Source organism: Ascidiella aspersa, chromosome 7 (assembly GCF_963924565.1).
Source record: "Ascidiella aspersa chromosome 7, kaAscAspe10.2, whole genome shotgun sequence".
Classification (NCBI taxonomy): domain Eukaryota; kingdom Metazoa; phylum Chordata; class Ascidiacea; order Phlebobranchia; family Ascidiidae; genus Ascidiella; species Ascidiella aspersa.
The window spans coordinates 19402178-19474266 of record NC_139453.1 but is presented as its reverse complement, the minus strand read 5'-3'; the positions used below and the strand labels follow the sequence as shown (position 1 = coordinate 19474266).

The 72089-nt window shown below is 34.8% G+C and overlaps 4 protein-coding genes and 1 pseudogene across 7 annotated transcripts in view; 3 read left to right on the top strand and 2 right to left on the bottom strand.

Moving 5' to 3' along the window:
- Nucleotides 1–7986: 7986 nt before the first annotated feature.
- Nucleotides 7987–15190, bottom strand: LOC146138175 (ribonuclease H1-like). 2 transcript variants are annotated; one of them, XM_083393450.1, is made up of 5 exons: nucleotides 14051–15190; nucleotides 13637–13733; nucleotides 13112–13253; nucleotides 8852–8930; nucleotides 7987–8782 (listed from the first exon to the last, which is right to left on the bottom strand). In XM_083393450.1, exons 1-5 carry the CDS (start codon nucleotides 14385–14387, stop codon nucleotides 8697–8699), a joined length of 741 nt encoding a protein of 246 aa, XP_083249576.1. In that variant the 5' UTR covers nucleotides 14388–15190; the 3' UTR covers nucleotides 7987–8696. The 2 variants fall into 2 exon arrangements, with proteins under 2 accessions (XP_083249576.1, XP_083249575.1); XM_083393449.1 differs by having other exon boundaries at nucleotides 7987–8930.
- A 4443-nt stretch (nucleotides 15191–19633) lies between these two features.
- LOC146138174 (uncharacterized) lies at nucleotides 19634–22455 on the top strand. The gene is made up of 4 exons (XM_083394286.1): nucleotides 19634–19828; nucleotides 21083–21165; nucleotides 21647–21835; nucleotides 22094–22455. Exons 1-4 carry the CDS (start codon nucleotides 19651–19653, stop codon nucleotides 22256–22258), a joined length of 615 nt encoding a protein of 204 aa, XP_083250412.1. The 5' UTR covers nucleotides 19634–19650; the 3' UTR covers nucleotides 22259–22455.
- Nucleotides 22456–24369: 1914 nt separating this feature from the next.
- LOC146138173 (uncharacterized) lies at nucleotides 24370–26295 on the bottom strand (annotated as a pseudogene).
- A 10015-nt stretch (nucleotides 26296–36310) lies between these two features.
- On the top strand, nucleotides 36311–65453 carry LOC146138172 (uncharacterized). Of its 3 annotated transcripts, none has more exons than XM_083393200.1 (27): nucleotides 36311–36504; nucleotides 38232–38433; nucleotides 40516–40590; nucleotides 41823–41977; nucleotides 43595–43699; nucleotides 43860–44202; nucleotides 45832–45997; nucleotides 46077–46170; nucleotides 46234–46417; nucleotides 46806–46925; nucleotides 48563–48714; nucleotides 49038–49800; nucleotides 51593–51796; nucleotides 51883–53035; nucleotides 53656–53899; nucleotides 54425–54613; nucleotides 54683–56151; nucleotides 56272–57785; nucleotides 57869–59804; nucleotides 60070–60308; nucleotides 60704–61022; nucleotides 61227–61457; nucleotides 61719–61907; nucleotides 62269–62408; nucleotides 62894–63218; nucleotides 63500–63667; nucleotides 64387–65453. In XM_083393200.1, exons 1-27 carry the CDS (start codon nucleotides 36357–36359, stop codon nucleotides 64537–64539), a joined length of 10980 nt encoding a protein of 3659 aa, XP_083249326.1. In that variant the 5' UTR covers nucleotides 36311–36356; the 3' UTR covers nucleotides 64540–65453. The 3 variants fall into 3 exon arrangements, with proteins under 3 accessions (XP_083249326.1, XP_083249327.1, XP_083249325.1); XM_083393201.1 differs by having other exon boundaries at nucleotides 46803–46925; nucleotides 49044–49800; XM_083393199.1 differs by having other exon boundaries at nucleotides 46803–46925.
- Nucleotides 65454–71296: 5843 nt separating this feature from the next.
- Nucleotides 71297–72089, top strand: part of LOC146138171 (procathepsin L-like) — a 2549-nt gene continuing 1756 nt past the window's right edge. Inside the window, exons 1-3 of the mRNA XM_083394847.1 lie at nucleotides 71297–71390; nucleotides 71504–71643; nucleotides 71745–71936. Of these exons, the coding sequence (XP_083250973.1) occupies nucleotides 71297–71390; nucleotides 71504–71643; nucleotides 71745–71936 (426 nt within the window). The remainder of the gene's footprint in view (nucleotides 71391–71503; nucleotides 71644–71744; nucleotides 71937–72089) is intronic.

Sequence of the window (72089 nt, the reverse complement as noted above, 5' to 3'; positions counted from 1 at the left end):
TTTACTTTTTTTTTCGTGGCAGTATGACAAATATTGTCACAGAGAAAAAAACGACTTCAGAAGGACTAGAGCCGTTGTTGTATACGCATGTGTATTTATCTTAAATAAATAAATGTGGTACTGTAAATGCGTCGGTCCCGGTATGGCAAAATATCGTAAGTTAGACCTCAACGCAGGGTATAGTTGTTTTTAGCAAAATCTTACACTTTTTTAAAACGGAAGTTCCTAAACGGCATAAACCTTAGTAGTCCACCTTTTTAAGTCAAGCCATCCAACCAGCCCTAGTCCCATCATGAGTGATATATTTTAATATTAAAAAGATGTCTTAAACGAAAAAATAGACTTGATTAGTTTAAGGCAGGGGTTCCCAACCTGTGGTACGCGTACCACTAGTGGTACGCGAAGGTTTTTCAGGTGGTACGCGAGTAGCTTCCGTTTTTTCACAAAAACTTGGATTTACAACTTTATATTTTGTTGATCTGTTTTTTTTCCAAAAATATTCCCTAAACCCTATTCATTGTTACGTAACTATCCCTGTTGTTTCGTACCATTACGATGTTTAAAAGACAGGTCATATCAATTGTCGACAAGAAGCACAGTTGCTTTGTAAAGCGTACAACGCTGTTGAACGCTGTTGTTAAACGATTGCTCTTGATAGATATCATCTACTGATTTATAGCTTAATTTACAAATAACATTGAATAATGCTAGTTGTAAGGTAAAATTAGGCAAAAATATGATTCGATCAAAATAGTTGTTCTACAACAGTGGTTCTTAACCGGGGCGCCAAGCAAATCTTAGGGGGGGCGCAAGCTCTATTCCTATATTTAACTTTTTATAATGTTTTATCAGTTCCATGTTGCTTTAGTTACTAAATCTGCTTGTATGCTGTCTTATGCATAACATCAAAATTACACATGTTTAGAAAAGTAACTGAAGAAACGATCATAATTTAGCGATTTATTCAGAACAGTATGATATGGTTGAAAAAGATCTTGTGAAGTTCACAAACTGTGCTTTGCCAATTTTAACAACAAAACTACAAAAAACTACGCACAACTTTTTGCGCATCACTAATTGGGGGGTACTCCGACTTTATTGCGCCAATTTGTAATATTATTTGCAGTATATAGCCTTTGCATTGTGTGCCATCACCGCCTTTGCATTGTGTGCCATCACCCCTAAAACACGATTAACGCAATGTTTCAATTTTTACAACATGTTTGTCAAAATTAGCTGGATGAAAACCAATATATCGAGCACGAGCAGCTTTTGTGTGTCTTAAGGTTTAGCCAACACAAACCAAATAAACGCAATTTCTTTCGCGCTTCACACCACAAATTTCATATATTATTGTTATTTAATATCTAAGGTGGCGCAAGGCACAGAACAATTACCAAAGAGGGGCGCGGTAGAAAAAAGGTGAAGAACCACTGTCATACAAGAAGTGGTACGCGTGGCGTTAGAAAACGTCCAAGTGGTACGGGATTGGAAAACGGTTGGGAACCCCTGGTTTAAGGAAATGAAGTGCAATTAGTTTGATTTCACTTTTAACTCATTTTAATTTATTAGCGAAAATTTTTATCTATAATGATCTTTAATAATTATTCAAACTTATATTAAGAGCCATTTTAAGTAAACGTATTTTACAAAGAGTTATGTCTGTGATAAACAGAGTTGTTTAAAAAAAAAAGTTGTTTTACCAAAGTAGGGTTTTCCATTTTTAATAAAAACACACAGGCCTTAAAGGTATTAGAATTATACAATCATTACAGCTTATTTAATTTTTGAACGAATAAATATTTCGCGTATAAAGTTATTACAGCATATCTTAATTTTATTTGCGTGTATATTACAGCTTATTTCTGAATAAATTTAATTTACATTACATTTTCCCATTTTACTAACTACCTGTGTTACGTCACACTTGACACTAAACAATGGGAATTTGGCTACTGAACATTTTTCGGAAAATATTTATATTGCTTCAATGCTTTTTGTTATACACGTTATAACTAAAGAGAATCTATAGCAGCAAAAATATGAGATTTTATTGTACGCTTGGCGACAATTCGTTCGCCCCGTTAAAGGTTTTCGGTTTACAAGGTCCACCTGAACCTAAAATCGAAAATAAGTTTGAGCAGTTAAAGAAGTGTTTGGTTGACACAGCTCCGTTATCACTGGAAGATTTCTTGGCCGATTTATCATTCAACTTAACAATGCTGGTATTCGCCGTGATAATGTTGATTGGCCTTTGCATAAATGGGCGCACATTGATGAGCAGGTAAGAAAACCTTGCTTTTATTCATGGTTTAAGCACTTTAAAGTAATTTTTAAACTAATTTAATTTAAAATGGAATATGTACTTCTATACATTTTTACTTATTTCTCTTTAAGGAAATTGTCTTTTACTTTTAGTTTAGTATTGCTACTTCGATGGACGTTTGGAGTTTTCAGGATTGGCAGAAAATTGAGCGTTGAGGTACTATTTTGTTATTATTTTATTGTTTTTATGAGTATTTATGAAGTCACTTTAAAAGCGGTTTTCGACTGAATATTTTATTAACTTGCTTATGGTTGCCACAATTTACTTCCAGTCGAATGCGACCTACTCTGAAAGCATTTCTCAGAATGCAGCCTTTAAAGGAATAAAAGAAAGCGGCAAGATAGTTCAAGATGTGATTACTGCCTACGAAGGTATTATAACCAAATGTACTTTAAAATCATGTACATTTATAATAATCAGCATTTTTTTTCTCAATTAACCTGTTTCAATTTTTTTAAAGGTATTTCAACTCAAGTCGGCCGAATGCAGAAAATTGTATCCAAAGTTGCAAAAAAGCGGCGTATGTTGGTGAAATCGCCGGTTGTAGTAACGAGCTACCCAGGAGCTGAAGAACTGGGAGGAAAGCTGGCTCCCGAACATGAGTATTGGTTGGCTTTATGGTCGAGAAAGAAGCATCCATTTGTGAAAATACCCAAAGTCAACTGGAATGAAGTGGCAGACCTTATTAACAAATTGCCAAGCGAAGAAACTGACAGCAAATCTCCAACCGAGGAAGACTGGCTTCGTTATTACAAAGAGGAAATGGCTGAGCAGGCAAAACAGAAATATAAGTTGTCGAAGATGCAAGACAGTCCGAAACATCGTTGCACATCTTCATCGGTTGTTAGCGCAATGCGGAAAATGACTAAGATGAGAAAGAAGATAAACAGGAGTGTGCATTTCATGGCAGCAATTGAAGAGGTTCTGGAGCCAATAAATCTTGTACCATTTGTTTCTGGTGCTACTCCAGACGCGGGCAAAATAATGGTGAGAGTTTATTTTTAAGTTGATAGCGGTTTGTTGTATTTTTTATCACTCATAATATGTTATATTCCAGGTCGCTGCTGGATGCAACGGATTCGATCTCAAACCCGAAGTTGTGGATTTTGTTGATGAATTTCCGGACGATCTTCCGTTGATGACAAGCGATGACATCACGGATTTGTGTCGCCGAACCCCGCTACTGGCTTCGTTGACGCCAAACGAATCAACCGCCGTAGAAATGTGGCTGCGCAGCTATCAAGCTCCCTACTCTTTCAGAGCAAAATACCCAAACTTGTGGTATTAGAAGAATACGAGTGGGCAAAAAACAAAGCGAATACAATGGTTCGCCACCATTGCGCCTCTATATGGACGCTTTATTTTGCACTTTTTTTGTACTTTTAATAAAATTATATTTTTGTATTTGTAGTGGTGTAATTTTTGAAAAGGCTTGATAAAAAATATACCATGATTAGAATCAGTTTAAACGTTCCCATTATTTGTTTTGGTTATTGTTAAAAACAACATTTTATGTAAATTTTTGAGATTAAGATTTTTTGCCAATCGTAAAAAGATTTACTTTTCTATATATATATATATATATAAATACTTTTATCCATACGGTAATATAATTTATTGATAATATCCTAGGTTGCTTTAAAAGTATTCCAGATGTGAGAAATACAAAAAGGTTTGCAATATAAAGTTAGAACTGCCAACTTTTTCAAAAGCAATTTTACCACACTTTACGCCTTTTTTGACTCTCGAAGCGTTTTTTGCCACTTTCCTCAAACAATTAAAGGTATTCCATGAAGAAAAATGGGAACACACAATAAGACCTAAAAAGAAACAAAATACCTAAAGCAGAAAAATCTATAAAACCATAGCATTAATTCTAATGACATAATAAAGCCAAATACGCAGTTATATGCAGAACAGAATAAGATCAAACTGCTGAATAAGACCTAAATCTGTCGGAATAAATCCTAAATTCATCGGAATAAATTCTAACTAAGTGGCCAAAATAACGCCTGACTGTAGGGAAGGGCTATGGGCCGTTCGGGGCCATAGGTTTGGCTCCGGCCATTTTGGTGTTGACGTTTGGGCGCACTAATATGCGCTGTTTGGCCAACGGATTGTTTGGCTCTGTTTAGGTTTAGTGGTGGGTAATGGGTGGGGCTTGAAAACGATTTAAGGTTGAAATTATTATGGGAGTTAGTGATGTACTTTCGGGTGGGGCTTTAGGTATTAGTCCTATTTTAGTCGTATTCCGAACTGTGTTTTATTCCGACGTTGATGTTGTTCTTATTTAGGTGTTTTGGCTAGAGTCCGAAAATTGTTTCAAATTACAGTCCATTAAATTATTTTACTATATCTAGTGCGGGACACCTACCAATGGCCCTGTCAACACAATTGTGGTTCGACCATTGTCCCGAATTGGTTGATGATTTTAAAGGGAGGCAGCAAGAAAAAAGGAAAATGACGTCATTAGTTTGGTGAGTAGAAAAAGTTATACGGATGGAAAATTTTAAACAATATGTTTTCTAGGTTATTACCAAATATTTTTTGGAATCGTTAGGAGCATAAGCCATGACTAAAAAAGCTAAAATTAATTTGGCTACGTCTAATGTTGAAAATCAATAAAAAGTTATTCGAAACGTTTAAAATCATACTTAGTGCTGTATGGCAGGGTTCGGGAACCTTTTAAGCTAAGAGAGCCATAAAAGACAAATTTTCTTGGTTGTATTTCCATGAGAGCCATATAATACTTTTTTAACATCTATAGCAGGGGTGTTCAAATGATTTCTGCCATGATCCACCACAGTCAAACCAGACAACATGATGATCCACCAAATACGAATAGTAAATATATTGGACACGCTTTAATTTTTATGGTCCTTTATTTATGTAAATGTACCCTACAACATATTGATAACTTTGTAAAACCCAAAAGTGAAGTGTGCTACAGCACCACGATTTCAGTGAGAAAAAGGATGAGTTGGTTTAGACCAGGGGTCGGCAACCTTTTTCTATAGTCGCGGGCCAACACCAAACTCAGAAAGGTCTTTGTGGTCCGCAGAAAAAGATTTTTAAAAAATCTTAAAAAATATATGTCCAATATTTTTGAATCCGTTTTCCGTTAACGGTAACGAAGCGCTGATCTAGTTCAAAATACAGCATCAAACTAAGTTGGGCGTAGAAAGATCATTCGACAAGAAACAAGTTTGGACGTAGAAAGATCAATTTTTTGCACTTACGTACCGGTAGTTAAAATAGTCAAAAAATATTTGAAATGGACTCGTATCTAGTTTGTCAAAGAGGCGGCGGACCGAATGAATTACATTGGCGGGGTACATCCGGCCTTCGGGCCGTAGGTTGCCGACCCCTGATTTAGACTTTAGGTCTTACAATATCATCGAATTGGGGCTTTCTGTCGCTTACTGATATTCTCAAACGCTCACAAGGATTAGCATTTGGGAGTCTCGTTCTATGCTTCAACATTGACAATCGGTATTCACATAAGACTCTGTAAAAAGTTTTTTTTTCAAGACTACATTAAAAGATCCGCACAAAACGTTGAAAAGATCCGGAACCGGATGGCGATCCGCCATTTGAACATGACCGGCCTATATCATTGTATCTAAATATATATAGGCCTATATATATATATATGAAATCTATAATAAGTTTATGTTGATATTCGAAGCAATATATCGCTGTACTAATAAAAAGGCAATGTGTTTCAAAATGTGAGAATACTTTAAAATTGCTGTAACATTCATACACAGGTGTATATCAAGGACGTGCAGTCAGGGGAGGCAGTGCCTCCCATGCCAAAATATGGCAAAGCAAAATTTTTACCAAAGAGATAGTTATCACAGAATATATATTACTTGCTAAAGTATAGTAAACATTGCACGTTTATACTTTTGTATAATACTTTGTATTTTTTATGCTTTATATAAACGGTTACATTTAACATCATTGTACGGATGGTAGTCTTTCATTGGTTGATTGTAGGCTTAACCAGTTTTATTGGTGTCTTTCCCCTGAATTTTACTACATAGCGTATTCCCGTCAGGTATGTAAGATAAAACTTACCCAAATAAGCTCACGGGAGCCAGAGAACAGAGAATAATGAATCGCAGAGAGTACAATTGCAGTCATTTTCATTAATTTTTTAATCGTCAAATGAGTCAATTATGATAAAATGTTTTCGTGGTTATATTAAATAAAAAGACCACAAACAGTCCTGCTATTTTCAAGAGCTTAACTGTTACTTTGTTATTATTGTAGTCCGACCACGGTCGTGTCTTTTAGCTAATTTTTTTTTCATCCCGATTTGGTGTTAATTAGGGAAAAAGTTAATTATTTTGGTAGTGAAGGTAAAAAAACGTTATGTAGTCCATTTGCAGTTCTGTTGTTCAACTTAAGTTGGTAGTTTTGTTGTTGTCTATTGCGGGAAAAATGTGTGATCACTAGGACGAATATTTTTTTAATTTGTCAAAAAAAGTCAAAACTGGTCAAATTTTTTTTATCAAAAATCTAATAAAAATGTACATAAACCGTTTACAAAATTAAAAAAAAAACTATGGTCAGCTTTTTTAAATTGGTCGTAGTTTTTTTTAATTTTATCCAAAAAAATTTAGCTTTGATTTGTATTCAAAGTCATTTCAACCGTATTATATCTACATTAGACCTATAAACGTTATAAAAAACGTGTGAATAACGACGCCTAGGTTATTTAAATCGATGTATTTCTAACAGGTCAAAATAAATTATTTTTAGGTCAAAATTTCTTAATTTTTAGGTACAAAATAATCGGTGATATGTCTTTTTAAAAGAAATCCAGAATCGCTGAATGACAGTTATAAAGGCACTTGTGTTATAATATACAGTAGTTTAACTAGTAAATATGAGCGAATTCTATAAAAAATAAACCATGTGGATGCTTTTTGTTTGGGGATTATGTAACAGGTTGACAAGGGTTTAAATAGTTAGTATAGTAATAGTTAGTGATGAAGATTGGGGCAGGTTTAGAGTTAGGTAAAAGTTGTTTAGAACTTATGTCGAATGTTTTATTTAGACGGGTTTAGGTGTTATTCCGAACTGCGTTTTATTTCGAAGATGAGGTTGCTCTACTTTCGGTCTTATTGCTGAAGTCTGATTGTTGCACAGGGAATACGCTTACAACAAAATAAATAAACGCCCAAAGCAAATATTCAATTTGCATGACATTTTTTAGACATAACGCCATTTAACAACTTCCTTTCTTTGATCGAACTTATGCGTAACTAACTGTAAAACTAAAATTTAGTCTAAATTAGGGTTGCCACAAGTCAGGATTTTTCCTGGTATGTCAACTGACAAACTCTATACTCTTCCTAGCTGTACCTTTATAGGCCAAACCTACTTTCCATTGTATTACGGGGTTTACCCAATGTTTGAAGGTTTCCAAGCATGCACTGAAAGGTATTACGAGGTGTTGCAAAAAGGTTTTTACTTCAGTAAATCGTAAAGGTAATTTAAAATTTTCATCGTATAGAACCGAATTTAGTTTATTGTCTGTGGTTAAACCTACGATTGGTTGTCTTCCTTACAACCAAGAACATCCCGCTTACGCCTTTTTTACAGGAACCTTTCTCAACTATTCATTTTCAATCAAACCACGCTTCGTCTCTTGTTATCAAGTAATTTTATTTAGGAAGGATCAGTTTATGGTAGACAAAACAGGTGCGCCATCAAAGAAAACCCACATCAGGAATAAATCCTAAAACGGGCTTTAAACCAGGATTTTAACTATTTTGGCAAAAAGTTATAACATAACTTAAACTGAAAGTGCTTATTGGGACACTGAATCACGCGAGAATACCAGGTTTCCTAGGAATTGAGAATACTTGTCTTATCAAGACGTCCTAAAAAGAATTTTTTATTAAACAAATAGTTTGCGAGTGACCATAGTCAGGTGCCCGAACCCCATACTTTATTGACAAAATGCGTTACATTTTACATCTTCGCGAACTTTACACATAATTTGGATGCGACATGTCAGTTGTTTCGCTGAAAATGTAGCCTACTCAAAACTAATTTCATACACCTGGAAGTTGTTAAAACAGCTTCAATCACCGCTTTTAGTGGTGCCCTTTTAAGGGGACCATGACAGCTAGTTGTAATAAAATATAGAAATCTTCCAACAAAATGGCAAAGCTAATAGATGCAAAACGCAAAATGAGTTGATGGAGCCTTATCTAAAACGAAAAATAGCTGCAAAAACCGTTTCAATGTAATTAAACGTGCATTTTTGCTAGATGAATTTTTTTAAACAAATAATGTCTTGTTAGGAGTACCATCACAGATAAGGCTATTCCAATTCCCAAGGTAATTCTTGTCAGCTTTCTAACCCTTTTACTGCAAGGGAGTCAGCCATTTCATTTCCAATAATACCACTGTGTCCACGTACATGTTCAAATTCAACTAAAACATGTTGCATATTGTTTAGCATCTCTAAAAACTCTTCCTTGTGTATTACTGGTTTTCCATCACCTTTAATCCAATTTCTTTTTTTCCAACCACCAACCCACTTTGTAATGCAGTTAATTACATACATCGAATCAGTTTTAATCTGTGGAGGTATTAAACAATATATTTTATTTATAACGCACCAATTTATAGAAACAATTATTCATTAGTTTCAACTTCCTATAAAAACTAAAAAACAAAATGAAACTATAAAATCAGATACAAGTGTAGCGTCTAGGGTCATTTAAGATGTTTTATTGAGTATTTCAGACGTTTATTTGAGTTGTGCTCTTTTCAAAATGTATAATAAAAATGTTGCTACTTTTTCACGCCTTTACCAAACACTCGCTGTCACTTTGAGAACAAAGCATTTGGCTGTTTCACACATGAATAATGTTATATTGTGACACATATTTCCGTTACAGATAAAAGTATTTCACCTATGTGAAAGCGTTGCTGTAACAGTTCCCGGCTGCCAGAAAAGGCTCCGGGTTCTAAATCATTTCCGCTTTTTTCGTGTCGCCTTTTCTCTTTCATGCAAACTCCCGACTTGTATAAGCAAAAGCGTTATGTGAATATATACACCAGTCTTCTCCAGTTAATAAACAGAAAAACAGAATGGTTGCTGCTGCAAGGTCGAGTGGTTTTTCCGATTTTTTTTTTGTGTAATGTCCAAATTGATTTAAACAATTCGCGCGTTTGAGTTTCAGTTCAGGAAACACGCGTCAAGGCATGCGAGTCGGAAATACTTCGTAAAAAGCATAGTAATTCATTCACGCGCAAACTATATGGTTTAATTCGTGTGATCTTTAAACGCGACTTTAAGGACAAACCCTACTCACGTTTGTAATGTGTTAAATACTTTATGTAAATAATTTCAATGTATCCCTTACCTTAGTGCTTCCCGAATGTAACACTAATTAAAAAAAAAATTAAATTAAAATAAAAAAAAACGGAAATCAAGCGTTGCAAAAGTACCGTAAGGACACCTGGAAACTATCTAAAAAATAGCTTGTTCATCTGTAATATTACGCCGAAGGCGTGGCTGGCTTACAAGGCTTAGTTGCCAACTCAATCTCTTTTGCTAAAGGCCGGAAATCGCGAATCCGACCAACTCCATTAGCAGTGTTTCAATAAACCAGTGCTTTTCGACGCCAGTACTAAATCCCACCCCTCGAAACGTAAAGCAGAATTCTACGATTCAAGATAAATTTTACTTATCTTTTCAAAAGAATACATGGCACGGCATCAACCGATGTAAACTAACCTTCACCAAGTGTTCACAAATGTATTTCGCGTTACAAATTGCTTGCTTGTCACGAGTTTCATCGCTAACGTGATGTTGCTACGTTGACCCTAATCTATCATGGTAGTTAATTCTACCATTTCCATGATAAGAAAATTCCTCTTATCCGCCTAGGCCCATATGCGGCCGCAATTACAAAATGGTTGGAGACTTACCTTCACCAACGCTTTACCCTACTTACAAAATGGTTGGAGAATTTACCTCTAACAACGCTTTCCCTTACTCCAATAAACCAACAAACCGTATGAGTTGCCACGCAAAAAAATCAAATTATAAAACCAATTTCAATAAAAATGCACGTTGCGGGAGCACTAATTACAAATGTTTCACTTGTGTGAATTGTTATAACCTAAATCGTTGCATGAATCGCCAATTAATCGTATATAACGCAGATTGAATTATTATTAATCGCTATAAAATATTATGTCATTGTATTAAATCGCAAGATATGTGTAACGTAGGTAATTATATATTGCAATAACAAATTTGTCTCGAAATTCAAATATAACCTAAATCGCCTATATATATATATATAAAAAATAATAATAAATAAATAAATAAAAATTAAATCAAAAATAAAATTAGAGTAAAGAATGTTTATAATCAAAGTGTAAAATGTCTGAACTACTCCCAATAAATTTGGAACAACAAATCTGCCGAAAATTATTTTAAATTTCAGAAAACAAACAATACAAAGCGTTGGACGACGTGCGAGTGCGCAGTGCAGCCAATGATTTCCGGTGACGTCAGAATGGTCGAAGACCGAACAGGGGATTCCCCACCCGATTCACAAAATTCCTGTCTACAAAACCAAAACACAGCTCTGCCGGCGCGTTGAAGAAACAACGAGATCGCCATCCAGCTAAATCTAACATCAATTCAGTGTCTCCCAAGACAAAAGAACTTGGATCAACAGGGCACACAAGAGAAAATGAATCAAGAAACAGGAAACCAAAGCACATATTGCGCAAGATCGGATAATTCTCGCATTTCGCTTCCAACGTTTCCACAAACATTTTACAAACAACAAAACAAATTGCCAGGGCTTTATATGCACCCTGGCCAAAAATTTAGAGGCGGAGTAATCTGTAGCGTCTGGGGTCATTTAAGATGTTTTATTGAGTATTTCAGACGTTTATTTGAGTTCTGTTCTTTTCAAAATGTACAATAAAAAATGTTGCTACTTTTTCACGCCTTTACCAAACACTCGCTGTCACTCTGGGAACAAAGCATTTGGCTGTTTCACACATGAATAATGTTATATAGAGACACATATTTCCGTTACAGATAAAAGTATTTCACCTGTGTGAAAGCGTTGCTGTAACAGTTCCCAGCTGCCAGAAAAGGCTCCGGGTTCTAAATCATTTCCGCTTTTTTCGTGTCGCCTTTTCTCTTTCATGCAAACTCATGACTTGTATAAGCAAAAGCGTTATGTGAATATATACACCAGTCTTGTGCAGTTAATAAACAGAATGGTTGCTGCTGTAAGGTCGAGTGGTTGTTTTCTGAGCTAAGGCTTAATACGAAGTAGAAGATGAACAATTCCATTTGAATAAGACTTTACCTTGAACAAGTGAAGTTAATTCATGAGGCAAAGACACTAATGAGACTTGTAATTAACCCGCTTGCTTCACAAGAGTATGTGGACTACTTGAAAAAATAAAATTGCCATACTACATAACTCTGAAGATTTGGTAAATGTTGTGTAGTGTTGGTTTGGACTATAAATGTTGCTTTTTCTTCCAAAATAAACTTTTTTGAAATCCTTGTTTTGCATCTCCAAAAAAGTAATGTTGAATGAATTTTAGAACACAATCAATTTACAACGATTAGCACACAAAAACTTTACATAGTAGCTAAATCTATACACCTAAGAGGCAAAGTGAATTCATCAAATGTAAAATTATTGCCTTGGTAGTAATGTACAAATTTATCTTTGTTCGTGTTTTGAAAGACGATTAGAGCATAATAGTCTTTAAAATTTTCAACTTTCTACATGTAATTAGAGTGCCTCAATGGCCTTATAATCCACTATCATATGGGGTAGCCAGGAATCATGGCTTGCTATTTTTCAGTAGGATAGTAAAACTGCAAAATTAGAACACAAGAAATTACAATATGTAAAAATAAAATTATGACGATTCAAACAGTAAAATCAACTTAAATTCTACTTCTTTTGCCTTTGGCTTTGTAAATCACTAATGCAACAGAAGCAAGATCAATAATTTACATTTTTTTATTATGCTTATTAAAGGAAAAATAAAAAAAAAGCTTGACATAAAGGGAGAATTGGAGGCCAGCTTAATATTTAAAATTCAAAAACAAAACAGTATTTTAGATATGCCACAGGAAATGCAGTGCCAGAGTTTTCTGGTTGCATACAATTCCAATATTTTGCAGTGGGGTGATTATACCGAGAGTCTAGGTTAAAAAGGGTATTTTCTATTAAAAAAAATTGATGGAACTCTTTGTGTTGTCTTGGCGATGAAAAGTAGTTATTATTCTAATCAGTGCGCACTAATTTAAGAAAACTAATTGAATTTGGTGTCTTTAAACAAAATGTAAGAACTCATTAAGCGGTAGGCTCCTAACGTTTATAGCCAGTGATTTAAAAAAATATTAGCGACATTTAACATATAACCAAAAAGTAATGAAAAACATTTTGTAAAAAAAATTTTGGTACAAATGGCATACTATTTTTGTTTTGCCCTAAATGTTGTACTACATTGTACTACACTTTTGGGCCACATTTAATCAATTGGCATGATATTTAAAAAATATGATATCCCAGATTCCCAGTGCCAAATTGTTAACTAAGTGAGGCAGCTCAAAATAAACTAATTTTTCCTAAATTGTTTGCAAGAGATCATCCTGACTAAGTAAACACAGATTTAGAGACAAATCTTTAGAAATACATTTGAAATGACAAGACTAACTACAGCTGTGGGTAAAAAACTAAATAATAAGGAACCACCTACCAGTAAGCGATCAATTCCATGTTGTTTGGCCTGTTGTATAGCAGCATTTACAGCTGCAATCTCTGCCCTTTGATTTGTCTGAATTCCAGTGAGCTTACAGGATAAATTTAAAGGATGTTCATGTCCCCACCACACACCATACCTGCCAGTTTGTAATTAAAGTTATGCTATATCCTTTGCCGTATATTAACCAGTGAATGATAAATGATTGTTATTGATCAGTTTTAAATATACTGTTGCTGCCAAGCCTTGTATCAAATGAAAAATTGCTCATGCCGCAAATATTTTCTATCTAATGTGCAGATGTTTGGACAGCCTATACAGGCAATCTTCTCCAAGAATATTGAAACTATGGGCGAAAAATATATATCACAGGCAAACCATCTGAAGAAGATTGCCTGTATATGTGGTCAAAACATCGACACATTTATTTAATAATATTCAATGCAAGAGCAATTTTACATTTAATTCCTGCTTGAATATAAACTTTTTTATAAATCTGAACTTTAAGAACTGCTTACTTACCCTGCCTTGCATCCAATTTGTCCATTTTTTGAGCAAGCGCCATCAGTATAAACCACTTGTGGACTTTTACATGATTGTGTTACAACAGCTTCAGAAACTGTTTCATAAAAACATAGTAAATTGCGAATCATTCAATATGTTTTTCCTTTTTTTATAACACGAAATCTGTAATTAAAAATTATGCAAGACAAAGCACAAAGTCATAAAATAAAACTCAGTAAAATAGTTAAATGATTATCAATTTGTCAATTGCATTTGTTTTTAAAAAAAAAAGGGATTTAAAAATAGAAATGCCTTAGAAGTGACATTTCTGGTTTTGGTCACTGCTTTTGGGCTTATTGATTTCCAGGAAAATAAAACAAAATAAACATAAAAATATGGCCGGACTTAAAAACATGTTCTAAATAAACCAACCTAACATAGAGAGCTTGGTTTTTTTGGCAGATGTCAGATTAAGTGGTTCAAGTTTCCGTTTGTCATGAATAGAATTTACATTGGCAGAAAAATGTTTTGACTTTTCTTTGCATGACTTGACCTGCATGCTTGTATTCTTGACATCTATTGATAGACTGTTTGATTCCGTTGATGTTGGTAATAGTTTTCCATACTTAACAAATTGTTCAGCTTCAGAGCATGTGGAAAATTTTTTGTATCGAGCACCTTTGTAACTTTTAGTTTGTTTTTCACATTCAGTCCAGGTACAAAACACTCCTGTCTTTCTTCCATTGTGTACAGCATAATAGAATACCATTTTAACCAAAAGTATAAATTTTCAACAACTCAAAATTTTTCATTGAACTGCATACATTCTAATCAATATTGTTTGTAGACATATTATTGATAAACTCTAATTCCTACATGCGTTTATGTTAATAATACTTCTTGTAACATGGCATAACAAAATATCTAAACTTAAGATTCCATGTAAAACTTCTGTGGCTAATTTCAGATTGCGTATGTAGGATTGGATCCAATCCAATACTTGGTATTTAGCATTACTACCAAAATAATTGATATAGGATTAGCAGCTACTATTTGCGCCAAAAACAGGCTACCTTAAAAATTTTTTTTTTTAAATAATAAAATAGAATACTCTTTATAAGCTTTGTGTACTAACAAAAGAGGTACACAATATATTACTAAAATTAAACTAAAAAAAATTATGTAAATTATCACATGCATGAGGCAAAACAAGACTTTGGTGCAGCATAGTACATATTTAAATTTGTATATAATACAAATTTAATAATTGTCTGTATCATATCCATTATGATTGAGATAATGTATAAAGCCGTTTAAATACATTTCAATGTTTTGTTATTTTTGTGTGCAATGCATGCATGAATACCAAAAGTTTATAAACATAAAATGAAAATGGAAAAATGATGCACAGTCGAATGCATTTTTCACCTTTTTTTTACAAATAAAAGGTACAACTATGGAGACTAAAATGGCAGTTCAGTATAACATATTCATGTCAGAATTGGCGCAGACAGCCGAACAGCCAGGAACATTACTGCGCTCAACCCGTTTTTAGCGAGAAAAAGGGGATTCTTGATTTACTGATTGTGAATTGTCAAAACCTAAACGAATAAAACAAAGGCTAAACCCGTTTTTAGCGAGAAAAAGGGGATTCTTGATTTACTGATTGTGAATTGTCAAAACCTAAACGAATAAAACAAAGGCTAATTACAAAAATATTTCGGTATCGCACTAACTTAAGACAGAAGGATTTACGTCGGAGCCCGTAAATTGTTATTTGAATTAACAATTTAATTTATAAGGACACTGTTGCAAACATTAAAATTAATTTTTAAGGATACTGTTTTGCACCATTGTCATAAAGTAAATTGTTTTTTTTTTGTAATTTTTATTATACTTTCCGTTTACCACAATAGTGCACGTGTTAATATGCATAAAAAGAAAAGTATTTTTAACAGCCAAGTAATAAACGACATATATCTACTTCTTTTGTCTTGCGCCAAGTCCTATTCCACCTTCTTATCCGCGTGCATGAGTCATGGGTTGCGTTGCATAGTCATACGAAAAGGTGATGCGATATACACAACTGTCAAAAGCTGCCATTTTGATGGGGATTTAGAACAACGGAGTCATATGGGTACAGTTAGGTCCTCCAATCTATAAACTTTACGAACTACAAAGGTGTTTTTTGCAATGTTGTAAACCAGTCCTTTTAAATCATTCAAATCTCAGTCAATTCATTTCTTGTCAAGTCCTTGGCAAACATGACAAGTCAAGTTCAAGTCATCAGTTGTCCCAGTCATGTCATTTTTCGAGCAAATCAATCATTGATTTAAAAACAAAACGTATGTATATTTTAACAGATGACATAATGACCACTGCCTAACTCCAATGAATCGAAACTAAACAAACTGCCTTGAACAACGTGTATATTTCGTCAGGTCGGTAGGTTTATTGTACATTGGAAACATTCAGCGTATATCCGCTTTCCATGAAGTCAGTTCACAACGAAGCAAAACACGTCGTGAAAGTATTACTATATTAGAATAGTTGTGTGCTTCAACAGCCGCAGAAGAAACGTAATATAACAAGAAACGACAGCGAGCTTAAGCTTTACATTTACGCTTGATGGTCGCGAAAAAATGTTGAGAAACACTGGATAAATGATACTAAAGCATTTTCATGCTAGCGACGCGGAAAGGATTATTTAAGCTCATTTGGTTGAAGTTGTTGACATTAAAAATATTGCGCATCTTATTATTAAATGAATAATATGACATAATTTTAACTATAACATTTATTTTAATATTTTTCTCCGATACGGTGTGCTATCAGTTTCCAACTGGATTAGCCAGACACGCCAAGCAAGAAACGAAAATCGATGTAACATAGTCAACACTTGAAGCAAACACTCTATAATCGCATGCACAAACGCCACTAACGAAACAAAGAGGTCCGCTAGGTTAAAAAGTTCGAGGTTTTAGATTTTGATTTACCTTTTAAATTTTAATACAGTTGTGGTAAACAGATCTAAAAATATTATGAACGATAGAAAAATAATGTCAAAGGTTAACAAACCAATTTTAGTTAAGGGAAAATTACCCTATGCAAAACCAAGCCTTCACAAGAAGGTGTGCGCCGTTTTGCATATTTTCGGCGAAATACATCTTTGACCAAATGTTGAGCCCAAGGCATGATGACGATGAGGTATGACGTAATGCTTAAAGCAACTCCTCGCACCGATAAAAAACGTGTATTTCTTAGGCATCTATTGACCTAGAAGAATAAATATATAAATACTTGACCAAACCAGCCCAAACGCTTAGCCGTACTCTAAACCAAATAATTAGCTGCAGTAAGCGTTACGCCATACCTTATGCTGCCTAACATTTGGCCAAAATAATTTCCTAATTTCTGAGGTACATCTAAAATATACAAGATTTTGTAGAAGGCATGATTTATAACCAACTAATATTTTTACCGTACGTTTTATGATGTCTCTGGTTATGTGACAGAATTATTGCCTATGTCTGGATTTTCTGTACTTAGGACCGCAATTCGCTTGAAAACGTTTTCTTAGCTACCGACTTGTACTGCTAGCAGCATTGATATATTTGCAAGTGGCATCTGCTATATGCTAACTTGTTTCGTCGATCTATAGTTTGAAACTGGTTGTTCATTCATCGACAAATACAATTCTAATCATCAGAGTGTCTTCTGGCTGGCTGGCGAGTTAGATACGCAACCTGAAGGAATCTTAATGAAAGCTTCAATTAGAACGCACTTCCGTTGAATAAAACTACTATAAGTTTTAACAAATAAACTCGTGCCCCACAATTCCAAGGATCGCAAAGATCAAAACGTTCCGGTAAAATATTACATTCTTAAACGCCTATTGGTAATAATATATTTGCTTTCACAGGTGTTCTCGAAACCTTATACTTTTTGCCTATTTTAATTATTTTATTGCAAATAACATTAGCTTTCTTCACGCGAATCGGCCTTGTTCTAGAATCATACCACTTTTTACAGTATCAAAACAATTTGTCCAAAATGAAATTACACGGAAGAGATAAATTTGAAAAAATAAATATAATAATAATGCTTGACCCACCCAAACCCAAACTCGCACCCTAAAGCAAATATTGTTAGCAGTATATTCCTGCCGACGAAAATATAGTAGCACTCTAAACCAGCGCCTGCAAATCTCATTGTATTTTTTAATAAGTTTTAGCCTTTTTTAAATAATATTTTTAGCTCAAAAGCCTGTGTGTGTACGCCACCTAATTTCCCTATTAGCATAAGTGTTCATGGACACAAAAGTCCTAACAGAATAGTTAACAAGTTTGTTATAAAAACTCAAGGCAAAATTATTCTAATTTCACCCCCTTAAATATCCCTAACCCCAACACAAAGGCAACCCCTAATCCTAACCAGGGCTACAGAGTTGGAGTCGGACTTGGGACACAACAGAGTTTTTGTTTTGCTGGAGTTGGACTTCTAACTTCGAGTAAGACTAAAAAAAACTTTTAAACCGAATCCGCATCCCTGCTTCTAACCCACATCCTTTAATTCCTTACTCTTTTGATCCTAAAAAAAAGTGAACTTTACTGTCCATGTGTTTGATCTTAGTTATTAGCAGCAATCTTTGCGATTGATCCTTGTAAATAGTCCTAGCGATTGTTTTGCGGTCCTGCATATTTTAAGATGTACATTTTGGTAGGGGTATAACTATAGTGCAATGCTATTATACTCTTTCAGGGATTATGTATATCTACTATTTTTCTATTTGTGTAGTAGAATTTTTGCTTCCTAAAAAGTTTTGGAAATGTTTTGTTCCCACTAGGGATTGTTTAAGTAGAGTCCTAATGTATTGTAGAATAATAAGTTTCAAATCTAGAATACCAAATCGAGAATAGCGAATCCTATTTAAATTTTACTTCATCATTTTTATGCTATTTTTTTATGTTATTTATAACATACCCTATAGTGACTGAACAGCAATTAATCGCAAAACAATTTGCTAACCTATGTTTATTGTGAAATCACCTAAATTACAAATGGTTAACATTCTAAATATCTGCAGTTTAAAGCAGTTAATGTAGTTGTGATGCATAACTGCATAAAAAAACATGTAACATGATAAAAGTACCAGGTTGTTGCACTAACACAATGAATCGCATTTTTGTGTTTTAGTATAACTTTACTACAAACGTAATCTGTTAATAAGGCATTCAAATAATAAACTGCAAAGCATACAAAGTTCAGTTAATGTGTTACTATTACCTAGTCATTATGCTGTAGCCAAAACTCTCTCAATATTGGGCTAAAGTTGACCTTGAGTAACCCTAGTCTATTTTGAACAAGGCTAGCGTGATTTACTATGGAATGTTCCCTTGTTACTTAAAGTGTTTAAAGCAAATTGCAAACTCCCCAATTACCAATTGTATTAAGGTAAGTTGCAAATTGTACGGTACAAAGATATTCATTACCATTCATGCCAATAATGTATACAGCATCGCACCCTGGACAGAAAAGTTTTTTCTTTAGGGGCAAAATATTGTACTACTAGATGTAAAAAAGCTAGCGTTAAGCATGCAATTTTTGCATGTAGTAAAAGTTGACAAAAAATATGGTTTGCGGGATAGCCTGGTGCAATCCACCCTAACAACACTGAACAGTGTGTATGTTACGTATTATTCTACATTAATATCACTGAGAATAATAGAATCAAGTGATTGATAGAATAACGTGTCAGTTACGACAAAAAGAGTACTCAAAAAGAGATATTCATGGTAGCAAACTTCCATTTTTTTAAGTTAGTCTTTCGTGCCCCCCTTGAAATCCTTAATGAATTTGGAGGGTGTGCAACCAAGGATTTTTGCACATCTGACGTTTGAAATCCTACCAAATCAATATTTTTTGTCAAATAGTCGTGTACACACTAATTTATTTAAAAAATCTCCAGGTGTTCACATGTCACAGAATGCAGACTTACGTTTTTATTTTAGGTTGTATTGCACAGTATACTAATGAGTTGGCACTGCTTTAAACTAAAAGTTGATATTACAAGATGTATAACAAAATATTCCTTACCAGTGATGTTTTTATCAAACCAGCAAACTTCGTTCACAGGCATTCTACTGGCAAATATTTATTCCACAAAATGTAACAAGCACACAAAAAATACTATGTTAAGCTCATTGTGGGGTAAGTATGTATATTAGTTATAACTGCACAGTCTATTCAGAGTTAACATAAGCACCTGACCAGCCTAGCTTTTCAAGTTTTGGAGTTTGTTTATCACTATTTTTTAGTAAAGTTATACCGTAAGTGGGTGCCATCTGTATTTATATGGTTTCTTTGTTATAGATATACAACTATACTATTTAATATGTAAATAATTCTTTGCAAAAGAGTTTGTTATGGCACTATTAAGTTAACTAAATTATTGCTCTCTAAGCTTTCTAACATGGCACCCCTATTGGCTTGTTATGAATAAATGTAGTCATAGTGTACTGTTATGAATGTTCGCCACTGTAACATGACATACTTTTTGTTTCATTGACTGAAATTGATATTAAACAAAGAAATAAGTCCTAAATGATGTTTTTGGTTTTGTCTGATCAGATGTTTAATTTTATTAGGCAATATAATGACATAAAAATCCAAGTTTGTAAAAATACACCACACTGAACACTTAGTTATGTTAATTGTAACAAAGACTAAAAATGTTAGTGCAAAGATTGTGACCCTAGAGCAGTGTTTCTTCTAATTTTACCAAAGGCTCCATGGAAGAACTTTTTCTACATGGCAGCATCATTGATTTCTAGCCATTTATTTAAATAACCATTTAGACATAACATCTGTCTTTCCTTTAACGTCATGAGAGTTATTTTGGCATACTTTTGATTTTACTAAACCAAAAATATAAAAAAAAAACTCACAAAAATACCAGTGGAAAAGTACTTTTATTTGCACTTATACTAATGTGGGTGCTTTTTCATTTGTTTGTAGCCAACAGCTGGAATAAATCTAATTTTTTTTAAGTAATTTGGACACTTTTAATTAGAACTTAGCATAAATAAAACTCATTTGGGATTTTTTACTTGCACATAGGTCAAGTAAAAACTAAATTGTCCTTTTTCATTCGCACATAGCCTAAATAAAACTCATTTGTGCGCTTGTTTGTATGTAGCTAAAATGTAAACTAAAACTAAAAAAAAATTGGTAAAGAAAAAACTTGGTAGGACAAGTATTATGTTTTAAAAGCCTTGTGAAATAGTGACTGGTGGGTTCAGGAGAAAATGAACGTCAAACATTTGTATGGGAGGTGTGAGATATTTTTTTAACAGTAATGATTGTCAACTTATTTTTTCACATAATCCACCGAACTTTAATTACTATTTCATTTATTTCAATAAAATCATAAAAAAAACTGTTACTCAATCTTTAATTTTGTAGCCTGGAAAATCTCAAGTTTTCTCAAGCCATGTCAAGCACTACGATTACAACAAACCCTTGCTCCTATACCACATCATTGCCAGGTGATTTAGGTATTGTTAAATTGTAAAAATGTATAAATGCATTGTTTTTGTGTTGAACAATTTTGGATAGAAACTACTATTAAACTGGTTAAGGTTGCTAAACTGTTAAGAAAAAACACTATATAACACAAGTATTTAAATATTGATTAGCCATTTTGTTAACTAATGATATGTTAATGTAGCTATGTAGTGTCAAGTGAAAATCATTATTTTTTTTGAGATTCTCAAAGAAAAAAATTAAACTTTGCTTATTTTATTTAACACTTTGCAAGGTGTATGATCAGGAAGTTTCAATCAGTTTATTAGACAATGTTGAATGACTGTAATAATCTCAGAATGAAATGGAAGCAAGTTTGTGCCTAAAGACCCAATTGTTTTTTTTTATATTGTTGGAAGTAAACTTGCCAAAGATATATATATACCACTAAACAAAACACACATATGTTAATGTAAACAAGTGTTTTAATGCTTTGTTTTTTAGATTTCTTGTTTGATGAATTGTACCATTTCCTCAGTAAAGCCTGATGAGTGTTTTATCTTTTGTTCAAATTTAAATATTCTGAGTGTTGTGCAACAGGGATTTAATCTGAATACTATGAAAGCTAAAGAGTATTTTTATAATGCACAAATCAGAATAAATAAACAAAGGGTTGGCTTATTGTCCCAAAAGGTATGTATATTTTAATATTTGTGTATTTTGCTTCAGAGATAAATTTGTTTTGTGAATTGCTAGGACGGAATAAATTGCTAGGAATACTAATATGATGTTGTGTGGGTCTGAAATTGTTTATTTGATCTTATTTCACATATAATTTACCTTATGCAAAATAACTGGATTTTGTCCAATTGTTACTGTAAGAATTGTTACTGTAAGAGTTTATATATTGAAATAGAGAAGTGCTTTAAAATTATTTTTGTAATTTTAAAGGTTTTAACAGATGACTTAGTTGATATCATTCTGAAGATAACTGACAAGGAAGTGACTTTGAGACGAATTTTAATCAACAGTATCAAGAAAACCACAGAAAATAAAACTAAGATATATCAATTGGAGGTTTCAATATGGGACAGTTTTACTGTTACGCGGTTATAGTAGAACATAAATGATTGTTTGCCCTGAGGGTGAAGGATTATTTGTACATGGTATGTGCACCATATCAAGAAATTCTCCATAATATTATTTTCACAAAAGTGGAACAAACACCATATGTTGCTGACACTTCTGATAAAAACAATTACATATGCCTGTTTTTAGCCTTACTGGTAAAAATCCAATGTTATAAATGTATTTTTATTTTTGGCTAAATAACATAATTTCATTTTGTTACTTAGTAAAACTAATGCCTTGACTAGTCTAACCTTTTAATATGAACTTTTCAATATGTATTTAATAGAAAAACCTATTAAATACATCTAAGTTATGCCATATTATGAAACAATCAACGTAAAGTTTTGCGGGTCATGGTCCCGTACCACCTACCCTAGATCTCTCTCTGCATGAAACAACAATATTAACTAAAAGGTAATATCAACATTCTATTAGTTTGAAGGTTTAGTTTAAGGCTGGATTGTTGTGATCGAATTGATATCGTCATTTCTTCTATTTATGTTTTATAAACCAACTCCGGTTATGAATCATAATGACGTTTGATATTGTATTCCTTACGTAGGTAGGCTAATACAATTTTATCATTACATATGAGACAAATTATATAAAAAAATATTTCAATTACAAAATATTTTTCTGTCCATTAGATATATTTTTCTGTTTTGGTCCTGTGATCAAACGAACAGTGATTACAAAAATCTTAAAAACTAATCAACCATTAAGATTTTAATCTTATTTTAGCAGTTTCATAAACATCACAACAAAGAAATAATTAAAACACATGTGCATGACAATGTCACACAAAATCACGAAACCGCATTATTTGTCGCCCAGAGAGTGAATTCGCGTTCCATCTGGCCTATTAAATTTTGGGGATGAGGCTTCCACGTCGACCAATGGTGGTACATGCGGAACATTCTCACATATACTTTCGCCATTGACATACTTTCGCAGAAATGATGAATTTATTTTCATTTCAACCCCCTCATGCTGAATTGTAACTTGACCACTTTCTTCACCGACAACTTTTTAGGTCCTGGATCAAAATTGGTAGAAAGCTTGTTGGTTTTGGGCTGCTTCGCCAAATCTCGATCACCAACTTTTATTCCAAGGAAATTGCCCTTCTTTTCTTGTCAGTGTATAGTTTTCCTTTCAGCTTGTTGCTCCAGTCCCTGTCATGAAACTCTTCTTACGTCACCCTTTGTTCTTGACAAAACTTCGGAAGCTTTGTTCGCATTTCACAACCAAACATTGAGGAATATGAAGAAGCTCCAGTTGATGACTGTGGTGTTGATCTGTACGCCATTAAAAATTTGTTATTCTCAGCCTTCCAATCTTTGTGTTCCAATGAGCCACGGGTTTGCCTTCATTAGAGTTCTGTTTTGCCTCTCCACTTCTCCATTGACCGCATTGCCACTGAGTCAAAACTACACCCAATCCATATGGAAAAGCACGTGCAATTACTCTTGTTGTGCAGTCATTATGAAAATAAGCAAGTGTATCTGCTTTTGCAATTAACTCTTTCAGTCTACAAACACAGTGTCCTGCGCCTTGCCCCATGTAAACTTGACACTTATCTTAGTTAAATCCAAAATGGATCTTGCAATTCAAGATAAATCGTGCAGAATATTGCACCAATCCCATAAAAGTTTTGGGAGGTTGACCATTCTTGATTGCTGCTATTTTTTCTGAACTTGGATTAATTCCCTGCTTGCTCAAATCATGGCCAAAAAACGTGAGTTTAGCTCATAAAGATAATGCTCATAAAGTAACTCTTCCATTGTGGGTAGTGGGTGTCTTTCCCTCACAATAGCTGTATTAGCCTGTCGCATATCCACGGAATTCTTCTCGCAGGCTGCGGCACACGTTGAACTTTATCATTGATATGCAACTTCAACTTGTAGTCTTACAACAGACCAATTCGAGAAAACAGTTTTTGAAATATGGACAAAACATCATCATACACGAGTTCACACAACTTGGGCCCAAGTATAGTAATCATAACACTTCTGCAGTACGCGTTTCCAGCAAGGTGTGACCCTTTCTTTCTGTAACAATGAAATCTGCCTTGCACTCATGAAGACTGTCTTTAGACTTCACATGAGCTGTAAAAGTCCCTAAGGTAGCAAGAGGCCCTTTACCATATGCATACAACATCTTCGCAGACTTTCTGGTTTCTGCTTGAAATTTCTGCTTCTTCGGCCATTCACATGTATCCTTGACTTGTCAATAACATTTGCTGACGACTGAAATCAACCAAAATATGTGGCAAGGTTAACACCACCAATTACCAGTGTCACTGTATAAAACTCTGGTAAAGGTTTCAGACTAAAAACAAATCCATAACCATTTTATTCTTCCTTCTCTATTCCTTTTGTACAGTGTTAGTATTGAAACACCTTTCAGAAGTACAATGTCCCTCATCTCCATTATATTTTGATGGCTTGAAACCATTGGACCAACACTTTGATTTAAGGTGTCCAACTCCACCACATTTAGCACAAGCCTTCTTCTAGCATGGACATATCATATCTTTCTTAAAATGTCCCCTTTGGCCACAAGCAAAACAGGTTTTTCCCTCTTTTCTTGATGTTGAATCAACCTGACGTTTTCCAGTTTTGTAAACAAGTCTTTTTGAAATGACTTAAGTCCCAGTCAAGTCATTCGTAAAATAACTTAAGTCCAAGTCAAGTCTTTTTGAATAAATAACCAGTCCAAGTCATCGGTTGCCCAAGTCAAGTCCCAGTCCAGTCATAATTTGAGCAAATCAATTTCAAGTTCAGCCCTTGTCAAAAAAATAAAACTTTAAATTATGAAAACCGGCAAACTCCTTCGATTATTATGAGCAACTCAAGTAAAAACTAACATAAAAGCAGCTTATTACAAGCAAATTCTTTTATGTGCAAAGATTGGGATAAATAACGCAATTTTATAAATAATTGCTTCATTAAAACAATTTATTTTAACCCAAGTCATTTGTCCAAATGACTTAAGTCAAGTCAAGTCATTTGCCCAAAAGACTTAAGTCAAGTCGAGTCATTTTGCCCGAAAGACTTAAGTCAAGTCATTTAAAAACAGTGACTTAAGTCATTACAACGCTGAGTCGTTTTCCAGGCTTTTCAAGGTAGTTGACTGCCTGACTTCCCTCCATCACTTTCGCTGGGAAATTCATAGCTAAAAATGCTTTGGACATTGACAACACATCTTTAAAAGTTAGTGTATCCTTTCCAGAAACTTTCTACGTAGTGCATTATAATGACATTTATCAATTACTTAATCACGAATTTGGTCATCTGCCTCATTTCTGAAATTGCAAGTAGCTGCACTTTGTCTTAGTCGACATACAAACTGATCAATTGATTCGTCATTTGTTTGGTGCAATTGACAAAACAAATGTCTTTCAAAAGGTATGTTGCACTTTGGTATAAAATACTCATTCAAAACAGTTAAAGTTTCATCATAGGCAGGGACGCCGGAGAGGGGGGGGGCAAGCGCCCCTCCGGCCCTTTGCTAAGGGGGGCAAAAGTGTCCTTTTCATGAAAAATGATATATTGCTTTCACAACGTATTATGCGACGGAAATCATAAAGGGGGTAGGGATTGAGCTACGGAAAAATGCAAAAAAATTCGTAAAATGACATGCTTGACATTTGTTAAAACATTTTTGGTACCATTTTAAGCCAATCTAGAGGGCGTGGCCGCAAAATTTTTTCCGAGGGAATACCCCCGCACCCCCCAATATTTCGGCTCGCTTGCGGTCTATGTTGCCCTTACCAAAAAAGTCGCTCACGCAATAGCCTTGTCCCATTGAAACTTAAGGTCTACAATACTCAACTGGGATGCGACAGGCAAAGTGTGCCCTAAAATGTAACTGCAATTTCCCCTGTAAGTGGCGTAGCTTTTCAAGCAAATCTTACACACATGCTGAAAGGCCAGAGAGGACGTACCAGTTTCAATTTCAACCAAAATCTGTTCCATGGCTTCGTCCAGATCATCATCAGTCCATAATTCGACATCAGACATCGTTGAATTGCTTTCGGTTTTCCAAAAGACACCTATCAATAAAAAAATTGGTCGTTTGCTTCGATCTTCCAACCTTATTTCATTACGCGCGCAAAAAATCAGCTGGTTTTAGGTAATGCAGCCATGCATGACCTTGCAAGGACTACTGATCGTTTAAAAGGCTTTGTGTTCAAGCGTGTTATAGATAGGTGTTGGTCTCATTCACGCTTTTCGGGATTTAATCAAATTTATTTTTGTTGCTGTCCATTACGCGGCACACGGGTACCGGTAGATACTTAAACGTCCATTGTGAGGTTTCAAACCCAAGCGTTATTGGAACGCTTCCTATTGGCTGAAATTTCATGACGTCACAGATGACATTTTAAGTTGTAACAGACGATCAACTGAGCGGCGTACTAGATAATTTATTTTTCTTATAAAGACAAAATGCCAGACATGTATTTTGAACATTTTTTAACTCTTTTAATAGGACACGTCGAGCGGCTGCAATGCTGTCCACCTCCGCAAACTATAATTAGTTAGTCTATTAATTTATTATATTTATTATTAGGCTACATCTAAACCAGGGGTTCTTAACCTTTTTTGTATGTTTTACCCCTTTAACAAAGATGAATATCAGATTTACCCCCCCATTATATAAAATAGTTCTCATCTATTAGAAAAAGGAAAGTAACAAATTACATCAGGTATAATCAGTGCGACGGGTTCCCTTGCGTTTGGCAACGAGTTGTTGTCAAAACATTCCAGTTTGGTCTATTTTTTTCATTTCAGACTGGACAGTTTTGCCTAAAAAACGCCAGTTTTTGCTCATCATAATTGGATGAGAATTTTCAGGTGCCTTTTTAAAGGAGCCGGTTTCATGGTAGGCTACTGTTTAAAAATGTTTCCACGCACGAGACACACTGAGGAACTTAAAGACCATTCTCAATAAAATATGTAAATCTAAAATTAAAATAATTTTTCTGGTACTTTCTCTTCTTTTGGGACACGCCATTTTTAAGATTTCATTTTTTGTTACTTTTACAGACTATAATAATAATCAGTCAATGAGTTCTTTAAAGCCTTAATCATTGGACTAAAAAGATCAACAATAAACTAACTTGGCCAGTTAAGCCGTACCCAGTGACAAAATTAGGCAATCACATGTATAACCAGCACTGAAATTTCAAAAAGTGTATCGGAACTTTCAAAACTGCTCGCAGTCACGTTCTTCAGTGGTCTCCAATCTTTGAAATAAGCGACCCCAATTTAAATAAGATGTAATCAGAATTTACATTGCGACCCCATTTTGGAGACAATTACAGGCAATGTTAAAACAAGTGCTATAGAATGCAGCAGACCGGGCACCTACTTCGCCGGGGAATGTATTCATAATGACAAGTAAAAAATGTTTTAGCGATAAGCCTCTTCGCCTGTTTGTGTTTCTAGGTGAATATGCTTTCTAATTTGGCCTGTGGAATGCAACCTCAGAAAACGCGGATGTTTTACTAGAAATCAACAGCATTTGTTATGATATTACAAATGAGGGACGATTTTAAACATCTCCGTCTACTGTCTACATTTGACTCGCTTGTACATGTAACTTGGTGTGGTTTTAGAAAAAGTGCGACATTTGCTGCGCTAAATCAAAAAACACAAATTTTGTCAAATGTACGTTAACTGATATAGCAGGTCTTTAAGAGCTAAAAACAGCAATTTTTATACCTCATTGCAAAGAAAACTAAATACACAAATCGTACTAAAACATTACGAATACGCTGAGTTATGGCGACCCCACAAAAATTTTAGGCGACCTCACTTGGGGTCGCGACCCACAGGTTGGAGACCACTTCCTTAATCTATGCCGTGACTGCCGAAGGAACGGATTTATTCAAACAGTAAATGGCGTATTAATGAAGTAACTGAAACATAAGGATATTGTCAAGAAACTAAAAAAATGATTAATTAGCGAAGTATAACGTTATCGATACAAGGTGATAAAAAATCATTAGGGTACTAGGCTAGCTTCAAAAAAGCAGTTCTAGGAAACTATGCTACCAATACCTACAGCTGGCACTATTTTTTTTTTCTCGTCAGCTGATGTGGATATTTTGATTTATAGCTAATTTACCCCCTAAAGTGAGGAAATTTACCCCCAGGGGTACATTTACTCCAGGTTAAGAAAGACTGATTTAAACTAAACATTTCCCAGCTGGCCTGGCAAAACCCACTGCAGTGTGTTGTAAATAAGTGCGGTTTGAAACCTGGTTATGAAGAGAGAAATTGCGGCGTGTTTCGAAAAGTGCAGCGACTCAGTGATCACACAAAGTTTAGCGGACGCTCTACAAAAGTGTGATGAGGATGGGCCCTATCTATTAGCAGGTATTTTCCTTTGTTATAAACATCTTTTTAACTTTACCTGTGAGCTTCTTTTTTGCGCTCATCGAAAGCGTGACGTCACAAGTTACGTCAAACCGTGACGTAGTTTCCTACTATATAAACAAAAAAATCCCACGTGCTGCATAAAATATCGCTTTCGTGTAAATTCGGTCTGGTAAACATTAATTTTAAAGGGTGTGTTGAGTCGCACAGCGGCTTCGAGGTAAACTTCTTTTAACAAAATGGGCAAAGACATGTAGGGCATCTAATAGGACAGACTGAGAGTTCTTCCCAACCTTTTTCACTTTGCGACCCACAATGACATATGACCAAACGAATTAAAAACAAATTATTGAGAAAGAAACTCTGACTGCAAGACATCCCTCTTTTTCACTTTTAGGTGGTATCTGTCTAGGTGCCTCTTAAGCTTCGATACATTTCAACAGTGTCATTTGTAAAATAACTCAAGTCCAAGTCGAGTCTTTTCGAATAAATAACAAGTATAACAAATGAATAACAAATCCCAGTCCAAGTCCAAGTCATCGGTTGAGTCTTAATCAAGTCATAATTAGAGAAAGTCAACTCTTTAATGACATCAAAATAAAACGTTAAAGTATTAAAACTGGTGAACTCGTCCAATTATGAGCAATAACTCGGGTAAAAAGCAATATTAAAGAATCATATGGCAAGTAAATTGTTTTATGCGCAAAACTTAATATCCCAATTTTATAATGAAAAATGATTAATAAAACACATTGCAATTGCAAAACTAGTCATTTGTTGGAAAGACTCACGCCAAGTCAAATAATTTGTTCAAAAGACCTACGCAAGTCAAGTCATTTTGTCCAAAAGACTTCAGTCAAGTCAAGCAATTTGTTATTACAACACTGCTTGTCAATGACGCGTTCGACAATATCTTTGCACACTCAAAACATTGTGGTTTTGGCTCAAAGTCATTTCCTGCCTTAATAAAACCATGTTTGATGTAATCAGAGTCATATTTTATTATTGCAACTTTCGTAGATTGTCTCTTTTTACCATTTACTTGTTAGTTTTTCTTTTCAATAAACTATCATTTTTGTGACTATAAGAAGAACAACAGCATTAGAGATTTCAAGTAGATTACATTAACAATTTAAAATGCAACTAATTTGGAAATAAGATTAACAGTTAATAACCTGTATCTTTACTACTGGGCGTGCGTTGCGCGCTGAAATAGTTAATGCGATACAACACATCTAATTGTTACGATTTGTTAAATTGTTGCATAAATGTAGCTTAATAATAATGCAAAATATCTCCCGATCTAATAGAAAACTGTATCATTTAGATTTCCTTCACGACTCACTGGTTGGGAACAGGGCCGGATTAAGGGTATCTGTAGGCCTAAGGCTAATTACCAGGGAAGGGCCTAATTTTGCAAACGAAGCTACAAAAGTAGTAAAAATACATACATAAAAAATTAAAATTATTTTCCTCAAAAATAACACAAACATTATATAAACATGTAATAAATGTAATTAAGTGTCATAGACTCATAGTGTAGGGGAGATGTGGGACCAGTGGATCACTTTTGACGTTTTTGCATCTGCAGGTTTTATTTGCGTCGTAAAATAGGATTTAGAGACCGTAACGTGAAGTTTAATCTACCCTTCAACATACCATAGCATTTAACTCAAAATGTAAGAAGAGAAAAGTTGAATAAATGCAGCTACTTTCTAATTATTTAACAAATCATTTAGCCAATCTTGCCACTCGCAAACGTACGATTATGCGTAAAACTTTGCGATAAAATGTAAAAAAGGATACAATATTCTACTTTGAACATCCCCACTTGCGATTAAATCAAAAAACGTGTCAGAAAATTAATTACAAAACGTTACAAGAAAGGTCATAATTAAAATGACAAATTAAGTTAACAGGCAAATTTTATAAATAAAGACACTTGTGTAGTTGGGTTATGCAAACTACGACCTAGCTAGAGAGTTATCCCCGTGGCCCCCCAATGACCTCTCCGTGGTTGAGAAACCCTGTTCTAGATTCTAGAACAAAATACAAATTGTATTAGATGACATAATTCCTTTTTTTCCTCAAAAATCGTTTTATTCTTTCAAATATTCGAATATCTATTTTAAATGAAAAGAGGGAAAAAGCTGTCACTGGTCCCTATGATCCACTGGTCCTACATCACCCCTATTACAATGTAGTCTATATTTAAAATTACATTTTCCTTACCTTACAGATAGCAACGTACTAGGTTAGTTCACACTAAACGCGTTTTGCTTCTAGCGTTGGCGCCTGGCGTTCAACGCTAGCGTCGTCCAGTTCACACATAACGCGTTGCGAGCGTTAACGGCAAATTTCCTCGCTCCTAACCGAAAGCGTCAAAATTGAACTGTTTCAACTTTCGCAACCGTAAGCGTTTTTTTCTAAAACGTGAACCAACCTTATGAATGATGTCATTGAATTTTTTTCAAACCTCTAACAACATCACTATCTATGCTTTAAAGGGACTCCAGCCATAAGACCGAAATAAGAACAACATCAACGTCGCAATAAAACACACTTCTGAATATGACCAAAATAGGACCAATACCTAATGGTCGTAGTACCGTCTAAATTGATATAAAGTTCAAAACCCGTCAGAATAAGAAATGGCCAGAATCATGCCTAAACAACCAGGGAGTCGAACCGGAACCGAACCGGAACTTTATGAACCGGTTTTGGGTCAATTTTTTCCGAACCTGAACCGGTTTTAACAAGATTTTAAGGAGCCGAACCGGAACTGAACCGAATAATTTGAAAGTACCTGAACCTGTAAACAAAAGCGGTTCGCTCCAGTATGACGTCACAACTTCTATTTTAGAGAGTCAAGTTACGCCCTGTTCGAAATTGTATGAAAAAATATGAATATTGAATGAAAAAATTGTTGATTGTTTATTTTTTAGATATTTCAATAATGAGTTACTGTTTTTTTTTTCAATAAGTCACGTAACTTACAATGACTTACAATTCGAAGATTATTCCCTACATTTATCGACCCACATTTTGAGATTTAACGCAAATTATATTGTATCTGAACCGGAACTTTATAAACCGGTTTTGAAATAACGATGGTTGAACCGGAACTGAACCGGCACTTTCAAATTCTTCCGAACCGAAATCGGAACTGAACCGGATTCCGAAAAAATCCTTGAACCCGAACCGAACCTGAACCGGAAAAGTCAAACGGTTCGACTCCCTGTAAACAACACTTCCTAACCTCAAACCTTACCCCTAATTACATCACTAACTCCCCTAATAATTTAACCCCTACCCGTTTTTTAACCCCGCCCATTACCCACCAATAACCCCAAATAGGGCCAAAAATCCAATGCAAAAACAGCGGCGCCCTAATGGCGCAGGTCAAACTAGGACGTCCAAACGTCGTCACCAAAAACGACCGATGCCAGACCTAACACAGTGCCCGACCCATACCCTCTCCCTACCGTTTTAGGCGTTATTTTGGCCATTTAGGCAACATTACGATGAATTTAGGACGTATTTTGACAAACTTGGGTCTTATTCAGACGATTTTGATCTTATTCTGTACTGGACAGTGATCTGCGTATTTGGCTTTATTATGTCATTGGTCTTAATACTATCGGTTTATAGATTTTTCTGCTTTAGGTATTGTTGCTTTAGGTTTTATTGTGTGTTCCCCTTAAAAGTTATAGCACAGAACATAGATAGTTCTTAACTCGTTTGCAGCATAAATGAAACGATTTATTTATCTACTCACACACAATTAAAGGCACATATTGAATCGACTCAGTCATTCGTTTTTAAGCAAAAATTGTAAGCCTCTTGTACTGGTACTAGATCTGTATCACTATTAGCCTTACAAAAACTTAACCTTAAAAAATTAGGGGCCGAATTTTTTCAGGGCCTAAGGCTATAGCCTTATTAGCCTATTGGTTTGAAGGTATAGATGTAGTTGATAATGAGTACCGGTACTCATTTAATTGCCTTTTGTGCCTCGATGTACAAAACTTACAATTACAATGCAGATACTGCATTCAAATTGAATTGTTCATCTTCTGCTTCATACTTGACTGGTTTGGTTCAACAGTAGAACAACTTGTAATTTGATCCTGATAACTGGACATATTCGATACTGATCTTCATAACTACGAATTGAATATCCCCTATCTGGTTCAGTCACAAAAGCACTCGAGTTTGCTGTCTGAGTAAAAGCCATTGTATATTGATTGAACACGCTATTTATAGACGAGAATCAGTTAACAAAATTTCTGTGAACAAAAAAGGATTTACGTCATTAATTCTTACAATATCTAACAAAAGGTCACGTGACAAGGGCGGTTCCCTCAAAACCTTTTTACACTTATTTCTGACGCGAAACATACAATTTTTACGTCAAAATGCGATTGCGAAACGTACTCTGACTTCAGTCAAATCACAACAGTTGAATATCACACGACCGGGGCAACTAATTTATGTTTACACCGCGGCGTGTATCGGCGTTTTGAAAACATATGCTAAAACGGATGTGAACGTTATAGAAAATGCCTTGACGCATAAAAATTGGTGTCAAAATGTATCGTTTGCACATTCGCTGCAAAATGACGCAAACATTGAAATACGGTTGCAATAAATCTAGGCAACGGAATTTTACCGAAAACTTTCCGTTACGACACAGCGATTAAAACAAAAATTCTCTGTAGCAAAACAACAATTAACAAAGTGGCTGCTATAGAGGATAAAGACGACAAACGAGCGAGGCGAATATGGTAGCCTTCGAGTAAATAAAGAAAGCACAAAAAGCAAAAATGTAAAAAAATAAACTGGGAGGCGAAAACATATGTGTTACGATGAGGACGACTGCTTATAATACGGGAAAAAGGCGTGAAAAATAATCAACAATGTAAGCAAAAATGTAAGCAAAGATGATAAGAACGAGCGAAATAAGTAGGAAGAGAATTCTAGGGGCCTAAATACTAAAATGAAAATCTCCAAATCTGGGCCCAGAGTTCATTTTCTAGAAATAGTGGTAAGGGGCACAGGGGGAGTTCCCCTGGATCTTGGAGTGGTATGGTCATAGCAGTGCCTATGTATAAGCAATGGTCACAGTATACCGGAATTGCGAAAAGTACGTTACAACAACAGCCTCGTGAATGAAAAAAATTTTTGTATTTCTAAAACAGCCACAAAACTACATTTGTGAGTTTTTAACGAAACAATCTGCTCAACAGGTCTTAAAACACTTGTATATTTCTTTCGAATGCAAACGATTCCAGTAATACATAGGGTAATGATTAATAATATACCCTTTTAAAAAATATTTATTTACTCCTAGCGGATTGTTGTTTTTACATCAAAGCATTACTACATTAAAGCATAATATGAAAGGTAAAAAGCAGGCGCAACTTACGCAGATTTGCGAGCAGCATTGTTGTGATAGTGGTCCTCAAACTTTTTCCTTGCGACGCCTTTAGAAAAAAAATAGTTGGACCCCGCGATAGAAATTTTACTATTTTTGGCGCTGGTCTAGAATCCTACCACAATTATAAAATCAACACACATTATTTGGGTTAGGGTGCGAGTTAGCGCTTGGGTGTGGGTGGGTCGAGTGTTATTATATTCATTATTTAATAAAAATACTTGACCCACACTTACCCGAAACCCGTACCCTAACCCAACTAATGTGCGATGTGGTAGGATTCTAGACCAGCGCCCTACTTTTATTTGTTTGTTTTTTTGTAACAAAAAACCAAGCCGTTCTGACCGCAATGCTGAATCGTGTTTAGATTCCAATCAAAATCATTGTGCGACGCTCTTGAAAAATTAGAAGGGTGCACATTTAAAAAAAACTATGGATTATATCGTGCGGTTATGTGTTTAGGCATCTTAAAATTGTGTGGCTGTCAGTTGTATCAATGTTAACGACAAATCTTGCGCGTCCGAAATAACGTTACTTTCCATTAAGTGGATGACTTGACTTCAATAATACATTCTGTAGCATGTGCACATTAGAGATTTGTTTTAAAGCAATTTCTGTGTACACCTTAATCAATGAATTTGCCCACCTACAAGGTAATTTTGTGGTAGCATTACAAACCTCAGGTGTGCATAAAACCTTAATTTTGACGGTCTGCACACCTCAAAAGTTTGGTGCTGCACTGTGCACACTGAGATGTTGGAGAAAAGTGCCATAAAATGCAGACTAGACTTGACATAAATCACTGATTTCAAATGTCTTGACTAGATTACTTAGGCTTTGTATAATGTGACTGGTACACACCCAAGATTTTTCTAAAGCAATTTGTGTGTACAATTAAATTAGTAATTTGCATTCGTCAATTTTGAAAAAAAGTTTAATTGTGGTAGCATTCCAAGCTTCCAGTGTACTACAAAAAAAACACTTGAGAGTTTAATGCTGTGTACCTGAGATTTCATCGAAAAGTGCATTGAAATGCAGACAGTTTATTAATATGTTGTATGCTCAGTATAGGGTATAATTCCTTAATTTGAGTCCACTAACATTAAGCATTAGACCTCAGTTCAGCACTACATAATAAACATACCTTATAACCAGGGTTACAAATTTAAAACACGAATGTGCCTATTTTGTAAGAGACTTGCTTGTGTAAAACTCATAGATGTCATTAGCAATTGTTAGACGGTTGTTCCTCCTTCTACTGTTGAACTTAAAGTTTAATTGTGGGTTTTTTTGTCAAGTTTTGGTTTACCGAATAACATACGGCAACCCCTTGACAACCTCTTGCACTTCGGGGGTAACCATTCCCAGGTTAAGGCCACTGGTTTAAACCCAAGGATTTTTGTGGATGAATTATGAAGAACGTTGCATTAATTAGTTATGGGTAGTAATATTATACGCTGTTCGCGAAGATGTTTGGTTATCTGTTTTATTCACACTAAAATTCGATATCCAACCATAACTGAACTTAAATTTTAGGTGTGTCATAACTGAACATAAATTTTAGGTTCACTAGTTCAGGTTTGCGCACAAATTATTTATAAAAAATTTCTGGTGTACCTGCCATAGAAGTTAGACTACCTTTATAATATAATACTCACAAACAATTAAATCCTATGACTTGCCAAATTGGAAACTAGGGATATTGCGCTGGAGAAATTTATGTAGCTTAAAAATGCCATGCTGTAATAAATGTATTGCCAAAATTTGTGAGGCTGTAAAATAGTGAATTCTAGAACTTGCATGTCGGTAAATGGAATACTACCAAACACTATAAGCATGTCTGAAGTTTTGTAAATATGATTGACTTATCGAAGCTGAACGCACTTTACATTTTTTATTAGGATATTTGTGGCTAAGAATGTACTTTCCCTTCTTGTTTGACTTGACCAAAATCAAAACTATGTAATTTTGTAAGATTAATAATAAAATTAAGTTAATTGCATCTAAAGTTTCTAAATAAAAAATAAAACATAAATTATACACAAGATTCTATATATTTTTTAAGTAATATTCTTTAAGAATATTTAATTTGCTGTTGATGACTAGCATTTTAGTCTTTAATGGGCTATACATAATGAATATATATATAAATATACAATACATCGTAGGTATAGTTTTAATTTTCTCATTTTAACTATATTTTCCATTAGATTTGTGAATGTAAGGATGTAAACTTTTTACTGTGGAATCAGAAAGAATAAAAATGGAGGACATTTTTTCAGTTCGAATATTAAAAGTGGATTCCTTTATGTCAGATCCTATACAGGGATTGGATTTGACTTCTTCTGATTTTAAAAAATCAAAGATCAAACATGTTCCTATAATTCGACTGTTTGGATCAACACCTATGGGTATGTAGGTTTCTGCAATAAACTTCTGGCAAGAAAACTAGAACTTTTGTCTATTTGTTAACTGCCCCTTGTCTATTTGTCTATTCACTAAATTTTACCCGTAAATAATGATAAAACTTCTTGTAACATGAAGACAAGGGTACTATATGCTTGACTTTACTAAAGATGTATCAATTAATAACTTTAAACAAAATAAACTGGCAAAGCATCATTGATATAACTTACTTTGTTGTCTTTAAGTTTATAAGATTTTTTTAGACCACAAATCAGTTGCCTATTTATGTTGTAATTATTATTAAATGCCAATCAATTGTTATTGAGTGAGAGGCTAATATGTGTAATGTTAAGTGCAAAGATGAGGCTTTAGGGCTAAAAAATAACTTTTTCTGTTATTTGATTACCTTGCAAAATGATTTTAAACACTGATTGTCAAATACTTTGTTAAAGCGATTTATCTTGCCGCAAGTGCTGCCATGCAGTTATAAGGGACAATTGTTGTTGTTATTTGTACTTCAAAGACTCATAGAGAATGATTAAAAATCACCCTTAGTGTTGTGGGTATCATACCCTATAAATCAAACTGTCACAGATAAATATATTGTTACTTTGCACAAGATATTTAAAATCATTATAAATCTGTCAGTTGCAACAAAAAAAATATCGCTTTATATCGATTATTTGAGAACCATTAAAAGAGATAACTAACTCTCGCAAGGTGCCTTGAAACATGGTTTCCCTCATATTAACAAACATATTGTTTGTTGTTAAAATATAGCACTGTGTGCAAAATATTACTTGATCGCTTTACTTTAAACTGCACAACAGAAAATGTCCCAGCAAAGAGAGTCTGAAATTAGCAGTAAAAGCAAATGCAAAGGTAAAAAATAGGAAATTCGTTTGTTATTAATAAAATGCTTTATATTATTTTCATATTAAATTATCAGTTGGGCAATTTTTTTTACCTATTTTTGAATTTTGACAAATTAAACCTAAAAATATATTTTTTTGACAAATAATATTATTGTTTAAACTACTGCATTAGTGATGTTTTACATACTGCATGTCAAACGCAAATCTTTTTTTTTCGGATTTATGCAAAACTCATAAAAATGCTTAGTTGTCATTTAAAAAGACAAACAACTATAAAAATGACAAAGAGAAACAAGACGCTGGTTATTTAAAAAAAATGTTGTGCAAACAGTTGAATTACAACATAAAAATAAGAAAATTAACAAAGACGTAGTTATCAAAATAAAAAAAGGGATAATGGCAAATAACAAGCGAAAAATACATCAAATACTATTCAATACATTTGTACAAATCAGAGATAAAGGACTATATAATGCAAAATGAAGTTCGAGCTGAGCCTAATGTGATAAACTGGGCCTGGTGAGCTTGTGTATAACGCACATTGCTCTAATACAGATATAAAACAGTTAAAATGTTGTTGAAATGTATCTCAAAACGATTGTTTTTTGATAAAATAAACTCAACAACAGTTTCAAAAATCTGACTATTTACTTCTTTTAATCTTATAAACGATTTATGTGCATTTTCAATCAATTTTGAGTTGAATTAATTTTGACCTAACGTGTCAATTTTTGTAAGTCAAAAAATAACTGCCCTAATTATCGGTAAAAAATATTAACTAAAGTTTACAAATAGCAATATGTCGGAAGGAGCAAAATTTTAGAAAATATTATTAGTAAACCTATAATGTTTTTCAGGACAAAGTGTGTGCTGCTATCTACATGGTTGCTTTCCATACCTAATGATCCCTTACACTGGACCAGGTGGAGATGCTGAATCACAGGAGGTTAAAAAGTATTTATACCAAACAGCACTTAGTTTAGATCATGCACTCAACACTGCAGGTGGACGAAAAAACAACCAGGAACATGTGTTTAAAATCACATTGATGTGTGGCAGGTTTGTAGTGGTGTTTTTTTTTTGTCCCATCTCTAAGATCCTGTAAAACTCTTATTATGGTTAAGCCCAAAATGATGTAAAAGTGTTTTTCTAGAGATTTTAAAGACTCACAATGTTTAAAAGTAAATCATGTTAAACTTAACTTAGCTTTTAGAATCAAACAAATAAAGTGTAGTTGTATAGATTTACCTGTATCGCTTTTCTTTTAAGAGGAAATTTACGCTATGGAATGCAATACATTGTTAATGTATCACTCTATTTACTCTGGCTATGCTTTACTACTGAAGTGGGGAACCTACAGCTTATTTGACCACTTCATGTAGTCGTCATTAGAACTTTGTTTAATTATAGACTAAACCAGGGGTTGGCAAACTGCGAGCCACATGCGGCTCTCTGGCATGTTTTTTGTGGCTCTTCTAGGTGAATCATAAAATTCCAAAATATTGTAAAGGTTACCAAGAGTACTGTTTATAAGCGTTTCTCTCTTTTTCTTTTCTTTATTTAGGCCAGCATTTCATTTATGACGTAACACTAGACATAAGAGTCCGAAGATTTAGTTAACAAAAGACTGATATTAATAAATATTGTGTACCAAAATCAATCACAGATATTTCATGGTCTTGATTTAGGTTATCAACTAAAGTTAAGATTGCCTATTAAGCAGTTTTGTGTTGGCGCCTGGCAGAAGTGTCGCTGGCAAGCGTGTTCACTTTGCATCTGAAGGTTTACATTCGCAGAATGTTAATTAACAGTTTCTCATTAGGTATTTTTCCTATTTGTGATGCCATTAGGTCATCACTATTTTATGGCCATAATTTTATGATGTCATTAATGTCAAACGGAAAATGGGGAATTCCCTAAGACAGGGGTGTGCAACCTTTCATACTGCCGGGCCAAATATGTGTATTCGGAATAGACCAGGGCCACTTGCATATATCTCGTCGTCTACCTGTTAGTGACTATACAACAAAGTTTATTGCGAATCAACAGAAAAGTTTTTAAAATCACTTCAATGAGAGCTTTGAAGCTAGCTTGCTTTCCCAACCACCCTATCCAGGTTCTCTTGAATTGAGGTTTTGGCAACCCAAAGTCATTCTCCAGGTGTACATTAGTCAGTTAGATTTCATAAACCCCAGTTCGGAAAAAAAATGTTAACACACGTACGTTGAACCTAACAATGCCATCCTTGAAGGGAAAAATGTTCTCAGCTGTGAAAACTTATTTGTATCTAGAGGTTTGCAGTAAAAAAAACTACTTTTTAACTGTGCAGAAAGAAATTTGTTTCTTGTTTTTTACAACTAACATGAACATTAAAATTGATTGAAAAACAATTAAATTGCTAATGAGCGAAAAAGATCAAACGGCCATTTTTATTATACTATTGTTATATGGACCATAAGTAGCTATTTAAAAGCATTTCAAAACAAAAAAATTGCAGCGTTCTTGTGACTCGTTTAGACCATCCACTTGTTCAACTTTCACACAACTTGTACACTTTCCGCAACAGAGTCCAAAACACATTTTGAAGTTCTGTTTTGTTAAGAGGTCACATTACTTTGGAATTTGTGCGTTCGCTTTCTGCTTCCATTGACCATCGAATTTTGATAGAATTTTTGACTGAATATTATGAACAAATTAGAAACTAACTACCAGCTACTACAGTGATTGTTCAATGGTTGGTTTGAGTAAAAACAAAAGCACAACAAAAGGATATCGTTTAAAGCGATTTAAATCGTGGAAAAATTAGAATTTGCTTTACGGTCAAAATGATCATTGACGGTTATTTAAGATAAATTGCTATTCATGCTATATAAGGTGACCTAGACTTAGGAACAGTCAGGAAGTTTCAGTATTTTAACAGTAATACCTGAATGTTTTGTGGTGCGGGCCAAAAGCCAAAGCACGCCGCGGGCCACACATTTTGGTTGCGCGGGCCGTATTTGGGCCGCAGGTTGCACGCCCCTGCCCTAAGGTGAAAACTCGGGATCCACCTTTTTCCGATTTCTGGGTACGCCCATACCCATTTTACTATATATATATACATATATATATATAATTGCTGATTGAAGTAATAAATTTCAGACTTTACTACGGATTTCACACTAAAGAAGAGGCATTTATGAAAGTTTATTTTTACTACCCAAGTGACATTAAAAGGTAAGACAATGTTTTTTTTAATTGAATTACTATTGGACTACAATTTATATTTTGGTTAAAACTGATGAACTAAGGTGAACTAAAGGGCAATACATATATAATTAACAAATCTTCCTAAACCTTCAAAAAATAAAAAACATAATTGCAAAATAAAAAACATAATTTAATACATAAAAGATGTATTTTTACTTTCCTATTAAGCTGAGATCATTGATTCCACATTAATTTCAACTAGAAAACACAATAAGACCTACAAAGCAACACTATCTAAATCAGATAATCTATAATACCATAGTACTAAGACCACCGACATAATAAAGCCAAATTCGCAGTAATGACCCTACAGAATAATATATAAAATTGGCTAGATAAAACCAAAACATGTCGAATTAAGCCTTAAATTAATTGGAGTAAGGCTTAAATGGACAAACTTACGCCCAAGACTATAGGGAAAGTGTATGGAATGATTGGGGGACACCTGTTTGGCTTTGACCGCTTGTTGTCGACATTTGGGCGCCGCTGTTTTGGCCCTAAATTTTTGCCCCTGTTTCGGTTTATGGGCGGGTAGTTGGTGGTGTTAGCAATTGGGTTACGGTTGAAAATATTCGGAGAGTTAGCGATAGTTCTGGATGGTGTTTGGGGTTAGATAAAAGGTTTTATAGGCCTTATTTTGGCCAATTAGGTCTGATTTTGATTTCGACATTATCACAACTATTAGTTATTAGTCCTGTTTATGCCTTGTTTCCAACTGTCTTTTATTCCGAAGTTGTTGTTGTTCTTATTTTGGTCTCAAGGCTGGAGTCTCTTTAAAGATATGCAACTATAAGCCTTTATAATAAAAAATTGCAAGCAATTTAAAAGAAATAGAGGTACACCTCGCGAATTTCGCGCTCGCTTCGCTCGAAAAGTGCGCTGCCACGTTTTAAAATGTCTCTAGGTGCGCCCCAAGTAAAAAAAGGTTAAGAAACACTGGGTTATATTATCATTGCACACACAATGGGTGATATAGATTCCCGGAAGAAGGAAAGACATTTAAAAAAAGCATGATTATTCAAAAAAAAACGTGTATTGATTTTCTCTTGCCAGCAGTATGACAGAATTCTAGCTACTTAGGCGCTATGTCGACCAAAAAATCAGCCAGAAAAACAAATAAATTTATGCAAAAAATTAAATTTATTTGAAAATATGAAATAATATTTTTAGTTGAACTTTAAAAATAAATTTGTATTTAGGTCATGTGATCTTCTCCAAGCCGGTGCAATAATGAATTGTAGCTTTCAGCCGCATGAAGCCCATTTATCCTTCATTCTTCAATTTTTTCTTGATTACAATCTGTATGGCATGAACCTTCTTCATTCAAAATGTACCTGGTTTCGACAACCTATAGGTAGGTACTTTTAAAATACCTTGTTTACTCTATAGGTAGGTACTTTTAAAATACCTTGTTTATTTGGTGCAGGGATTGGTTATAATCCTTAACATCATTCCAAGCTTCTTAAGATCTTACCTGGGTTATTATTTTAAAGATGTGTTTTCTACAATTTATATCAGGGGCATCTGACCTGCGGTCCACGGGCCAAATGTGGCTTACCAAAGACTCAGAAGTGGCCCGCTAAACTTTCCCATTTGACCTGAATGTATGTTATAGGACAGTCACAACTTTTTTTTATTCTATGCATTGGTTTGACTTTAAAAAGGGGGTACAATAACAGATGTTTAGACAATCTTGATATGCCTCGTATTCTGATTTTTTCATACAATGCGGGGTGTGTCATACTTAGATTTCTGTGCAAAAAGAGCAGAGCATAATGTTAAATGTTACTGTCTAACAACTTGTGAACCAACATACAAATGAGAAAAAATGGTAGGCAGGAAAATCTTTACTTGTAAAAAATATTCATGCCACTTATAAACTGAACCACCACTTTAGACAAAACTAAAAGAATACAGTCTTAACAAAATGCAAAGAATTAGTACTAACTTGGACACACTTTAAGTGGGAGACTTTCAGCTGAATTTTTATGGGCAGTAATTTTTTTGTTAAATTGTTGACACTGTGTGTGTCAGACAGATTAAAGGGAGAGAGATATACAATCCTGTAGCCGGGTCAATGCAATTGGAGTGGATAGTTTCTATTGGTGATACTTATATATTACAGCTGGTATTTAGGATCAGAAAATAAGACGAAGACCAAACTTTTCAAACTTAAAATAATTACCTTTTTTACCCTTTTTTTCAAAATGATGCTTACCATAAATATTAAAATAACCACAGGGTGAAAATTTGGCACTCGCCCGGTTGCCAAAGTGAGTTTATTTTGGAAGAGTGCTGTTAAACACTCACTAGCTCAACTGGCGAGTGATTTTAAAGTTTATTGTCACGTAAAGGTAATTGTCACCCAAATTACTGGCAGACCCAATTTGTTAGCTACATAGTTATTTCATCTATACACCCTCGAAATAGAAAAACAGGTTAATTCATTGTTGTACCAAATTACAAAGGAAAGGTAGAATTCATAAACGATGTTCTAACATTTTGGGTTAGCTGGTGGGTGCTGATTTATATTTAATACGATCCCTGGATTACCAGTTGCATATCTACTACATGACAAAACCTTCATATCAGCTGCAACATCCAAAATAAGTTCAAACTGACACACATCAATTCGTATGTTAAATGTTTCTCAAATAAATGTTAAAAAATAAACTGTTGTTGCCTTCAGTCCCTAATTTCTAAAAATAATTCCGTTTTGTCAACAAAGAATATATTTAATTTTAATGCGAACATCCTAAGATGTAACGTTAAGAATTAACACAAGTCTCCCAAAATAAACTTTTAAGCTGTGGATTGCCATAGCTTAAAATAAACCTTGCTGAATTCAAGTGTATTATGTTGAACTGTATTGTTTTGGTAATATCTGTTGGCAATGTTATATTTTATTTGGAAATCATTTTTTTTTGTTTTGTTTTTTTCTTGAAATGGGTTTTTTGTTATTGTGATACAGATAAAACATGCAGTGAACATCACCTTTCTCATTATGCAAAGCATGGTTTTAAATCAACTCAAGTCAATCCAAACCATTCCTCATCCACTGCAGACAAATTACATGGTATAGTTCTATTGTGTTAGTTTGATCTTTATTTCAAAAGCATTTGTATTTGTTCTGTTTAAATTTTATTGTAAAAGCAATAGACCTGTTTATTAGTTTTTATTATTATTAGAATATATTGGCAGTACATAATGTTTAAATGGTGCTTTATTTTTACTAGACGTTTCTACCCTTACCCAAATACAGCATTTTAATTGGAATAAGTTGCGAAAATCAGCACAAGACTCTGAATTGATGCTCTCTGATGTGTCTAACAATCATAAACTTTCTGAAGACAATTGTTTGCATCATGATGTATGTAGCCAAAAATGCCAAAGCTTGCTATTTAAATCTGGCTTAAATAGTTCTGGTACAGCATTATCTAATCGGACGACATGTCCATTTCATTCAACTTGGACCACAAAAACAATACCACCCAAAGGATTTTTATCTTCAGCTGATACCAAGCGCTTAAGTACCTGTGATTTGGAGGTTGACATTCTTGCAACTGATATACTAAACAGGTATCTTTGGCCTAAATTAGTTTATTTTAAGAAGAGGTGAGACCGAAGAACCCCAAGAATTTGGGCCTAAATGCTTGTTACCAAGAGGCTGGCAAGAAGTCTACCATGCAAAATTGATCCATGGTTCTCAGTGTTTTCTTATAGAAAGTGTGTGTTAAACTTCGGACAAAAACGCAAAAAAATAAAAAAGTTAACAATATTGAACTATACTAGAAAACATTTGTAGTGTATTTTTGATTGTGTTTCATAAAGAAACCTGTAAAAAACATTTCTATCAAATTTCAGCTGAAATTAATCAAAAATGGGGTCTTGGCGAGGTTTTAAAATTTGGGAAAAATTTTAGCCGAGAGCTAAAAACAGCCAACTTTGTATGTCTATAACCTTTGACCTTTTAGAGTGATAATGTCAACAATGTTATTTTTTAAATTTGGGGGAGAAGTACTATATTACCTGTAAAAAATTGTTGTTAATTTGTTTGGTTTTGCAGTAATAGGGCCTCAAACATGGCCAAAAATGAAAAAATATCATGCCACCTCAGCAGACCCCAAAATAAATAATTCATAACTGTTGTGTTTCCTAATAAATTTTACTTAAAATTTGCATGTGTTCATCATATAGGATAGTGAAAATGTGTGTGAAATTTAAGAAAAATGGGAGAGGTTAAATTTCTTGACTGTGTGAATTGACATGGAATAGCCCTACTATTTTTTTGACCGGAGATTCGGAAGTAATTACTATATTATACACTACACTTTGGTGACTTGATGACATATTTTTATCTAAATAATTTCAAATGGTTTAAATGCAAAACTATTGCTGTTTACAGACAACAGGAATTGCCATCCATTATAAGACAACAAAAAAAATAATACATAACAAAAATACCAGGCTGTTGCCTAAATTTATATAAATACTTTTGTTTTTTAAATAGTACATTGTTACAACTGTGATCTGATAAGCCAATCATTACTAAAAACAACGTTATGGGAACTGTAAAATCTCACTGATTAAGACCACAGTTAATGTTAGCACTATACATTTTTCACTACAGTAATCAGCATTTATTCCAAACTTGTCACTGATGTATGAACATCGTACAATCAGGAGCAACCTTTAGCAGTAAAACAATGAATTTTAAAAGAAATTATAGTCCCCATTACCAAATATAATTAACAGAACTAGATTAAAAAACTTTTGGACTCGAGTCTCAAGGATCCAAATTTTTTTAAACATCACTATACCCTACATAAAATACTTTTTCTGTTTTTGCTAAGTTTTATGATTTTTCATATTAATGGCACTTTGTTTAGATATCTTACAAAGCTTACACCTTAGGGTTTGCATAGTCAATTTGGCTTTCTCTTTTTAAATTATTTTTAATAAAACTTAAGTTGCAAAAGTGATCTATAATTTTTGTACTTTCAATGTCATGTTTATCTATGAATCATCAAAGCTACTAAAAGTTCCAATATATTGAATTAAAACCAGACCTAAAGCCCTAAAATCACATTTAATATTGTTTGATAAGTTACCCACCCTTTAATTATATATCTTTTGAAAATCCTAATGATCCAATGACTTCATAAATTGCACTTTTAATAAAAGATTTGCTGTTAAAATTGTTTACAGAATTGAAATCTCGGTGATTACTGGTAAAAACCCTGGCATTCAGTCAATATGGGAGGATGAAAGAGCAAGGAGGAGATTAAGAGAAGAATCTTCTCAAATTCACTGTCCTTCATCACAAAATCAAAGACCTTATGTTATCAGTAACAAAGAAACGCTATTTTTAAAGGTTTAAATGTTAAATTATAATTTTCAGCTATAATAGTTTCAGCTAAAAATATTATAAATATTGCAATTTTTTTAAATAGGGTTTAAACAGTGCTGTGAACTCTTACTACATGGATAAACAAGCATGTAGAAAGGAAAAGGAGAATCCAACAATTTTAGCAAAAAAGAGAAAAGGTAGTTTCATTTTATTTTTGGAACAACCAACCTGTAATTAACATAATTATTTATTCTTTTCAGATATGAAACCGAGAAGGCAATCTGAGGATTTTTTCAAGGACAAAGACTCCGAGTCTGCAAGCAGCTGTTCACCTATCGTTCATGATCACATTGTTTCTCAGGTTCTTTCGACTTCCCAATTGTGGAACAGTTCTGGAAATAGCACTGTTCTTAATCTCTTACAAGATATGGACACTATAAATAGGTACAAAAAAGTTAAAATGTGTTTGGATTAAAATTAAGGCTATTTTTATTTAATGTCGCCATTGCGCTTTTTTTACATTATTTTATAGGATCTGCCCAAAGTTATTAATGCTAAACTTTGCAGTGTTTGACATACAGCCCACTTTATCATATTTTATAGCTCACAAATCACCCTAGTCAATTATAACTATCTATTGCATTAATAAATTTCATGATAAAATATTCTCCTTGTGGCATTATTTTGCTAGACATACTTTAACAGTTATATTCTTTAAAAGCAGAATTGCCATACCAACCAATAATTTTAACCTTTTTTTAAACTAAAAAAATGTCTTTTAACTTTCCATTGTATGACACAATAGTAATTTTAGTATCATGCTATTCGGCAGTGATAGGCAGAGATGTTTGTACTCTCAAAACACCAATGACGACCTTGAAAGTGATGAAGAAATTTGGGATTCCTGTGAAACTTCCGAGCAAAAGAAAAAACAGTTTGAAAGCAATGCAAAGTATTAAATAATTAATTTATTTTAATTTTGGTAACATAGTTTGTATGCTATGAAATTGCATCTATTAAAGTTACAGACTTTATGTTTTTTTAATAGTACATTTTTGCACTTGTCAGTAAGTGTCTACCAATCAGTACTTGTCTAAACGAGATCACACACGCCAAAAATGTTGGCATGTCGTCTGCAAATTTTCAAACTCCATATTGGTTTGTCACCAAAGGTTTAACCAACGTTTGCATTCATTTTTGGCGCATGTACACATAGTGCAGCGAATATTCTAATTTTTTGAAAAAATGTTGTTTGCCTTTAATTTCATACACATTGTGTAGGGTGAAACAATAAAACATGTTGTCAAGATTTCTATGCTGGTAAATTAGCCAGCAATCGCTTAGCCAAGGCCGTTTGAATGCATTATTTGTTACATTAGGTTGGCATAGTAATTGTAAACAGAAAAGAGGGATTGTAATAATATTTGGTATGTAAATGGCTGTTAGATATATCTGAGCTAAAAGCAATAACATTTTATTGTAGAGGTATAAATTTCAGCACATTAAGCAAATTCAGCTAAGTTTGGCTTCAACTTTATGATCAAGAATATAATAAATTAGACCGGTAAATCTAGGTAAAAAGGCTTAAACCTCAAAGTAATTGCAACAGAAGGTGTTTTGTTGCTTCATTGCAGGAAAAGTGCAAGGAACAAAATTCAAAATGCTATCACAGCTTGAGCTTGGTCTCATAATAAAGAATATACTGTGTAACAATAAAAGTCTATTGAGCCAAATCAGTAAAACAAATTGTTGTCTTTCTAATGAAACTTTTGGTTTTGGTGGCCGCCATGATAGTTAATAAGTTACAGGTAGAAGCGGAATATCTGGTCCTTAGGGTTCCCTTACAAGGGTATTTTCAAAACTGCTACAACTCCTTGTTTTACTGCAGGAGATTGCAACTAAATTTACATTTGTTGGTAGCATGTTTGGATTAGGGCCAGTTGCTGGGGTAAAACATTTTTCGTGTTTGTGATAAAATGTAGTGGATCATCAGGGATTTTTTTCGTGTGACCAATTACTTCCCGATAACCTTTACCTTATTAATATTAAGTGTCAAATGTTATTGAGCTAGCCCTGTTAAGATACAAAAGTGATTCGGTCGTAACAATTTAAGGTTACTTTGAAGCGTGATATTTTTTGTAGCGTGTTTTGCTATGATTGGGTCCACTATTGTATTAAGGAAGCAATGAGGTCTGTGGGACAAAAAGGTTTGAGAACCAATGGTTTACAGTGTTTAGTGTTAAGAAATAATATGCAACATGGGGAATATAAATTTTGCATTACATATACAATTAATAACTAATTTTTACCATTTGCGACAAAATAGGTCTCATCCAGAATAATATTGGATATGATTTTTAAATAAATTGTTTTTCCTCCTTGTGTTGAACAATTGTTGCCGGTAGATCAATTAATTTAGTCTGCCACTAGGTCTGATAAAAAGGGCACTACAATTAGGCAAGTGGGTTTCAATCAACACTCACCCATAGTAAATGGAAAGCGGGAGAGCTGGCAATTCCAGAATCTCCATTCTGCTAGAAAAAAAATCCTATATTCTATTTAACTTAAAATGCATTTTTTGATCCAAAGGCTACATATCGATGAATCATTTGAGATGACCCAGCCATGGGAAAGTGGTATTGAGCACTTGTTAAACAAAAGTGATTATTTGAACTCAGGCGACTTATTAGAGGATGACAAAGACATACCACAATTTGATGGAACCTCTGATGAAATATTGGGTAATATAATTAATATGATAAGTGTAAAAACAATATCAATTGTTTACTTTGCTGTAAATGAATCATGTGTAGAGTAAATGGCTCAGTTGTGATATTGGCATCCACACCCAAACTAAGTTTGTTAAAAAGTTTTATTATTAAAAACAAATAAATCAATTTGAATTAAAATTGCACACATTGTTAAGGTTTGTATGCATGATAGGAATTAAAGGTGCCATTCCTTTTCATGGCAGCAAGTTGTTTTTGGCCTATTATCTTGTAAATTCCTATAAATAGTAAATAATGTTTATATCATACTTATAACTATTTTGTCACCTGTTCAGGTAAAGATTTTTGCAACAACAAGAGTTTGGATACAACAAAAATACGCGCAGTTCAAACATCAAAAAGTTCTGAACTCCTAAATGTTACAACCTTTGGAAATGCTAACTTAAGCGATACTAAATCTGCATGTAGTAAAATGGGAGCAATTGATAATAATGCTTTTAAAAAAACCAGTGACCTTGGTTTGAGTAAAGAAACTCAGGCAAACATAGCAAAGGCAATTTGCAAAAAAATAAAACAACAACATTCAACTACAGTTGAGGCTGCTGTACCAGTTACCAAAATTGACCATAATAGCAATATGTTCTCCACATTACAAACCCTGCTAGATGATGTCAATTTGCTCAAGCGAAAGGTGCCTAAAAAAAGTGCTGTATCAACTAAATGTACTACGCTGCCAACTTCAGATAACTCCAATATCGCTTTACCAGAACAAAAGCAAACTCCTGACAAAACTGTTATAAATTTAGAAAATAATTGTACTGTGGTTCATCCAACAAAACACAGGCAAACTGATTTGTTACCTGCTGATAATCTCCAGCTTCCAAACTCTGATAGTAGTTTGTGTAAAAATTCAACGTTATGCTTTCCCAATATGGGTGGAGCATCAGTCACCATATCCCAACCTGGTGTTGTAGTAGCATCGTGGGATTCTGACAAACAAAGCAATGTATCGGAAAGAAGCAAATCTACGAAAACTAATCATTATTCCAAACTAAGCAAATCAAGTTTGCGTCCAAGACGTTCTAGGCACATTTCAAGGTAAACTTTTTTGGACTTGAATTATGTTTAATTGTTATTGTGTAAAAACATTTTTAATAAATAATAAATCCAATAAATCAGTGGTCGGCAACCACCGATCCGGGAGGAGTTTGTTACCAGTCCGTAGCATAGTTGCCATATTAAAATTTTGATTTAAACCTAAACCGTACATAAAAACAGAAAAAAAAACAATTTTTGATATTCAAAACACATTACCTTTGGTTTAAATGTACTCCATGGTTGATTGGTATGATAAAAAAAATTACGATTAGTATCAAGAACTCATGAGGTCTAAAACAAACCAGTGTGCTGTGTGTTACATAGGATGTTCACACAATACAAAACTGCATTTTTTTATCGTAAAATCTAACTTCTTGTATGTACAATATTTGAAAAATGGGCCAAAATATTATGTTTTGTTATGTTCAAGCGTGCTCACCCCAAAGTGCAATAGAATAAAATTATGCAAACATTGTGCCATAACAATATTATCAAAAATGTTATTAGTCATACTTGATCTACAAGCCTAAAGCTCGCATTGAAAAATGTTGTACTAAATTTCCTTTACTGAACATTTGTTGTTTTTTAAGGCCGGTCTGCGACAAAATTTCAGTTCTAAACTGGTCTGCTGTGCAAAAAAGGTTGCTGTCCCCTGCAATAAATAAAACATAAATTTTGTATTTTCTACACAAATATAGAGATAATTATGTACATTTTTTTATGGAAGATTTCACCTTATTTGTTGGAAAAATCAAGCTTAAATTCATAATTATATATCTTAAAATAAGTGTTGCTACAAAATAAGTCTTTAAAAGTCTTTGAATTGATTTGTGGATCCAAACGTATTTGAAAAACCTATGTTTTGAGAAAAGTCTTTGAATTTATTTTATAGGCTAAAGTTATTTGTTAAGGAAGACCAGTTAAAAAACATTTCATTAGACATTTTTTATTGTGTTGACCATGGTGCTTATACTGTTTTGTTTTGAAAATTAAATTAAAAAAATGTCTAGCAAACTAATTTTAGATCTTTGAGGGGCGATGATTTGCTTCGAAAAGTCTTTAAATGTCTTTGAAATAACAGCAGTTTGGCCCCATCATTAGGGAACATTAGTTATTGTTAAGTTGTTATATCATTTTTTTAATCTTCTGTATGTGATGGTAATTTTTAACTAGTAAGCAGAAACTCTAACATTAAAATGTTCAGAACTACCAAAGTTGTAATTTTTTTGTTATTTTTTTTTAAGAACTGTTGTAAAACAATCATTTCAGGAATATGGGTGTTGTTCAAAGCAAAGTTGTATGTTGTTCTAGAATAGTAGGAATTAATTATATTTTTACCTATTTTTTTAGCATTTTATGATGGAATGTTTAATTTGCAACTTACTGAATTTAAAGAAATCACAAAATGCATCTGGCATTACTTTTCTGAGGATGCCATTACATTAAGCACTTACCCAATAACATTTGATTGTCTTAGTTATCGGCAAGTAATTGGTCGCCTGAAAAAACTCCGGTAACACCAACTTACATGGTTAATTTTAAAGTAAGCCCCATAATTGTTTCACCACAGTGATAGGGCTTATTTAAAAACTTGACACTCGTATATCCACAAATTTTGGGCATTCTTTTGCAATCAAGGAAATTATAGAGGTTCCAATTATGTGATATAAAGGGCAGAATAGGATTCAAATCTTAGGGATCCAATATTTAACAACCCTGGTCATGAATTAATTACAAACATGTTGTCCTATATTTTACCGCTGGCTTATTTACTTGTTATCTATTTTTTTAGCTATGTCAGTGATCCACTGTTTGAAACAGTCTTTGAAAATGACTGGGAAGAAATGGTTGATTCCTTAAATGTTCAAAGAAGAGTAAAGGGCCTTAAAACTGCTTCAAATTCTAAAATTTATAAAAAAACAAAAACTAAGTTAAAAAATGTAAAACAAACCAAGCAGCAAGAAAAAGTTTTTATCAAATGGATTATCACCAACAGGTTTGTCACGCTCTCAAGGAAAAGTGTTAAACTATTTGCCTTTTTTCTCAGTTTATCTTGTTTACTTACTTTATGCTGTGCAACAGGTTCAAAGGTGTTCATAAAATGAAAATTGGCCTTTGGAGAATCCCCAAACAAAATCAAGTTATATTATCGCAAGAGCTGCTTGAATTGTATGAGCAATATTCACCCAGAGGAAACAAGATTAGAGCAGGTCCACGTTACGGAGCATTTTCAGATACACGCATTCCAATCCCACCAAAATTTCCAGTCCCTCAAGTGGTCAAACCTAAAATTCCCATGGGACGAAGAACCAAAGAAAATGTTGTCACCAAGTTTCACCCTTTGTTCAATCCAAGAGAAACTTCTGATTCCTCCAAGAAACCTATTCAGCATTCAGTATCCCCAAGGCATAATCTTTTCAGCCATGCATTAGAACTCTCTTGTAAGAACTTTTCCGAAGAACCAGCAAAAGTTGATGGTCAAGATGATAATCTTACATTGTCTAATAAAGATGTCGAACAAACCGAGGGTGAAGAAAACTCCACATGTCCAACTAATATATTTACTGCACTTACAAATGATAATAAAACTTCCTTACCTGCAAAACAATTGGCTGATAAACATATCATGACACCCAAATTTACTAAACAGAAAAAAGATAAGGTTAATCTGGTGAAAAAACGGACGAAAGCAGCTTCAAAAAAGTTTTCAGTTATGTTACATGGTGGTCGACCATGCAAGGCTCATTTTGATTTGAACAAGATTTCATTAAAAAAATCACACAGAAAAGCAGCACGGAAACTAAAATATAAAGAAAAGATCAAAAGATCTCATGTTTTACCTGTCATCAATCGAACAGTGACCCCTGTTAATCAATCAACAGAGGAGGTTGTTAATAATGAAGGTACAATCGAAAACAAAAAAAATTGTTCTGCCTCAGAAAATGACTGTGCAGTAAGCAACATATTTGTGAAAATAACGCCTTTTGTTGCAAGTGAAACTGTTGCTATGCTGCAAACTATGCCCTCCATTGGATCTCCAGTAGATCCATCACCATGCATTTCAAATGAAAGTGATGGCAAAACTGCCCCACAGTTAGTTTCCGAGGCAACTAGAAGTCAAAGTTATGGTACTTTGATTGTTCCTTCTGATGTGGTAAAAACACTTCAAAGTGTTGTCCAACCAACCTCTGCACAAGTTTCAACAGTACAAAAGCACTATTTACCAACTCGCAGAGTATGTTATTACTTTGAATGTTAAATTAAACAGTGCTTCTCAACTTTTTTAAATTTGTTGCCTAATTTTACCAACTTTTTTAACTTTGCTGCCTACTTTTTAGTGAGATGTTATGTAGGGAATGCAGTAAAGTGTACAGCTCCCAATATACAACAAAAAGAAATACAAGCCAGAATCCTCACCTCAAATGAATGGCAGAAAATTGATTCATTATAATGACAACATTAAAACCTAATCTTGACTTAAAACAAAATGCCTTTTTAAAAGTGAACATCTCACCAGTTGAGAAGCACTGGTAAAAAACACACCTAACCTCAAATTTTGTATTCCAGCTTACTGTAAAGGTGATATAACAATGCAGTATATTTTAATATTAATGGCTAGATGTCATTTTGTTAAGGTCAATACTCATTTGAAAGAAAAAAGTAAATAAAAACATTTTAAAGTGTTAAAACATGTTTATGAAGTAAACTCATTGGCCAATCTAGGGGATCTGGAATCATTTTTGTTTGTTTGGTATAAACTTACTGTATAAAGCATTTGGGTTTGTAATGTTATTTAGTTAACCTTGAGCTTAAGATAATTTATTAATCATTTAAGTATTTTTATATACAATTTAGGTAACAAGACACAGTGTAACTGCCAGAATGAAGGCGCTCAAAGTGCCTGAATGGATGTGTGACAGCAGCAATGTTGGTGATAATTCGAATGAACTAGACAATGTGCTGGCAATGCTTGGCAGGCAATCACCAATTCCAGCAGACTCCAAACGACCTGTTACACCCCCTAGACCGTGGTCTCCCATGCTAAACCCCAAACAATCAAACCCTGAAGAATCCGAAACAATTACCAACATAAATTCCGGTTGGTAAATCATAAAAAAATCATTTTTGAGATTTTTTTGATCAAACAATCAATTTATATATAATTTAAAAACACCAATAAAAGCAAAACAAAAAACGTTAAACCAGGACTCACAAAACATAATTCTTTATAAAAACATTGACCTTCGTGAAAATGTTTCAATAAAATCGCTATTTTACAATTTTCACAATTGAGTATATATATTACTTTCTCAAGATGCCGTATTGTATTTTATATTTTAATTTTTTTTTTGGAATAATATTGAATCTAGCTTTTAAGAAAAAATTAATTAGTCTGATATAAAAAATAAGTAATTTATATTCTCAGAAATATATAAGTTAAAGAGGTCTAGCTTTGTTGACCATTGCATTAAATGTAAATTTAAGTTAGTATATTGATAACTTATATTAATAAAGAAAATTGCTGTGAATTTTTTTTTTCAGGCAATGCATTATTTTTCTAGTCTACTGTAATAATTATATCCAACTGAACCGTGGTGTATTTATAATTGATATTGTATTTTAGGCTTTGATTTAGATGACGTATCTATGCTAAATGACATTGAAGGAATGGAAGAAATTATTAAGGGTGTAAAAATAAGCGCTTCACAAGATGCAAGTGAAGAGGATGATAATCTTTTAAGTCATCTTGATGCTTTGCTCCGGGGAGAAAGTTTTGCTACAGTTACAGCTGATGACACAAGTGCGCTTTTGGGTATGTTTACATGTCTTTGATTTGATCATTAAAATAAATTTAACAACGTTTTTAAAATGTTTCATGCAGCTGATGCGATACAAGACAACACCACCGATAAAGATGTAAATCAACCTTCCACGAGTTTTATAGACATTCTGTTAAATGATAAAAGTCTTAAATCGCAAGAAAAAAATTTCTATGCACCAGAACCCTCTCAAAAGACGTCACCTGAACTTCAACAGTCATTTATATTGAGAAGTGTAAGCCCAACGAATAGTAAAATCGAAATGCATTCGTCAGTATCAAAAGTTTCACCAAATTTAAAGTCTAATGTTGGAGAATCACCAAAAAATGTTGCTTTGAACGGAGCTCCAACTACATGTGTAGGGGAAAATTTCAGTAAAACTGACGTACAGACCCCTTCTAATAAAAGTCTTCTGTGTAACACTAGAGCTCTACCCAATAAGCAGTCCTTGCAGGAACAGTTACATAAACAAATGCAAGCTGTATTTTTGCAACAGCAAATGCTGGACAACAACAACTTCCGCAGTGCAGACTTTTTACGAAAAAATCCCATTCGACAAAAAACAAAGATAATAATGGATGTTAATAAACAAACATCAACTCCCCCAAAGGTCGATTCTAGCACATCTCAACCTATGCAAAAAGATATTTTGGATGAAGCTTTTCAACATGTGATTTCCGACAGTTCAGCACCTTTAAGCGTATCTGAAGGTTTGTCAACATTTGATATTATGTTGGGAAGTTCATCCGAATACAACGATAAAGAACAATCTAGTAATACATTTTTATACCCTTGTCAACAATTGGAATCAAGTGCTGTTAAGTCTGAAAAAAACATAAGCAGTTTAAATATCAGTCACCCGGGTCCTATACTTACAATGCCGGTAAACTTGCCAGTTTCCAACCCTCTTCAAGTGTTGCACACACATGTCCACCATCACCACCACATTCATTCAATTAAGAACGACTGTAATGTGTCGTCTGATGTGTCTTATACGTCATCCGAAACACAGTTCAATGAGAAATTGTTGCCAACTTTGCCTAAAAGAGAAGTCATCAGCTCAAAAGACTGGCCCGACAAAAATAAAGAAAAATCTTTTAATCAAAATTTGCGGAATTTGCAGGCAGTCACAAAAACAGCAAAACGCTTCATGAATAACGACAAGGAGTTTTCTATACTATTAAAGCCTACATGTCAAAATGGTGATGAAAGGTATTGGCTTCAAATACAGATGCAGCACGGAATTCCTTGGGACGGCAAACGAAAGGTAATCAAAAAAGAAAAAAATAATGAAGAACCCATTGGTAACATCTCCTCATTCGTATTGGACACGACTACAGCCAAAACTCCATATGGGTTAATGAAGCAAAGCCAAAGCAGCCAGGAATTAAATGCTAATAAGGATAAATTCACTCTCTCCACCTCTAGAAAACTGGGTAGTTGGAGGAGAACTGCACCTTCGAACACTCCTACCATTTGTTTGACAAAAGGGCAAAATCAAAAAACTTCCTCTGGGTTTGAGTTGTCACAGGTATGACAATTTATTTTTATGTGCGCATATATAAGTTATTTTAGCAATATTTCCATATCTAATCTAAATTTGCTTCGTTTTTGTTTGAATTTTGATTTTGTAACCATTTAATTTTTTTAGGACATTTTGACTTCCAACCAAGAAACCGTAAGAAGTCCCACATTGCCTAACAATTGTATTCCAAATTCTGGTTCCACGAACAACAAAAAACGTTCGGTTTTAAGTAAAGGCTCCAAACAAGCAAAGTCCAAGCAAAGTCGTTCACGTATCAGTAAAACTACAAAGATGGACGGTTACTGCTCACGCTTTTCGACTGTGCCGTTTGTCACGTCACAACTTAGCAAACCAGAAAACAATCAACGTGACGTATTAACTCACGCTAAAAACTCTTCACGTGTGACTGACAGGCAGGAGCTGATACTTAACTACGAAACAGGGCAGTTGGAAGTCGTGGAAATGGTCTCATCTGATTCTGCTATGCCTACTGTGGTAAACTTAAATAAACAAACTTCCGAAAGTTGTATTTCAGAGTGCGAACAAAGTAGCAAACAAGCATGTGAAAAGACTACGGAAGATACTAGTCCCAGTTACCACTCTAAAGAAATACCAGCAATAGATTTCACGAATTCTCATGCTGCAAGGCCAATTAAAGAGGAACTTATTTCGATGTCCAGAAGTTCACCCGCACCCGTAAGTGACCCAAGTTCAACTCTGCTAAATAATGACAAAGAATATGTTGTTACGAGCACTGACGATGACAATCTATCTTTGAAACTAAAACTCACGCTAAAGAAAACGCCTAGTAATAAGTCAAGTTTGCCGACTTCTGCGAGTAATAAGGAGGAAGTTACAAGCTCTCCAATTAGCTTTAAAAGGAAGGGGAAGCCTTCTTGCTATGAAGAAATGGTAAAGCGTTCCAAGGTAGAATCAACGAAGAAAACAAGTATAAGAAAGGCCCCAAAGAAAAAACCAGCAAAGTTTTACATACTTGAAACCAGTATTTCAGATGAATTCACTCTTATAAAAGAAAAAGTATATTTTCCTCCACTAACGCGATCACTTCCTGAAAATTCTTGTTCAAATACAAACACAGCCGTCGCTATATTTAATAGCACCGATCATTTATGCATGGTTCAAGAATTCTGTCATATGCGGTGTAAAAATGTAATTGCTCCTGTAAATATGCACGTTGTTGTATTAGAAGAGCAAAATGTTACTTTCGCTCTTGGTGCATTGCAAATGTTTCACGGTGATGTGCTTAAGAAAATGAGCTCAATAAGTAAAGAATTTCATTCCGGCATTATTGTGGCTCCTTTAGAAAATGAGAAAGAACGACCACACCCGACTTCAGAGCAACTGGCAAGTGACTCACCAGGAAAATCAACATTGTTACAGTCGAAAAAGAAAGCTTCTGTTGATTTATCGATAACTTGTGATAATCCGATAAGTGTAAGAATATGCAAAGGTAACCTAGCAACCAAGCCTCCGTGTGATGTTTTTACTGCTCATCCTGCTCCTCCATCCAAGGAAAGTGTTTCTAAGTTCTTAGATGCTTCCCATTTATGTGGGGAAGGCAGTCATAGCGATGAGCCCTTTTTCAGTGACTGTGGCGATCTTCAGCCTCCTTCGTCTAGGTCAGCATAGTATTGTTTTTACTCCATTTCTTTCTTAAGTGCAATATATGAATTCTAAATGTTATTGTCTATGCGATTCGCAGAATGTTTGCAACGTTGCCGGCCTATGTGAAGATACCTAAAACAAAGCGGTGCTTAAAGAACCTTCCTGACTTTAATTCTACTGTAAGTCCTGGATTCAACCACTGGAGAATGGTGTTGGGTGCAAACTTGCTCACTTCAAATATTTTCGACAGCAGCTGGATCTCCAAACAAGTTAAAGATCTGCTAAACGTTTATAAGCTTGAGAATATTGATCCTTCCGATATTATTGCAACTATGACAAAGCTAGACACACTTCCAATTCTCCGCAAGGGATTTGTACCACCTGACAAAATATCAGTGGCAAAGCTGTCTATTCAACCTCCAACGTTCAAGCAAGTCGATGTTTGGCTTAAAAAACAAAGACCAAAATTAAAAACGGCATCCGACTTGCCTGAACAGGCTCATATAAAGGAAATGCAAAATGTCCCACTACCTGAAATTTCGGAGAGACAGCAGAAAAACACAAAAGGCACTTTCAAACCAAGAAAAGTTAGCTTTGAATTATTTAGCGCTGTCGACAGTTTATCGCAAAACGATACACAAAGACAAATATCGGGTGAAGAAAATAAGGGCAATTTCTCGTCATCGGAAGTAATTACTCCCAACAGGTTTATTGACGCGGATTCTTTATCCAGTAATGAAAGTTTGTCAATGGAATTATCCCCTCATTCAGAAACGATGGATTCATTCGATTTTACTCAAACTTCCTTGATTGATAAATCTGACAAAGGTAAAAGTTCATCGCCAAGTGATATAGCAACGCTGATGGGATGTACTGAAAAGGATTCTGAAGATGTTTCCTTGACACCACTATTGTCAGGTCAATTTGCACTTTCACAATCTTCATCGGCAGATAACGTTCACGCAAGGCTTCATAGCACACCAATTGCGAAAAATAAACCGAGCGACCGAAATTTAGTCTACACGCCAATCGTTTCGCAATATGCTGGATCATGTACGCCCAGTCTCCCCCGAAAGTTATTACGCGACCATGTCCACGAAATGCAACAAAAGCCTCACTCACTGAATACCCCTACTGCTCTTGCAATGAACTCGCCTTTCCATTCGGGGATAACTGGTCCTAACTGTAGCAATAGTTACGGCTTTCGCGCCCCACAACACGACCTGGGTGAGGCAAAGTCTCTGCACGAGCACCAGTCCGTTTCGGTTCTCAGCATGGAGGTACACGTAAAAACCAGACTTGATTTACGGCCAGACCCCGAACTCGATCCAATCCAGGCATTATTTTTCGCAGTTCAGAAGGACTCCAGTAACGATATCGAAATCGGAGCAATCTTAAATAGCCAGGGATTTTCGGAATCGAGTGGCAAAAAGCTACTGTCTCGATCCGGCGTTACTAATTTAAACACAACCTATGTGAGTGACGAACTTGAATTGATGAATGTATTTTCTAGCTATATATTAAACCGCGACCCTGACATTCTTCTTGGTTACGAGATTCAGATGCTCTCCTGGGGCTACCTCTTGGATAGAGCGTCTCACTTAGGGTTTGACATCTGTCGGGCAATATCGCGAGTTCCCGGCGACGAAGTCCACAACCGACACAACGCGGAGTGGGATGCTTACGGTGCTGATAACATGTCGGAAATCCACGTTGTGGGAAGGATTGTACTCAACTTGTGGCGACTGATGCGCACCGAACTCGCTTTGTACGATTACTCATTTGAGAGCGTGACATTTCACCTGATGCATGAGCGCCATCCCCGCTACTCACATCGCACCCTGACTAATTGGTGGACTGCGCAGCGAAGAGCAGCCAATTGTCGCCACCGCGCCATTGATTACTACCTGTGTCGTGTACTTGGCAACTTGAAGCTTATCACTCAGCAGGATTTGATCGGGCGAACATCCGAACTTGCCCGTTTGTTTGGGATTCAGTTCTACGAAGTATTAACCAGGGGATCGCAATTTCGTGTAAGTTTTGCTTGTGGAGTTCAAAATATAATTAGTTTACCGTAATATTTTATAAAATTTAAAACTTTGTTGAACTGCTGATAGCCTATTGACCATTTTAATATAAATAACAAAATAGCGTACGGGGTGTATTATTCTCACAGGACCAGTGTTAATACCGATTGATGTTTAATTTTTAAATTTGTGATAATGTTTATATAAAAATGAAATTGAACTAGTTTCGTCCTGTTGACAAACTTCTAGGTTTTTGTTAAATCTTTTTTAGGTAGAAAGCATGATGTTGCGGCTGGTCCACTCGCTAAACTTCGTTGCCATGAGTCCTACAATGCTGCAGCGAGCAGGAATGAAAGCTCCCGAGTGTATCCCGCTTGTTATGGAGCCAGAGTCAAGGTTCTACGCCGAACCTGTAATCGTTGTTGACTTCCAGTCTCTATACCCGTCGGTGATAATCGCTCACAATTACTGCTACTCGACCTGTCTTGGTCGTGTCGCTCACCTGGGAAAGTAAGCTTTTGTGATAAGTTTTAATGTGTATTTAGACGAGCTTTCTATAATTATTGGGCAATAGAGTTATATTAGATCGGCGGTCCTCAAACTAGTCTTGCCTGGCCACTATGAGGAATCTTCTAAGATTTAACTCGTCCCTATAACTTTACATTTTAAAGTCACTGTTCCAAAATTTATGCAAATTTTCCTGTTAAGATGGTCGTAAAGTAAATTTTTTTGCAGCACAGTTATAACACAGAAAATGCAGAAGGGTTTTCATATTCGGTAACATTTCAACCTAAAATTTTCTAAAAATTTTTAGTAGAAATCCATTCGTAATGTCCAGTGAAGTTCGAGACAAATACTCGTCAACTAGTATTTACAAAACTAACTCGCTTACGTACTACTTGCAGACCCGGCAAGTTTACATTTGGATGCGGTTCCTTAAATGTGCCCCCAGCTGTCCTTAAACAACTGCTTGACAACGATGACGTCACTGTAGCGCCCAATGGCGTGGCCTTCGTGAAGTCACGCGTGCGGAAAGGGGTCCTTCCTCTGATGTTGGAAGAAATACTAAATACGCGGATCATGGTGAAAGATTCGATGAAAAAGTGTTCTAGCGCTGCCACCAAGCGGATGTTGGATCATCGCCAGTTGGGCCTCAAGTTTATCGCCAACTTTACGTACGGTTACACTTCTGCAAATTTTTCCGGCAGAATGCCATGTGTTGAGGTCAGTATTCCGCCAGCGAACGTCATTAAAAGGTTTACTGGAATATGAGATAAAATTATTATCTTTTTTATTATCTAAACCTTTCTTCGAATGTTAAAACAATTTTAAATAATTCTTTTGATTGCAAACAGTTACTGCCTTTTACAGATTTAATAAAAAATGTGAAATAGCAGTCCACTTTAATTTCTCTAACAACAAATACAGATCGCCGACAGCATTGTTCACAAGAGCCGTGAAACACTGGAGCGCGCCATCGAGCATGTGAAGGCGAATCGCGAGCGATGGAAGGCCCGTGTTGTGTACGGTGACACTGACAGCATGTTCATCGCCCTTCCACTGGGCACGAGCAGGAGACGGGCGTTCGAGGTTGGGCGACAAATTGTCGACGAAATTACTCAGGCCAACCCTAGACCGATGAAACTTAAACTGGAGAAGGTGATTTTTACGGTTGTTTATTAGGTTTCATGCAAATTAAGGAACTGAGGATGCCTCTTGGCGAAATATATTTTCCTTCTAAACAATACGCCTGATCCTGTTTTTACTCATGTTTTTAACTAGGAGTTTTACTTGTTAATATACGCGTTAGCGGAGCAGTGATCTACTGGCTAAAACCTGCCGCCGATGGTTTTTGTTGATTAACATTAAGCAACTTTAAAAAAGTCGCGCGGTGCTTTACTTTTTCCGATATGATTTTAGATTTACCAGCCGTGTATTCTACAAACCAAGAAGCGTTACGTGGGTTACGCGTACGAAAGCGAGGACCAAGTCGACCCGATCTTTGACGCTAAGGGTATAGAGACGGTGAGAAGAGATGGTTGCCCGGCCGTCGCAAAAATACTTGAGAAATCACTTCGCACGCTGTTCGATTCGCGTGATGTTTCACAGGTAGGCCTTATATTTCGGCAAAGGTTGATAGGTAAAATCACGGCTTAAAACTAAATTTAAACAGCCTAAAATATTCGGTTTATTTTACACAACTTTTCGTACCTATATTACAAGACAGTCCAAATTAATGTAAAAAAGATTTCATAAGAAATAGTTGTACTTAAAACAATAATTAGTTTGTGTGACATTTTTGCATGTGTTGTGGACAGTATTATTTGCTTTTTGCCTCAAATTCATAATATCTCAAATATTAAACAATCATTTATCCGTTTGAAACCTGAAATGTTTCAATAGGATTATTACTCTGATGATATTGGAACCGTGGTAATTATATTATACAACTATAAATGTTTTTTGTCAGGTGAAACGTTACACCGAAAAACAGTTGAGCAAAATCCTTGACGGACGATCTGCATTACAAGACTGTACAATTGCAAAGGAATACCGCGGTGCAAAATATTACAAACCCGGTACAATCGTGCCTGCTCTTGTTCTTGCCAGGTATAAGCCGCGGACCCGTGGTCAAGCTTCTAAGGGCTGGCCAACCCGCCGCTCTTTACCCAGTTTTAAATGCGACTTTTGCGTTTATAATGTCGACTTCGACTAATTCTTCAGTATGCTTAAGTCAAGTATTAAGATACGTAAAAACTTATTTATTACATATTTAAATTTCATAAAGAAAACAACAATTCGTTTTTTATAGCCTCCTAATTAATGTTGGTGAGCCAGTAGTTGATTTCTAACTAGGGAAAAAGATACGTATTTTAGTAAAAAAGAACAAGGGTGATATTTAGTTATGTTTTTGACCATGTGTATAGTGTGTCTCTTTGCGGTTACCACAGCGAGTTTGAGTAAGAAATGAGGCTCTTTATTTTTTCTTAGTTGGCCAGCCCTGCTGCAGTAGATGGTGTCTATAAAATCTAGTTACAATTTGTCTTACCACTGATTTTTCAGTAAATTTGCCAATTTTGTAATTATTTTGTCAGAAAGCAACTTGCGGAAGACAAGCGATCTGAGCCTCGCATCGGAGAGAGGGTTCCCTACGTTATTGTTCACGGCACCCCTGGAACTCAGCTTTTCCGTCTCATTCGACCACCAGGCGATCTGCTCAACGACCCGAGGCTTCGATTACACGGCACCTATTACGTCACCAAAATGGTGCTTCCTGCGCTCGACCGTGTTATGTCGCTAGTTGGGGTCGACGTGTTCCAGTGGTTTCGTGATTTGCCTCGGGTCCTTCGCGTCACGCTGCCACAAGATGTCGCTGCTGTATCTTACCATGGTGATGAAATAGCACAGCCGTCAAAAAAGGTGCGTTGGTTGATTTTTCGCGTTGAATTTGTTTACGAAACCTGTCAAGGCAATTCTGTATTCCTAAAAAAGACACTACAAGTGCCCTGTCTATTCTATACTTTTATCTTCATGCATAGTAAAATATATTATCTTACACGTAGCTTATCCACCTAGGGTCCTATTATAAAAAAAACATATATTATTGTCGGTAGTTTTTTAAATTTTTGCATAGGGCTTATCTTAAATAATTTAGTCGCGCTGAGTTCTTTGACTAAAAGTTTTATATTACCTCTTTCTAGGTTACAATATCCCAGTACTTTGAAAGCCGTCACTGCGCCGCCTGTCATTCTCTTTCCACACAAAGTATCTGTAAGGATTGTTTGTCACGGGACAAACGTCATGTAACCGCTGTTACCCTTATCACGCAGTCGAGGTCTTTGGAGAGGAAACACCATCACCTTTCTATGGTAAGTCTGGTTGTAGAAATCTACTGAATTTATGAAATATTCGTAGTTTGTAAAAACATTTGTCTGGTTCATAAATGATGTTGGGTTCGGTAAGCCAGAATGAGGTTTCAAGTCATTGATATTTTCATTAGTTTTTGTTTTGTGCTTTATTTCCATAAACCCAAGTCTACACACATAAGTTAACAGGATTGTTTTAAATTGGTTCAAATTTCTAACAAAAAATACCAATTTAGTTTACTTTGGAATCAATAAGAAATGACCATTAGGTTCACTTGAAGTAATTTCTAAGTAAATTGCCAAGATTAGAAAATAGTTTTAAGTATTATTTTTGCAATATAATATTAGAATTCATGTTTGTAACGAATTAGGTAAAAAATATGTACTTACCGACAATTTTGTTCAACTTTTGTGCACTTCACATTTCTGCAATGTACCATCCTTCGGTGAAACAAGCCAACCAAGGATTCAGTTGTAGTGTTTAAAAAACAAAATTAAGTAGTTTAAAACTTGTGTGTAGGAAAAACCGTTACTATTTTTTAGCTGTTAGATTTATTAAACTATTTTATCATGCTTTGCATGTCTCCTAACTTTAATTCGGTTAGGGATGTTTTATTCTGTTCGGCTACTTTAATATGCCTAGTATCCTCGGTTTGGTATAGCCCCTGATCGTTAGTGTAGTTCAATATTAAGAACCTTTATAACTTCGATACTTTCTTTAGATTTGTTGCGGTTGCAGCGGTTCTTCTGATTCGTCTAACATTAATTGCATCTCTTTGTCATGTCCGATGTCATACAAACGTGCCAAATCCGGTCAAGATTTGGCAACTGCAAACCTGTTGAGACGCCTGCTTCAAGAAAATGACTTGTTTTAGTGTGTTTTTCTAGTACAATCGCCATTTCACATCGCTTTTGCTTATCGTGTGTTTTATTGCGCTCCAGTCACCTTTCTCATTATTATTTTTGCGAAACAAAGTGCCACTATTGTTTTATATGTATTTTTTTGTTTTGTATCAGTTTCATTTAAGGTGCCAGAATATCGATCACCGATTTAAATTACTTTTTTATTTCTTCTAAAAAATATACAAAGTTTCTTGTAAACTTAACTTTGTTTTTTTTAAAACCAACACTATTTTCCTATTTTTTGTTTTGTACAGTTCTGTGTGGCGCTGTATTCTGCGCGAACGTTTGGATTCCATCAATATATTTTTCATTCTATTTCAATATATTGCAATCATAATTTTTGACTTATTTACGAAATTTAATAACTCTGTAAACACTAACAACCATAACTATCTTAAATGTATTTTTAATAGATATGGAACCTGTTTAAAAATGTTTTTATATTTGGTCACACACACCGGGATATCATGACCTTAGGCAAATCAACGTGATAAAAACAGTTCTTTTGTGCTAATTCAGTGGTTTCTAACCTTTTCTGGACGTGAAGCGCTTCGTGGCATTTTACTGTCGCTGCTTACCACATGCTTTCAAAAGCAACCATTTTGCCAAAAATCATTGATGTCCGAGCTAAAATAGTTCAAAAAAACTGCACAGCGCTAGCCGCACGTTTTAGATTATAGGTCGATTTAATGCAGTGGTTCCTTTTTTGTCCTGCGCCCCGTTTTTAAATTGGCCTGTGCATTGCGCTCTTCTAGATATTAAATAAGTATCATGCCAAAAGCTTTTCGGTATTTTTCGTTTGCATATCACCGAGAAAACATGAATATACGCTGTTTCTTAATTGCATTGAGCGCGAAAAAACGTTTATTTGGTTTATATCGGCTAAACCAGTGGTTCTCAAAGTTTTTTTCAAATTCCTCCCTTTCAAGCCCAAACACTATTAATTCCTCCCCAGAAAAAAACACAAGGTATTCTACCTTTTTTCGATGTTGTTTGGATGCGCTAATTGTCTGAAAGTTCAGTTTGTTTGAACGTATAACATGGGTATAGATTTAATACCTATGTAAAATGCAATGCCTGTATTGGTTTATATTTCTTTAATGGCTGTTGTAACTGTGAAGAAACATTAGACTTTTAGAAAACAGTAAAGAAACAATAGACTAATATGTAACTGTGACAAACAATGGACTTACACTATGGGCCTAATAGGCTTTTTACAACACCAATCATTACAGTTAAATAAGCCATTTATTGCATTTAACCGATTAAATAACTGCATTTTTATCCGTTTTACCCCCTAATTTCTCCCTGGAACAAATTTCCTCCCCAAATTTAAAAATTCCTCCATAAGTGAGTGGCTCACTTTGAGAACCACTGGGCTAAACCTTAGTTTAGAAAAAAGAGGTAAGCCTATTAGGCACACAAAAATTGATCGTTCTCGGTATATAGGACGAACTTTTTTTTAAAACTAGCTTTGACAAACATCTTGTAACTGCATTGCTCCAAAGTTTAAAGACTGCATAGAAACACGGAATAATATCGCCGGAAAAGGAAAAAATATTCCTGCATTGCGTTAATTAACTGTTTTCCAACTTAGAAGAACGATAGAAGTAAGTATTTTGATACATATTTGGCATTAGGCTAGCACCGAGGACTTTTTGCCGCTTGCGTCATTCTATCATATTTTGCCATTAAGGGCATGACATAAGTGACGTCACCAGTGTTCCCTCCTAAGAAAATTTTCTACTGCGCAAATATTTTTTGTAGTGCGCAAGAAAATTTTAGGACTGAGTTAGCAGGTGCCCACGGCAGAATAATGTTGTTTTGTATGGGGCGAGTCGTGAAAATTTTAAAGATGACGTCATGAAACACATATTTTCAATAAACTTGTATGTGCAACTTTAATCAGGTTGAAGTACGTTCAAGGACATGACAACAAAGCGGTCGCGCGAAAAAATATCCTATCATTTGGGTTAAATTGGAAAAATGTCCAATTTAGCAAGATAATATACGTGATGGCTTTACCACACAATCAAGAATCGCGAACTATTCGCTCATTTGCATTTATTAAGATAAATTTGTTAGTTTGTTAGGGCCATTCATTCATCTCACAGCTGTATCTGCACAGAAACCACGTAAAATTGCGGCTGCATTTCAGTTTCATAATCCCGGAGTATTGTCAAATACTGTACTGCAGTGTTGGACACTCTTCTAAACTCATTTTTACCCTTGGGCTTGATTTTCCCGTCTAGATATTTACTTCTGCGTGACATAAAAAACTTACACAGCATGGATGATGAAACCGATTAGTTAGAGTACAAAGTAATTTACAGTAAAACGGACTCCAGCCATAAGACCGAGATAAGAACAACACCAACGTCAGAATAAAACACAATTCGGAATAAGGCCAAAATAGGACTAATACCTAATGGTATTGCTACCGTCTAAATCGGAATAAGTCATAAATCCGTCGGAATAAGACCTAAAAGGTCAGAATCAGGCCTAAACAACACTTTAACTAACCCCAAACCCTACCCCTCTCCCCAAATAATTTCAACACTAATCCATTTTCTAACCCCACCCATTACCCACCAATAACCCCAAACAGGACCGAAAATCCGTTGCCAAAACAGCGACGCCCTGACGGCGCCGGTCAGACTATGGCGTCCAAACCTTGGCACCAAAACGGACGATGCCAGACCGATGGCCCCCGATCGTCCCATACCCTCTACCCACAGGTTCTGGCGTTATTATGGCCATTTAGGTCTTGTTCCGATGAATTTAGGCCTTATTCCGATGAATTTAGGACTTATTCCGATGAATTTAGGCCTTATTCCGATGAATTTAGGACTTATTCCAATGAATTTAGGCCTTATTCCGGTGAACTTAGTCTTTATTCCAATGAATTTAGGACTAATTCCGACGAATTTAGGCTTTATGCTGATGAATTTAGGCCTTATTCTGATGAATTTAGACCTTATTCCGACAGATTTAGGTTTTATTCAGACGATTTTGATCTTATGCTGTACGGGATATTACTGCGTATTTGGCTATATTATGTCGTTGGTCTTAATACTATGGTTTTATAGATTTTTCTGCTTTAGGTATTTTTGCTTTTTAGGTCTTATTGTGTGTTCCCCAGTAAAACATCTAATATGTCACAATCGTCAATGCGGATTTGTTTACTTGATTTTACCTACAAACATCAACAAGCACAAAAGGGCCAATGCGAATGCTCAAATTTTGTGGCAAACAAGTGAATATATTTTAGTTTTAATTTGAAAATGATGTAGTGCGCAAAAGGCAAATTTTACTGCGCAATTTGTCTGGCGTGGCTGCGCAATTGCGCACCTTAGAGCAGTGGTTCTCAACCTAGGGGTCGCGACCCACGAAGGGGTCGCAACGGGTTGTCTGGGGTGGTCGCCATGTAAAATTCCATAAATAAAATAATCATAAGAATTAGGTAATATGAACCAAAGCAAAAGCAACCGCAAGTGTAACATTTGTCTTTGTGTGGCTTTTGCTGCAGTGAACCTGTCGCGTTTATGACGTCATCATTACACTTATCGATTAATGAATCAAAGCGTAGCTTCAGTCCAACTATGTCTAATATGAGTGAATGAACGCTTAAAGTTTGAGCGGATGGCCTAAACTTAGGATGATAAATTGCTGTAAATATAATTAAAACGATAAATTGCCCTAATTTTAACTGCTATGTCCGACGGTTTGTAATAAGCTTTCTGTCCTAATTTGTCCGAATTTATTTCAAACATTGTGTGAAGTAAAACCACGGGCTCGCGAGGCCTCCAAACTTTGTTTATACCAACTTTAATAACGTAAATTCAAAAGTTGTTCGCGCTTCGCGCGGTTTTGATGCGTATTTCTACAATAACTCTGTTCAGCACAAAAGCGCCAGGTGTAGTATAGGGCGTTCTAGTTCCAAATTGAACTTGAGGCCAAGTTACAATAAAATTTGTTCTGGTTTTACAATAGGTTACAGGCAAAGTATTTTCTACAGCGGTATCATAACTTTTTACATAGCCTTTTCCAAAACATTCACAGAATTTCGGTAATAAATTTTGATGTTGCGATTTTGGCAAAGGGAAATAGAATTTTCAGACAGCTTTTAATTATTATTGCACTGCTGTTAACGTATATCCGTTTTGTTAATTTGTAAGAAATTTTGGCTGCTTACCAAGAACAGTTTCCACAATTGATTCCCTTTGGTCTCGCACTATAGGTGCATGTTAAATATTATTTGACCTAAAATGTCTGAACTTCATACCAACAATGTCCTAATCCTAAACCAAACATCTGGCAACCCGGGCTCAAACCGTTATTTAGCTTGTTGTACATAGCACATTTTAGCCAAATTTTGATACAATCCTAGACTAGATTTTTTCCTTATTTGAATTGTGCCAATTTTAAAATGTGTTTTTTTGTACTCAGGTTTACATACACTATAATTGGGGGGTCGCGCAAGTTATCGAAAACTTAAAACGGGTCGCGAGAACAAAAAGGTTGAGAACCACTGCCTTAGAGGGAGCACTGGTCGTCAAACCTTTTGAAACACAATTAAATAGGACCGTAACGGCTTTCAAAGAGACTTCGTGGTACAAAATAATTTATTTTTGCAATTTTATTGTTAAAGCAAAAAAAGTTTGTAGAGGGGTACGTGGTATCATGTCAATAGCATGGTGCCCGACCCTAGTGCACAACTTAGATAACCAAAAACTATACAATATTGTTTGATAACAGCAGTATTAACAACACGTAACATGTAAGCAATAAAATCATTACTAAAAAGTGAAATATTGTAGTAAAGCTCGGCTAATAATTGGTTAGCGCCCCTGTAAGAACCACTAATGGGATTATAGGTTACTGTTTATACTTGCTCGTAATGTCTTAAACTCCGCATAATACCTGAAAGTCCTCTACCGCAGGTTAGAACCACTGTACTACGCGTGACTTAGGTACAAAAAATGCCACAGATTAGATCAGCGGGCTACATGAGGTCGGTACCATCATTATGTGTTGCCCTTCATACTTTGTTTTATTACGTTTCGAACGTTTTACAATCGTGTAGCATTCGGAAAAAAAATTGTAGAGATTGATGCAATGCAACAGGCTACAGGCCTGTTGCAAAATTGTTTTTGAAATGTAGGTTACTTTCTGCGAAAATGTGGGTTACACGTTCAGCAAGGTCGTTAACTGCATTGCAGTCACGAGAAACAAACTCGTTTAGTGAGTGTAATGCATAGTTGCTTTGTTTATTTGGAATTCGTTGCGACCCGTGACCGGTTTAAATATTTACCAAGCTTGCAAAACTTCTTTGTTAGGTCAGTCACGAGGGATAATGATGGTGCAATATTTTTCAGCAGATCCTGGTACAGAACAGTCCGATCTCAAATTCCCAAAACTGCTAAAAACAAGATTGAACAATTTAAAACTGCAAAACTTTTATATCCCTGCAAAACAACTTGTTTATAGGTTATAAATGTTGTTAACCGATTGATAAAACTTTTTTTTAGCAAAGCATCACAAATACAATTTCTGATGCTAAAAATATACATCACTCCACATGATCTAAAAATTAGAAATTAAAATCTTAACAGTTTTATCTAACAATTATTTTGTAACAGATGAAGAAAACATTAACAGTGGCCAGCCTGATAATAATAGTGTGGCACAAAAATTGAAAAACTGAATGATTTCCAACTATTTTTTACAGCTGCCAGTTTTACCCACATGACTGTCGTGCTATTTACATTTGGATGTTGCGACATTTATCGACAATAAAATAAGGAATAAAAACAATTCGTGACCACCAGTGCAGTAACCATAGGTTTGCGTTCGATATAAAAACAGGTGCACTGTCCACTTTTCCTAAACTTTAGGCGTTTCAGCTGACAAAAGTTAAGGGGCGCAGTCCACAAAAGGACTGGGTAATTTCATTAAGAGGTCACGTAAGATATGCCAATTTTGGCAATAGACGAAAAAGCAAGTCCCCTAGGATGGACAGTCACCTTAAAGACCAATTTTTTATGTCGCCTTAAGTAGTCTATACTCGGAGTATTACAATTTTTATTAAGCTAAATGTGTTTAGGCTAATCGCAATTATTGGTGTAATTTGAACTTTTTAAGTTTGTCTACCTTTTGGTAATTTAGTTCAACAATTTTACCTATTTGCACCTTAAGTAAATTACTTTGAATATATCGTTGCTACCAGGCATTATAACAAGTATAAACTTTTGTATATTTGCCGAAAAAAATTTATAATTGATAAATTACTTTGCCAGCAGCTATACTTTATAAACAAACTTGATGGTTGTGTTGATATGTTAAAATCACTAGGGATGGGGTCTGTTTTTTACATAGCTTTGAAAAACTTTTAAATAGTATACTAAAAAATGAACACCGGGGGGAACGTTCAGCGCTGCATGTCGCACTGGGATTTAAGTATGACCTGTTGACCTGCAATCTAGAGTTCACACACCTTTCGTTACAATGTGGGTGGCTGAAAACATTAATGCATGAATGCAAAGTCCAAATTCGTTGTTTGTTTAACAGATTCGAAAATTAATAAATAACAACGCTTTCGAATGGCACGTCGGCATGTCGGTTTGTGGTTTGAATCGGGTGGGATCTTTTCAAAAGTATTCTTACTTTGGTATTAAATAAAACTTGTTTTTAAAGAACCTTATTCTTTTTGTTACAGAAAAATAAATGATGAAAGTGCTTATCATATTTGCTGTTTTTATTGCGGTCGCTCAAGCCGGCGTAGCTTTCGATAGAGAATGGGCCACCTGGAAAAGCCTTTATGGTAATTTTAATAATATAATGTACGAATGGCTAAAGGCTATAGTCTTAATGGTTCAATATATCCTAAGTTTGCTGCTAAAAATTGCCACATCGTTTTATATTATCTCTATACAGGCAAGTCATATGCTGTTGAAGAAGAGATTAAACGTCAGTACATCTGGCAAAAGAACCTTATGTATGTTGTCCAACACAATCTGGAAGCTGACCAAGGGCTGCATACTTACCGTCTTCACGCAAATCAATTTGCAGACTTGGTTAGTTAATTTGTTGGGAAAAAATTACGAAAAAAAATGTATAAACCGCACCGGTATATGTTTAATTCGATCACAAATCGTTTTTTTTTGTGTGTGTTAAGGACGCAGATGAATGGAGAGCGTTGACCCTGTCTCAAGTCACTCGCCCAGAAGAAATTGAAAGTTTTTGCGGAGAGACTTATGTCGTTCAAGATCACTTCGTTGCACCTAAAATGGTAGATTGGCGCACAAAGGGTTATGTCACTCCTATTAAGGACCAAAAGCAATGCGGAAGCTGTTGGGCTTTTAGTGCGGTGGGTTACAAAGTTTTATTTGATTTTATGCTGCGCTTTTATTAACGTTTGTTTATTACAGTTCCATAAATATTTTTATTAAAGATTTCGGTTTCGTGTATTGTTTAAACAAGTTTGACACAAGGACGTATTCACGACTAGATCTGATAAAAC

Coding starts and splice junctions, on each gene's coding strand:
- LOC146138174 (XM_083394286.1), top strand. CDS start 19,651: ATGAGTTGGCACTGCTTTAAACTAAAAGTTGATATTACAAGATGTATA. Junction 19,829..21,082: donor TATGTTAAGCTCATTGTGGG/GTAAGTATGTAT, acceptor TTAATTTTGTAG/CCTGGAAAATCTCAAGTTTT. Junction 21,836..22,093: donor TTGGCTTATTGTCCCAAAAG/GTATGTATATTT, acceptor GTAATTTTAAAG/GTTTTAACAGATGACTTAGT.
- LOC146138172 (XM_083393199.1), top strand. CDS start 36,357: ATGGAGGACATTTTTTCAGTTCGAATATTAAAAGTGGATTCCTTTATG. Junction 46,926..48,562: donor CAGTTTGAAAGCAATGCAAA/GTATTAAATAAT, acceptor TTTGATCCAAAG/GCTACATATCGATGAATCAT. Junction 49,801..51,592: donor CGTTCTAGGCACATTTCAAG/GTAAACTTTTTT, acceptor CTATTTTTTTAG/CTATGTCAGTGATCCACTGT.
- LOC146138175 (XM_083393449.1), bottom strand. CDS start 14,387: ATGGTATTCTATTATGCTGTACACAATGGAAGAAAGACAGGAGTGTTT. Junction 13,734..14,050: donor AACCAAGCTCTCTATGTTAG/GTTGGTTTATTT, acceptor TTTATGAAACAG/TTTCTGAAGCTGTTGTAACA. Junction 8,931..13,111: donor ATGGAATTGATCGCTTACTG/GTAGGTGGTTCC, acceptor ATACCTCCACAG/ATTAAAACTGATTCGATGTA.